Source organism: Dromaius novaehollandiae, chromosome 3 (assembly GCF_036370855.1).
Source record: "Dromaius novaehollandiae isolate bDroNov1 chromosome 3, bDroNov1.hap1, whole genome shotgun sequence".
Lineage (NCBI taxonomy): Eukaryota > Metazoa > Chordata > Aves > Casuariiformes > Dromaiidae > Dromaius > Dromaius novaehollandiae.
In genome coordinates, this window is record NC_088100.1 from 120,694,587 (window position 1) to 120,766,675 (window position 72,089).

Consider the following 72,089-nt stretch of genomic DNA (forward strand, 5'->3'; position numbering starts at 1 on the left):
TCGCTACAAAACAAACTCACATGGCACATCCATGCCCAACTGCAATATCAATTGCTTATTAGTTAAGTAATCAGTTAACTACATTTTTGCCTAGGAAATGCTCACTAATCCTACATATGTAGCATGGTTACATTAACATTTCTGAAAGCTTAGCAGCTTCCAAGTTCTTTTTCATTTGCATGTAGCAGAGATTTCCAGGAAAATCTGATCAGGAAGCATGGCATAACTAAATTATTATAACAGAACTGTATGAAAAAGGTCTTCAGTCTAGGCAACTGCAATCATTTTACGTACAATTTGATTGTCACCATCTGATCATATTTATTCTTGACTCAGCAATAGATAATAAAGTCCAATTTTGCAAAATACTATAAGTAAAAAATAAATGACAGAGGTCAGTCCTGCCACAAATGGCTTTCTATTTAGACAAGCCCTTACTCAAGACCTAGGTAATAAAACATCATAGCCCTTTGCAACACCTTTTAACCTAGATCTCAACAGAACCAAAGCCATCAGCAGTACATCTGTAACTAAGAAGCGTCACTGAACAAAGCTTGCCTTGCCCAGGAACACTAGCTCACACCACTTTACATCAAGTTTTTAAGCTGTAACAATAACGTGCTTACAGACAGAAGAAAGGGTTAAGTTATCCTGTCTGTCCCTGCAGCTCTCTGTCCTTTGCGTTTCCACCAGGAACCTGGGTAAGACTTCAATGACTTTGGTTGGTCTGAAGTGTATTTCCCAGGGAGGCTTTTGGTCTCAATCTGATCACGAGACTGAGATGAGAGGGGAAACGCTCATGCAATTCACTGAATGCTTCTGCCTCAAATGCATGGCAGAAGCTTGCTAAATGACTTCTCGGATGGCAACCCCCCCGCCGCCCCGGGGAATGAAGGCACTACTTGTTGTCGTTGTGCTGTGCCTGGAGCATCTGCATTTCCCTGCGGTGGGAGAGGAGACCCCAGGAGGTGCAGATGTCCGCAGCAGCATCGCTCTGCAGCAGTAAAGGCAGTCCCTTCTGGCAGCTCCTGACAGGACAGATGTGTCACGGGGGCTTGACTACATCAAGGCATCGCAGTCCCTGTTCAGCAGTGCTGGTGCTCCCCGGTGCAGACGGGGGAGATACTGCACATCTGCATATTCACACTCTCAGGAGAGAGTTGTAAATAACCACACCAAACACTTGCCTACACCAGCAGTTTAGCATCATCTCTTAGATGGTGTTATATTATTTTTTAATATATATAATTAGTTTCTTATCATAATATGAGAGATAACATCTGCCTGTGTTTCTGGCAGTGATGTGTGCCATCCTGGCACTGATATGATGGGCATTGTGCAGATGTGAAGGCAGAACACCTTTGCCTTCAGGAACCTATAAATATAAAAAGTACAATTTTGTCTGGGACAGATTACATTCAGTTTCACCCATTCTTATGTTTGCTTAGTGGCAGAATCAAAAAGAAAAAAGAAAAAGTGAGAAATATTTAAGCACGTACATTGTATAAAGAATCATATTATATGAGAGAGCTGCAAAAAGCTGAACAGAGCAGTTTTGCAGAGGTTGGAGGGAACATGTTTACTGAGCTGTTTGCTGATTCTTATTTGCAATTCAAGGAGCCTGTGACTGATCAGGCCATTGTTTCTTCTGCTCTGACTGAAGTCTTTTCCCCCTCGGGGAAATACCAAAGAACAAGCAGTGAATAATGCACTTAAGGTACAAACCTGTGGCATTTTGGTGAACATTTTAACTAACGCTGGCATTTTGTTTAATGATGTTGAATAAGGAATTGTACAGCGCGATTTCCCTCCCACTATTCCAATCAAAAAGAATTGCAATCTGGGTCTCATGTTGAAGATTATATTTGCAAATTAGATTTTTTTTGGGGGGGGGGGAACTAAATCTGTTAGTCCATGGTTCAATCAAAAGTTTGGAATCAAAGACTTATAATGAAAGGGTGAAATCTTGGCTGCAAATTCTACAAGAGCCTCATCCAAAATTTCTCACAGCTCTTTTAATAGCATAAATGTTTCTAGCTGGTACATCTGGGTCTCTGAAACAGTGGCAGCAGTATTTCAAATATTCTCAAAGCCAGATACTTGGATGGGCTTGAATTGGTCACAATAATTGTGAAGATTAGCTTCTCAGGCCAAATAGAAACAAGCCAGGGCCACGCAGGCAGGCTTAGCTCTCGCACAGGAAACACGTGAGCAAAACAGGACGCCAGGGCTCCAAAGAGGAAAAGCCGATGGTGTATCACTGCTTACTCTGAGTGGCAGAAAATCACTAATTTTGATACCACAACTACTCCAGAATACCAGTCACTGAATACGTAAAGGCAGATAATAAGAGAATAGTAGGAATAAATGCAAAACTGGAATATATTCTGTGTGTTTGGAGCAGTAAATAAGCAATACTTATTCTATTTTTATTTTACAACCTTTATTTAGACTGCAGGAGAAATGGCAAGCAAAGTGCCAACTGGGATTCAGCAGAGCAACACATACCAGACCTTTCCCATCAGCGGGATCCCCCAGTGTAGGTGAACTACAGGCCAGAACAGCTCATTTACAGCAGATCATGAACCAGCAAGATACCGTTTTTTTTGCCTCTACTTTTCTTTTTGTCGTATTTCTAAAACGAACTTTTTGTTAAGACAAATCTTATCAAATTTAGATATGATGCTGCCTCTTGCTCCAGCCGTTTTAATCAACTTGATAACCAAGCCAGATCCTGTGCCCGTGTTTCCAATGATTAACTTGCAAGGAATCCTGTTACGAACCTTAGTCATTTTTAAAACCCATTTTATTATATTCACAGATCTTCAAAAATTGCTCGTATAAAAGCTTGAAAATAAAACACCAGCAGGCTAACAGACAAACCAGTGACCTAAATGTTCCAAAAAAATTGTCATGTGCCTTAGATGTCCCATAAGGCTTGTAGAAGCAGGAAAAGGTATTATCAGATAACGTAAATTCAAGAATTCCCCAGAAGTATCAGCTTCCCTCACTTTAGGAAACTATTGAGGTAGCTAGTAAGGGAAAACACATCTCCCTAGCAGCAAACCACAGAAGGACCAAGTTGGATGCTCAGAAAAAAAGCAAACACTGAAAAAAAGATTAACACACTGGAAGATATGTATGAAGAGAAGGGGTGGAAGGCACGCTACATTTATGGGGCGTTGCTAGACAGAAGCACAACAGCAGGCTGGGAAGGGAAAACAGATACCTGGGAATAGCTTTGCAGCTCCAGGTAGCCATTATTTGAATTTCTGAATGTAAAACAGGCCAAGTTTTGTCTATGCCAGGTTAAGCCATTTTCTGGATCATGCAACTAGTAGCGGTCCTTCCTCTCCTCTCCCTTGTCACTGCACTGAACACAACAGCACACTTCAGTATGTGATATTATTTAGCTCTTTGACCTGTTCTCCCTTCTCCAAAATGCTTATTAAAGCTGAATTGCCCCTTTCCACAGCACCAGCGATCATGGGCTGAAGAAAACCGCGAAGGAGTCTCGTCCGCAGTGGTCAGACAGCCCTGCCCCTACGCCCGCCCGGGCAAAGCGGGGATCATCTCTCCATCATCATGCAGCACCCTCAGCTGGAGGGCGACAGGTCCCTCCTGTGCTAACAGTACCTCCTTTCTGCTTTGATCACAACCACCTTTTTTTTAAAAAAAAATTCAAATACTGCCTTTGAAGTTGTCTATTATGGGAACGAAATAGAAAGACATGTTACAACACACCTCTTGATTCGCCAGTTGGGCTAACCTGCTGGGCTTTTTTTAAAGTTATAAAGAGAAGCCAAGCAGGCCCATGAGGATAGGATGCTCATGGTGTTAACTGGAGCCTGATCAAGTCATTGTCCTCCTTTTGGGAGGAGTCAGCCTTGAACCTCTTCTGCTGAAATGATGCCTTGATGATGTTTTGTGGAAAATTGGCAAGAGTAACCATTTAACTTCACATTTCTGTTTTTACTGTGCAGATCTTATTACTTTCTATGCATTAAAAATGCAGGGCTGCTTATAAATCTTTGATTACACTATGCACTGGACCTGTTCAGTTTTTCACCACTCTTTCTGGATTAAATCTACAGAATACAAATATATATATACATATACACACACACACGAGACGTGATACTTTGCAAATTTGAACCCAAGTATTCAACAGAGAGTGGCAGCAGACCCCAGGAGCAGTATGGCACTGATAGCAAAACAGGTAGAGTTTGTCCTCCTTAGCATGTAATTATGTTTGAATTGCAGGAGGCAGCCTAAGTGTTTCAAGGTGGCGCGTCTAGAGGCTAACGTGAATTTTTTCCTCTTTTCATTGTCTCTTCTCTGATGCTTCTGTTGCAAGGGAGAACATGACAGGAGGCTGTTGCCAGATGTGATGTTAGGACACTACAGCCGCTCCAGGCAAACAAAATACCCCACAGAAGGGTTAGCACCAGGGCAGCAGCACCTTCCCAAGGCAGTGGCAGCTCTGGCTCGGCCTTGGCTGCAGGACACCCACGCACTGGTGTGTCCGGGGCATTTCTGGCAGGACTGCATGGCCATCGCGCTCTCCTGGTCCCACTGCCAGCACCCGCATCTCTCACACAGCCCAAAGGACCAGCACAGCATTTACACCCAGCACCATCCTTTGAAAGGCAATGGAGCATGAAAACCTGGGATTTTAAACACCTGCAATCAGCTGTTTTCAGGTAACAGCTACTCTTGGCAAAAGTGCCAGCACCTCTCTGTTTGCAAATGTTACCCGCCTTGCTCCCCGCTCAGCCCTCCTCATCGCACTTGCTGCTGCTACGTCCCCAGCTCGGTGCAGCCACCGTGACCGGGCTGCTTCTCGTGTGTTACCACCACCCGCTCCTCGGCCATGAAGCAACACCGTCGGCTGGTTCGCAACACCTCCTAACAAGGCCAGTCAGCCGGCATCAAGTCTGCTGCAGGGGCTGCAGCACCCCGTCCTTGTCCCGGGGAGGTGAGGGGTGCAAATCCTCCTGAGGCTCAGGAAGCTGCAGAGGCCTCCTGAAAACACAGTTTGCTGAGGCCAGAGAATGAGTCACTGAGTGACAGGAGCCCTAACAGAAAGCAGAAGCAAAAATGAATCTAAATATCAACACGCAAAGCAAAGATTTTGAAGGTGTGCCTCACTGCCTGAAAGAAATCCCATTGCAATTCTTAGCACATCACCCCTTGTCTTGAGACTCACCGCATAAAAGTAGTCCTGCTGTCTTCTGGTTTAAAGCTGAGTTTTGGAAGGAGGAGGCATTTCTCTGCTCAAGCTTAATTTTTTCCAACAGAGGTAGTCTGACTGAATTTAGGAGTCTGAAATCAGGAGACAAAAAAACCCCACTGTGACTTAAAGGGAGGGGGATAAGAGTCCTCTTCAATCACTCAGGAGGCTGCAAAGTGAAACGTGCACCTGGGCCGGCAAGCCCTGGGCCAACCTCCCCTTCGTCCGCGGTGGTTTTCCATAGCGGTGCCCCACTCCGCCATTAACCCGCACAGCACCGGCGCTCTGCCGAGCCGGCCGGGTGCCCCGGGCCAGCGCTGCCACGCACCCTCTCCCGGGCTGCTCCACCTCGCCGAGACGCTAGCTACGCGGGGCCGCGCGCCGTGCTCTGAAATAACCCTCACGCCTAGGTGTTGTGCGGGTTACAGCTGGCCAGCTTTGCCTTTTTTCAGTCCCCTTTCTTTTTCAAGCTCGTATCAGGACAGCTGCTCTTTGGAACCGCCTGTTCCCTGTATCAGGGGATTCTGGAGAAAATGTGTTATTTTCATGAGGGCTGACACAGCCATTTTCCTCTTTTTTTTCTTCTTACTGATTTTTTTCCCCTGATGTAGCACATTACATGAGCTGCTCTCTCAGTTTCATTTTTTTTTTTACAACCGTTTTTTAATATCCTTCAGAAAATGTATGCATTATTTAGCATACTGCAGAGCGAGGCTAGGCCAGGTGTGAATCATTTCATGCTGCGGGAAAACAACTTCTCTTGTGTATATAATTCTCAAACCTGCTCCTACAGACAGCTTTTCTCTACCTGCGTTACTTTGTGCCACATGATGCAGATTCAAGGGTGGGACACCTCAGCACTGGGACTTCCTCTGAGAGGCAGATTACTTAGAAATAGGGGATCAGCCAGGGCTGGGGGAAAACAGTCCTACGTAACACCTGACTTCAGCAGATCAGACCCCCTCAGCAGCTAAAGCTGAATGCTGAGGAAGGGCATACCTTGCTTTCTCTTCTACCATTATTTGCAGAATATCGGTTATCAAAGAGGGAGAAAAACACAGTTTTAACAGAAGCAAAAGTGTGTTTTAATGTGACAGACAAATACTTTTTTTTTCAGACCTGGTTAAACATAGTAGTTACAGAAACCACCTGAAAGGCAAGTGACCTTATGCAATGCTACCACGCAGGCCCAGTATCATCCCATCTCTGTCAAACTCACCTTAGATTACACTTCCCTTTCACCACAGTGTTCAAGCTTTCCCTTTAAAAAACAATTTTTTCACATTTACCTTCACTTTCTCTTCCCCCCCCAGTACCTTTTTAACTGGAGTTAAACTGGGAGCCAATCTCTTTGATTTGAAGGTTGCCTATATAAGGGTACTAGAGAGAAATTAATCCAGATTAATTAGGGGTGTAAATTCAAAGCAGATGTGTGGATCTGCGTGAGTCCCCCCTATGGATACCCATTGGCATTTAAAGCAGCCTCAATGCAATTAAGCAGAGTTTGTTTCCTTGGTGGACAAGGTGGGGGCATGTCTGTAGGACGCACCTGAGTTGTGTGGGTGCGTTAGCCACCAGACCTCCCCATAACCTGCAGCAGCGCGCGCGCTCGCTCAGGACAACCTCCCCATCGTAGCACAAACCTTCACGCTAGCTTGTTTGCCCCAAGGCGAGCAAGCAGTTCAAATGCTTCTGTACCTAAACCAAACTGCAATCCCATCAATTCCCTAACAGCAGCTGCATGGAGCACTAACAGGGCTTAATCCAATGTAAGACCTGGTTTAAACAAACCTCCCTAAGCAGCCAGGCCATGCTCTCAGGTGCCACTACTCCATGCAATGTGGAGCAGCAGAGCTGCAACCCGTTGCTGCTGTTGTTTGTTCTTCCGAGCAGCGGTGAAGGCTTCGGGTGCAAACAAGCCTGAAAGTCTGCTGCCTTCTCTAGCATTGATAAGGCCAAGTGAGATGTGTGTGTCAGTTCTAAAGGATGGATTTAAGCTGCTGGCCTGTTTTCCCTGCTCACAAAAAGCTCACTGCCATGTCCAATCCGCTTCAAAATGCAATTCCATTATTTGCACACAGCAACCTGTCTAAATACCATGCGCTATCTAAAGCCCTTTTGCAAACTTTAAGCTTCATGCTGAGACTCTCTGTCACCGTAGTTGATCACAGAAAGTATCTTCCTACCATCTCCCCCGTTGCCCTTCCCTGGAAATGCCACCCCCTTTCGCAGCGCCCAGCTGCTGGCCCTTCACCCGGGGAACCTGGCTCCCAGCGCTGCCTACAGCCCTGCTTCCCTCTGAGCACGGAGCAACGCACACGCAGGAGCTGACAGCGTGTAAACCCTGCCCTTCCCAGGTGAGCGCCTGAGCTGCCAGCCTGCAAAATCACGTGCCAGCGCGTGCCCTGTTCTGGCCCAGTGCATCTGGCTTTTCTGTACAGTCGTTGAGCTTGCACAAGAGGAGGACACGGCCAGAGCCTGCGCGCAGCCTGGGCACCTTGCTCACTGATGTGGGTGGTTTAGAGTCCAGCTAGCGGGTGCTGCAGGACGCCCAAGCACCTGCCCTCAGGGCCCAGCGAGCACGCTGCTTCCAGTGAAAGTCCTCCAGAGGATCAAGTCCAGATGGTCTCTGATCCCTCCCCCAAGGAGACACCATGCAGCATGTTCCACTTTAGCTTTGAGGGGAGCAAAGATAGCTGGTAGGAAATAATCCTTGCTGCTGGGAAGGCTTGGAAACGATTTCCATAGACCCTTTAACATCACTTTTGAAATTGATATTTTCCTGAGGCATCTACACTGGTACCATGATGGGAAATACTGTGATCCGAAAGATGCTATGGTAAGCATTACACCTCAGGCACTTCGACACATTACTGCTGTCTTAGTCTACAGCCACTGAAATGTTTGCAGTCCAAGAGAGGGGTCTCCAAGCCTATAGTACCTGGCACAGCGGTTAAGGGGTTTACATCACAGTTACAAAGCAATGTCAAATTTATTTTGAATCATTTTTCAATTTTTTGAATTTCAATCTCAATCAATTTTCAAATTACACATTCAAAAACAGTACAGTCACATATAATGAATATAGTCTTGTTACAAGAAGTATCAAAAACGCCAACAGCTGCTCATGCAAGACTTCCTAAAAAGCGTTTTTGTGCTTTGTAAAATCAGCAGTCCTAAAATTAAAGTGGAAGTTAACATGATTCTCTTTTAACATGACTTGCATGAGTTAGGGTGACTCACCTTTGTGCAGGTGAGCCTGCTACATACGCAAGTGCTTTGTGTCACCTTTTTGTGCCAGCGTAAGCACAGCGGATCAGACAAGGGAAGACCAGGCGCTCTGAGCTTTCCTGCAGACAGATGAATGAATGTAAGCTGAAGAGGCATCTCAGATCTTGCACTAGCCAGCCCCGAAATAGTCCCTTTTCTACATCCAGAAATGTGTGGAAGTGTTTATGTGTTCATTGATGAGCTCCTGGGCTAGCTAAACTTCTGCAAGAGCTGTATCTCTTTATTTCTATAATCAAAAGGATGTAGGAGTTTTGAATATTAGTAAGATATTATCTTCCTTCTTGCTTGCACTGCATTCAGCAAGGCAGGCTCCACTAAATGGCCCATAAATCTTAACTGTCTGTAATCTATAATAGAAAGATGGCTTTGAAAAAGGGTTTTTTGGCAGACTATTATCCATTTTGTACCACTTTTTCTTGCCTCGTTCTGTCTGTCTCTTTTTCTTCTATGAGAAGGAAACAGAGAGTTCCCCCCCACCCCGCCCTTTTTTTTTTTGGCCCAATCTTATTCTTGTTCCTGATATATAAGAGCACTGATACAATGTAGTTTTTCATTTTGGCAGCATTTTTTAAATGGATTCCATAGCATGATCTGACCGGTGACAAACGACCCAGCACTTCCACTTGGAATACTAAAGCAGAATTATCTGGCTTCCTAGGGTCTGATGGAGATGCAGCGAGAATTAAAAAAAATTACTGCACAAGAGCACTGGTGACTGATGTAGGGTCTGCATGCTGAGCTTTTGACCTCAGCCGTTTCTACAGTAACTGTGCGATGCATTGTGCTTTCTAGTCTCAGATTCGCATTGGAAGCCAATTAAATTAAAAGGCTATTCATTTCATTATATTTGTCTCCAGGATGCTCAAGTAGAAATGCAAACGATTGCTACTGAGAGAGCTTCCTGCATCCGAGAAATTGATATTGTACTGCTAATTTGTGAGAACAATATAAGCCAATATGCAGTCTGCACTGATTTAAAAGATAGGTGCATAGGATGTACACTGAACTTACAAAACACTGATTAGTAAGATCATGAAATTAAACCTTCCGAAGGGCACTTGTTTTGAATCCTCAAGGTAGCTCTTTTTCTGAGTTTAATTAGATAGCTTGTCATTGTAATGCATGCTTTTTAAGAAGCAGTCATCAATACTGGGACATAGGTATGCGTAATATTGAATAGTTGCAGTTCAAGAAAGCTTGGTAAAAATAACAGCTATAAAAAGGTGGCTGTGAGCATTTTGCTGCTTTAAAGAAGGCAAGGCAGGAATGGAGCAAAGGGGAGAGTATTTCCTATGAAAAGTAAACCAGGAATCATTTGGGGACTGATCCACCACTATGAACAGCGTAGAGGGATATTCGTATTCTCAAATACATCGTTCTCTTAAGAACCAGTCTTGATCTCCAGCTCAGGGAGAAATTAACATTTTTGTCAAAAGAAATGGACATGCAACTTTGCTTTACTGGCTATACTTTATTTTAAATTAAGCTTCATGGTATAGTTGCCTGTGTTAGTTAGAGCAATAGTAATTTCTGATCTGGAGGAATGACCTTCACATTGAAGAGAAGAGAGCGGACTTTCAAACCATCCAGCAGGATAGAAAATAACAGCCTGCAACATGCCATTTGTAGATCATTTTTGCAGGCTAGCAACCACAAATTGAAACTTGCCTATCATCAATGGCGGATCAAATTTTAGGGCTTTTATAATGGTCATGGTACTGAAGGCTTGTTGATAGAGTAGATGTGGGCTTGTAATGGAGGCAGCAACCTTCATTACAGTTTATCTAGACATGGCTGGCAGGATATAATAAAATAAACAAGGTTGAAATGACAAAAATGTCTCCAGGCTTATGAAAACCTGGAGTACTCTTTCCCGGGAAACCTAGCAGTTTAGACAAAATTGACAAATGCTTCACTCCCTTTTCAGATAGGTGAAATCATTCTGGGCCAGAATCATTCATCTGCAGCTCTGAAACTCATGGCTTTTCCATCAGACATGAGCTTGAGGACAGTGTTTCCCTCCAACATAGCTAAATTTTTTTTGTTTTGCTCCCACCCCACCCCTCAGTAAGATTTCAGATTTTTAGTTTAACTAATGGCATATTCCAATGAGTAGTTAAAATACTCAAGACAGAAAAATTTAATGTGTCAGGAAAAAAGGTTTCTTAGAATGGCTTGGAAATAGATACAAATATGAAAATTTCATGAAGGTCACGTGAACATGTCTAGTCATTCTCTACTATAATAACTAGAAGGCACTCAATAAAACGAAAGCCACCAGATTTAAAGATGACTAAAGATCTTTTCAACAGCGTACTATTAGCCTGAGGAGTTTATGCCATAAAGTAGCACTCAGGTCAACAATTTAGCAGGCTTCCAAAAAAGTGTTAAAAAATCCATCATCATGTACTGTAAATCAAAGCACTGAGGGGGAGGGGTGTATGTGTGTTCATGTGCATATGTATTTTTAATATGACAGGCGGAATAGCATAAAGCAAGCTCTGTACATGGAGGGCTAGAGGGCAAGAAACTCTGCGTAGGCACATTTTTCCATAAGCTATCTACTGTAAAGTTTCTTGAACCATCTTCTGACATGGCTGAAACAAGCCCTGCTAAAAGAGAGGATACTCAATTGGAAAATCCATAGGTCCATGCGACGTGGAGCTTCTGCTGTTTCTGTATCCTTAGTTATCTAATTTCCTTGCTTCTGGATAGAAAACTTATTTTGGTTATTATTCCTTTGTAGAACATTAACCTTGAATTTGATACAACAGTAACAGGGGCAAGATTTTTTCTTCCTACCCTAGTTTTACAATTTAGATGATGAGGTCTCCAAAAAGGAAGCTCCTTCTTTGATCATCTATTTTTGTTTGTTTAAGTATAGCAACTATTTTCTATTGGAAGCTCCAACAGCTTTTCAAAGCTTTTATCTTTCTAGATGACATTTTCCAAACTAGACCTCTTCCTGGAGATGATTTTATTTGAAAAGATGGGACAGAAACAGTCCAGCATGGGATTTTCCTTTCATTTTTCTTAAATGAAAAAAACTATTCTAAAAACTAAAATTTTTTAGTCTTTATATAAAGCTGGAGGGAGAAACTCTAAGTGAAACTCATTGCTGCAATGTAATTGAGGCCAAGAACTTAGCCAGATTCAAAGGACCGGAATTTATAGGGGTAACAACATTGAGTTATAATAGCTAATGATAAAAAAGAAATATACTGAGAGGAAAAGAAAACTTTTTTCCTTTTCAAGACTTGAGACAACAATGAGACATGAGGGAAAAAATTGATTAGGGACAGATTACCTCAGCTGTTATTATGAAGTGTTCTGCACATTTATTTAATCACCTTGTACTGACCTGTGGTGTGAAAAGGCCTAGCGGTAGACAAATCACAAGCCCAGAAGTTTATTCCTGTGGAATCAGCAGAGAAAATATACACTTAAATGAGGAAAACAGTCTGAACATCCTGCTCAATTTGGATATTGATAGTGTTAGCAGACACTGTGCCATGCAGAAATTCTATTATGTATTTTGCTTTCACATTTTTGCTGGGACAGGACAGAAAACCAAGGGCTTTTTGCATGAAAGTTTATTGAGGGGGGGAAAAAAAAGGAAAAATAGACTCAGTTTTCTGCTGAAACTTGAACGTTTTTTTGATGAAGCTCTTTTCAAAAAGGAAAAGCATTAATAAAGAAAGCAACTTTTAGTGAAAACTAGATCAGCAAGAGTTTTCTGACACACTCCAGTAGCACAGCCAGTACACCCCACGTGTGAAGGGACATTCAGCACAGGGGAGCAGCCACCCTGGAGCAGCCCCACTTAAAACACTGATAGCAGAGACCTGGGGTCTCCAGCCCCAGCAGTCCCACCCCACAGACCCTCTCCTACCACGTCACAGGACTTGCTAATGCAGATGCAGCCAAAGATGAGTAAGGAGTTCCCATGATCAGGGCAGACAGGAGAGAGCGCTGGAGCCGGGACATCACATCCCAGCCCCACTGACTCGCTTACAACCAGAGCATCAGCAGGGTAAGCCTGCACTCGTTCTTCTGTCCCCCCCGCTTTGGTCACTGTTGAATGGCTTTCAGTATTCAGCATTATAGGGCTGGTATCACCGGTATCCAGTAGTATTGGGATATTTACAGCAACACCCTGACTCAAAGTTAAGCTGCATCAAGCCTCTACATGTGCTTTCCTGCTCCGCCTGCCCCCTGCTCTCGCCCTGATTTCCACTGGAACAAAACCCAGCCCAGGTGAAGAGGAGACCAGCAGCGAGGAGGGCACCTTCCCCACGGTTTGTTACTTCCACCAAGAACGAGGTAGAGTCCAGTTCTTTCTCAAGCACCTGAAAGATGCTCCACCACCTGTGGAGCTTTCTTGTGGATGCTTCCCCTTCTCCCTGCCCCCCCCCCCCCCAAATTACCCTTTTATTCATTGAAGCATGTTGCCTCCTTGCATTCTGGTGTGGTGGATTCGCATACAAGGTACACAAGACTGTGCTGACAGACAAAATCTATTTCTCACTAAGAGCAGATGCAGCAGGCTATGCTGTCCAAAGCACCAGTCTTTGGTGATACAGAAGTAGGACATCTCTAAAAATAAGCCTTCTTGCAAGGAAGATTAAAAAAAAAAAAAAAAGAAAGAAAAAAGAGTCAGACACCTTCAACCAAAGCTTACCAAAGAAAAAAACCTTTGAGACTGGAAACAAGCTTTAACATGAGGTCCCTCTTATTTCTGCAAATAAGAAGGGTGCTTAAGTTGTCATAAGTTATGGTGCTTTCCTGGGAAAGCTATGGAGATAAAAGGAGCATCGTTACAGAAAAGATCACTTTGTTAGCTCATTTGTATAATTAGAGAAGGCTTGAGCCATGAGGTCAGCAGTGCTCTGCCTTGAAACGTTGAACATGCGAAGTTCTTTGGCGTTCAGACATTAGGAATTAGGCCAATAAAAGCAACAAAATTGGAGAGTATTTTCACCAAGCCTTTAGTTGAAAGCCTCTCTCTTAAGTAAGCCTAAGTGAATTAAACATAATTTTTCATAACTGATGAGAGCATGCGTTTGACTATCCGTCTCACATTCTGCTAGTTATCAGCTGGAACATGAGACTTTATAACTTAGTTACAGCTAGCTCATGGAACAATTTAATCGTATAAAATCTTATACTGCAGATGCACAAGTGAAGCAATACCAGCTGCTGGCTTCTATTTCTGTCATGCTGTTTTACCCCTTTGTTTCTCCCTGCGCCGTACAGCACACTCCCACCGCAGGGAGACTGCCCTCGGGAATATCTATCAGCAGGAGCAAGCTGGTTTTTTCTGCCTAACATCCCAGATGCACAGTCCCTGAAGGCTCAGCAGGGAAGCAGGGCTGCAGGGGCCCAGGTCTCCCAGGAGACACGTTCAGGGAGCCGCCTGAGCAAGGAGGCTGGATGACACTGCAGAGAGGCTTTTTTGTGCGTCTCTGACTAGCGAGGTTAACACTGAGAGGACAATAACCACCGAGCTAGCTGCTCAGGGCGATTCTCTTCCTCAAAACTCTGCGAGGCGCCGGCATAGGGCTGCCCTCTCTGGCCAGGGAGCAGAACAAGTCTCACCTAAACTAAGCATTTAGATTTTCAGGATAAAATGGCTTGTCGTCATCTTCCTTACTGGCTCTACAGCCAAACAACGGAAGACGATGAAGCATTGCAAACAAGTAAGGTGACACAGCTCATCAACATGCAACGCTTAGTGATAAGCAGCACAGTCACAAATGTATCACATTCGAATGGTACCATTTACCTTTATAGCCTTTTCTTGCTAATTCATATTTCCCTTCTTTCTTTGGTCTGACCACGAACTTTTGTGCCAGAGTAGACAGTGCAGAAAACAAGGCAGCAGCAATAGGAAGGGGGGCAGAGGCAGAGAGGAGCATCTTTGTGACTAATTGCCAAGTAGCATCTCCTCAGAATTAACATAATCTTTGAAAGGTTCCCATACATTTGAGGCTGACTATGTGTATGTATGCTAATCATCTTCAAATTATAATCAGGATATTAGAACACAACTTTGTTAAGCAAAGAGATGAGGAGATCAGCAAATATGCAGCAGTGAGCACAAAAGAGAGCTCTGGAGGGGAGAGCGATTCCCGTCAGCTCCTGGCCGGCTGGTGCCTGGCCGGGGGGGGGGAAGGAGCCCCCATGGCGGGCACGCTGAGGGCACTGTGCCGACAGGGCCTGTCCTTCACACCTGAGGAGCCTAGCAGCGGGGCTGCACCTCTTCTGCATCCCTCCAGCAACACCACCAACCTGCAAAGCAAAATGGAAGTTGTCTGCATAAGCTCCCCGTGCACATATTGCCATGACCGGTGAGAAGGTTTCTCTCCTGTGAGCCCACGACATGAAAAGCGCAAGCACAGAGCATCACGGAGCAGAGAGGTGTGACCAGCTCAGCTCTTCTGTCCAGCAGCCTGTCGCAACTGAAGCGCTGAGCTGCCTCCCCCCATCCTCCAGTCCCAAGGGCTCTCCTTTCCCAGGACCCCTCCAGCAGCCCCCATAGCACAGCCCATGGCGCCCACAGACCTGCAGCCGCACAGACTGGTGCGCACGCTGTGCATGCGTACTGGGCTCTGCTGGCAGTGGCAGCTACATGCAGCCTCTCACATGTGCTTACCTGACATGCATGACAGTTGCTAATAACTTAACCCCCAGTTTCCTCTTGCTCTCCACTGAGTGCCTTCCTTTGGCACATCCTGGAGGCTTCTGCATAGGAAAAAAGAGCGGCTGTAGAAGTAGTTAACTAAGATATTCATTAAAACTAGATTGCAATAAAGACAAGCAAAATCACCCCCAAAGTTCTGTTTCTCAGCATCCATCTTTAAGGATCATTTTATTTATAGCTAGAAAAGTTACCTGGGAGCTAAAACTGTATCGCTGGGGAGCAAAAGCCTTCAGTAACATTTAGCTTCCATTTCAGCTGCTTGACATGGAGTATTCCCCTTGGAAATCCAGAGAGCAGCTACATTACGTCACAAGTGTTTATATAAAGATAATCAAAATGTAGTATTTGGGCGCTGACCTGCTTGATTTTTATGTTTTAGCATTCTCTCCCTTCCCCCTCCCATCATGGATTTGTGAAGTATGAAATACATTCACCCTCCAGTTTATGCTTTTTAAATCCTGATAGAGCACTTGAAGTTGGTAAGTGAACTGTGCTAGTCTGGGTCATGTTTTCCAGTGAAGAAAAAAAGCTGATGTAGTTTTGGTTTCATAGCTGACAATCACTTTTCATCGTCATTTCAAGCATGAAAGACTCAGCAGTGGCTGCGTAAAACTTCAGTGGCACAAGCCTCTGATGTGTGGTCAGGCAGCTTGGCTTTTCTCCATGTCATGCACACTGCAGCCTCAAGTCGCTCCCCGGCAATCCTGGATGAGGATTATGAAGATTATTAGGAAGAGCTGAAAGAGTTGGGATTTAAAGAGTTATTAAAAGTACCTAGGTATTTCAGCAATAAAAAAGGGCTCGGCTGCCTCCCAGCTATTTCATGCCTTCACAAACAGTCCAATCTGTGCTGCTGATTTTTGTCTCTCTCCACTTGGTGTCTTCAGCTGGATATTTCCACCTCAAATTCCAAGTGACCAAACTGTCATGAACAAGGCCTAGTAACAGAAAGCATTGAAACAAAAAACAAAACAACAACAAAAAGCATTAGCAATCTGCTGGTGATCTGCAAACACATGCACAGGGGCTGAGCAGAGCACATGGTTTTCCGAAAGGCCAGTTGTGCTACTTGGAGTGTAAACTGAGCACGAGAAAGCTACACAGCAAAAAAACCTCAAAGAAACACACTTCTTGTGTCCCACCATTTCTCTCCCCCCCTTAAAAAAACAAAACAAAAAAAATCACATGCACACATATTCAACTGCAGGTGTCTGAGATAGCCTCATGGCCATGAATGAATTTTTTTAATCATCCAAATAGGCTTTAGCTGTAAAACAGGGATGACAAGAATTCTCTAAGCAATTGACCTGCCCAAGGTTGCACAAGGAGAGGAGGTAAATAAACAAATAATATTAGTTTCTTCCTCTAAGCCTTGAAGTTAATACTGAAGATTGCTATTGTGGTCTTTTAAACTGGAAAATGATGCTTAGGCTCTGCTGCCAATATTTAAGGGAAAAGCCTGCACTTTTGGAATAAATCTAATGCAATCCAGGAGGAGCACATCAGGGTAACAAAGGGATAGGAGAGAGATAAGAGTAAAAGCAGTCATAAGTCAATGAAATAGGCCTATTTTGTCCACAAGATTTGCAGACAAGCGTTTTCATACACACAATCATGTGCAGGCAGACAGGTATTCAGATCCCCAAAAGCTGAGCTTATCCAAAAGAAATATATGATAGGACTGGGTAATGCCCTCCAAATGCCTTAAATTTCATCGCTCTCAAGATTTAAAGTGACCTCTGGGGAACCCAGACAATGATGAAAGATCAGATCAAACAAGCTTTCCCCATCTTATACCTTGAGGAGTCAATGAGACTACGCTCACCATTTGCATGATTACTTCTTTGTGTGCTAGAACTCTCCCTTCTTTCTCAGTATTTAATTATCAGATACCCAAGTGAACTCCTCAGGATAAAGCTACAACCCAAAAATTATTTTAAAAAAAGCTGTTGAATAGCATTTAACACACACCCCCCCCCATTTGTAGATAATCCCCAATCAGCAAAATTCATTGACTAAATTATACATGGTTAATTATTCACCAAACTCTCTCCACACAACTTGTTTCCCCCCTACACACCTTTGACAAGTTCCTAAAAATCAAAATGCTGATCACAGCCCAACAGTTTATACAGCCTCTTGCCTTGATTTCTCCCTTCCAATTTCTTCCCTCGGGTTCTTTAGTAAGCAAATCCTTCTGGTTCAGTAATTTGGCGAACGAGTGAAAATTTTAGTTGCAATTATATAACTGCTGCGAGGCATTCCAGTCAGCAGGAATGCCATCCAGGAGATTCATGGCTGTAAAGACGCATAAACAGCAGCCGTTCCCTACCATAGGACTTTTATTGGAAATGCAGTCTGTGGATCTGAAAGCTTTGATTTATTGGAGTGAGAGGCAGTGTTAAAACACTGTCAGGCTTCTGGAGCTACTGAGATATTAGACTGCTCCATTCATGTACGTACATCATGCTCACGAAAAGCACGGGAATCTGGTAGGCTATAAATTAGAAGATCCTGGAGGTGTGGGGTGGGAGGAGGAACAGCGAGTGTAAACTTAGTTTGTGATTAGCTTTAAATCCTAAGAAACATTAAACAAAATCTGACCACTTCATGACTTGCACCTTCCTTTTCACAGCATGCCTTCATTTATACCTCCCCAGCAGAAGTGCAGACCCGCACTCCCCCGCTCCTGGCTTACAGCCACTCGGGCCAGCAGGGCCTCCCTACCCTGTTGAGCTCTTTTTGCCACATACCTCCTTTGGAAATCACTTATTAAGATGTAGACCTGACTTTTTTTTTTTTCCCTTTTTTTTTTTTTTTTTAATCTGCTGTGAAGGCCTTACTTACAGGAGGTGCTGCTGTAGCTGATGAGGTCCTCCACCCAGCTGTGGCCCCCTGTCACTCTTTTCCACCAACTCCCATAGTTTCATTTTTTGGAGGGGTATCTTCTGGCAAGAGAAATGAGCTCTTCCCCCACCCAGCTTTTCCTGGGGATCTGTGCTTTGCGCACTGCCTAGTTTTTACTGTTGTTATAATGGCTCCCTAACTATTGACGGGTGAACTGCCAGCACCAAACTCATGCTGCACAGATTTCTAACCTGAAACAGCCTTCAGCCACTGATGACAGTTTGCATTAGATCCGATGATCTAAGGCTTTATAGACTGTTTTCAGTCCAGATCCAGCCCCATAATTTACTCCATGTCTGCTACCCTACCTCTGGAATATAAGATTATGTGTAATACTCTGCACCTTCCTCAACTCTAATCCTGCTTGTAGGTGATTTTCTTCTGCATTGATTCAGTGCAATTAGTCTGAAAAGAGCCTGCACCCAAACGGAGAACTGCTGAAATTCCCAGCTGTCTCCTCTCCACCTTTGCAGGCTTCACAGCCAGGCAACAGCTTTCTTTGTAGCTCACCAAGATTCAGTCCTGAATCCAGCTGGTTTTCTTGCAGGAGCACTGAAGGTTAGTATTACTAAAGAAGCAAAAGCAAAGTCAGAGCTTAGAGTCAGTTTGTTCTGCTCTGCCAGCTGCTTACACAGGCTTATACTGCAAGGCAGGCTTTAAGAAAGAAAAGAAAATACCAGTGTCAGTAAAACATCTCTTTTTACCTCATTTCCTTCTGATTTGTTTTAGAAGCTTCTCCAGTAAGCATTATGAACTCATTAATCCTGGTTCTTTTCAGTCGCAGAAGCATAAAATTAATAACACTCTTACAGCAATTATTTTGTTCTTACTGCAATTTGTTACACAAATATCCCTATTCATACCCTTGGTTCTTCAGACAAAGAGGACCTTCTTGACAGAGCTCTCTGGGCTAGGGCTCCTCGCTGCGGAGCTGTCCTTTCAAGGTATCTCCCAGGGCTGCCTCCCGGGTTGACGAGGGGAGAGAAGGCAGGTGAGCCTGTGATTTTGGGAGAGGCAACTGGCTGCAGTCCTTACCTAGCCATTTTGCTGCTCTCTGTAAGGCAGCTCTTTTCCACGTGGTAAATAGGTTTATTTACTCTTCTGTTCTCATGTCTCATTCCTAATGCTTTCAATGCATCCTAAGTACACAAGCAACCAGCTTCTGTCCTTGGATACCAGCCCAGTTCTTGACTTCACCAGCATGTGTGTGGACTATCTGAGGAAAGAATTTAGCTCAGTATAGTATTTACACTACATGCTGGTCATTAAAATAACCACCAACTCCTCTTTTCCGAGTGAAGATATAAATTCCAGGTCATTACATAAACTGCCTTTATAGTGCATTGCAGAGACCATTAACTTGGCTACAGCTCTCTGCTCACCCTTCCGAGGAGGAGCAGGGGCAACGTCTTCTGAAACAGCAGCGCCAACCTCTCCTCTGCTCTGCTCTCCTCTCCTGCGAAGGGGTTGGTACAAACCAGGAGAAACATTGCACATCTCTCTGCCTAGTCCCCACTGGGAACTTGACCTAAATTCTGTGGCATGCCGGGAAAACCAATTTGAGATGTAGCAGCTGATACAAGGAAAATAAAAAGGCAAATGCCTTCTTTTGACTGAGATTGCATTATGTGTTGGAGTAATTTCTAGGACTGTCTCAGATGTTCTGTGCCTCTTTTCTCCATTTGGAAAATAGAGCTAATACTTCTCCCTTGTACATGGGTGATAATGAGATGACTCAGTGTAGCCCATAAAACACCACAAGTTTAAGTAAGTCAGTATAAACCAGCAGCATTTTTAAAATTTCAAAGGCAATTCAATTCACTATTTTTTAGCACTGTTCCAAAATGTTAATGTCTACTCAACTACCACAGTTTGCTTTGCAAATCCATAGCTGTCAAGTAGAAGTCATTAGGGGAAGTGGGGAGAAGCCAGAGTTTCTGTAGGAAATGATCAGGAACAATTAATTCATGTTGGCTATGAATTCTGCATCAGTAGATTTCAGTGCAAACCCAATTGTAGCAAACAGTTTATATTTCCCCTCTGGCTATTGTTCTGAGCTATCTTCAGATGTTTACTGACCTCCCTGAATTGCTCTGTAGGCCATTCACACTGAAGGGATTTCCTTTGCAGCTGATACCCGAAGGCTGGTGTCTTCAGGCTAAAAGCTGACACTGTGCAGAGCTGAGGTAACTCAGCTCAGGGGAGCTGTGCTGATTGATAGCCGAGGGTCTGATTCTCCATTAAAGAGTGGAAAAATTGGGTTCTAAAGAACAGTCCTGGGATGAAGGTGGATTCTGCCATGAATTCCATGGCTGTATAGTTTCAGACAACAGTTTTTAAAATTTCCAATGCAGGAGAACTGTGTGTAAGAGGCAGCACCCAACCAGTCACAATTCATTGCCTGCTCAGTTGTGCCAACAAGACTGTTCATAGGGGAGTCCTGTACATCAAATCAGCAAAATATTCCAAGACGAAAGTAAACCTAGGTCATTTCCCTAATCTGCTCACAGTGCAGCCCCAGAAATACATGCATGAGCACAGTCAAGGGAGCCCTAAGTTGTACCAGCGGAGCAGGAGTGTGTGAACATCCCTGTCACTACGGAGATCGTAGCAGGGAAAAAAGCTGCTCTCAGTGGCTTTCCCAGCAGCCAGTCCTCACTGAAATCATCCTCACCTACTCTCACCTCAAGGCAATCGATGAGAGCCCTTAGCCTTGTAGTAATCATTAAAAAAAAACATAATGGAGGCCCTTTTCGTGACACTCTCTCTGCATGGCTGCCTGTGTACCATTAATAGCTGATAAAAAATTCATCCAGAAATTCTCTGTGCCTCTTCCAAAGTCCTTCGTATTGCTGGTTGGTAGCTTGTTGAAGATCTCTTCTTGCCAGAGCTTTAAATAATGCACAGCCTCACTTGCAGTTAGCAACTCACTCCAACTTAGATTTGACGCTTTTCCTCAAGATTAAATGGGCTACTTGCAGAGACAGAAAACTCACCAACTTCAAAGCTTCCTGTCTTAGTTAAAAAGAAACAAATTGCTTCCCCAGTGAATCCTCTCAGGGGAATACCGCAGGATAAACCTGTGATATTTGCATTAATTCATCTTTAAATATAAACCTGAGGAGATTCCATTTCTTTAATATATTTTTACATTATTTAAATGGACTTCTTTTAAAAGCCAGTAACATGTTTGCTTTGGGGATATTTTGCATTTTTATTTACCTTTTTGTCTGGCAGTTCATTTTTATAGAACTGTTAGAACTAAGGCAGTTGAGGATTACAAAGATTTTAGAAAGGATTTACATCTGAGGCCACTTTCATCCTGATTTTCAGTAGTGGTACTTTTCTCAGTTTAGTGACATTTAAGGGTACTGGAAATCTTCTGGTGGCGGAGCGTGCCTGCATTCTGGGCTGCCTGAGCAAAGCGAGGCTTTACTGCGCTTGTCCTGATACCTGATGCCTACAGAGCATTTTTGATCAGCAGATATCAAAGCACTTTGCAGAGGCGCTCGATTTCATCCTCCCGCTTTTGCAGTGGGGGAAACAGAGATGCGGAGGAGTGAAGGCAACAGCACTGCTTGAAGGCTGGTGGAGGAAGGGTTGGTTTTTCTTGTTGGCTCACATGAACCCCACAGGTTACAAGGTGCCCACTCTGTCCCCTCCACTCATGCCAAAGCACTTTGAGACCGTTGTTAGTGAAGTCCTAGACTATGGACAGATGAGCTCAGGCTTACCTAGTCTTCTTCTAGGATTTACTGTCCAGCTGCCCACCAGTGTCTGCAAGTGGGGGATGTCTGCAGCAGAGCAGAGATGAAAGGGGACCAGACCATATACTGCCCCACTGCAGGGTCTAGCATCTTTTAGCTTCATCTGATAGTGAAAGTGAACTTAAACGCTGTTGATGGAAGAAGCTGAGGCACAACCAGCTCTGGACACAAGAGTATATGTGTGTCCCTATCTCTAAGACTGTAAAATTCCAGACACTCACTGAAGTGAAAAAAACCTTTCTAGGTCTCAGCTGCTGGCTAAGCCTTCAGGCCAAAGAACTTCCTGACTCCCTCATAGGAGCTCTGTCCTGCAAAACCAGAGCTGTTGTGCTTTTCTCATTGCCGACCTAGTCCTGCAGCAGCAATGCTCAGTGTCCCACAGTGTCGGTGGTGACGGCCCATTGTCTAAGCAGCTGCATCTCTCTTAGCCTTTGGTTTTTGTCCTGATTATCTGCAAGAAATTAGCTGTCACACAGAAGTCAGACAGTCACGCTGAACCGTTTGGGCATAGCATTCACGCGAAGGCTTTCTTAACGCAGACATGAGGATCTGTATTTTTTAATAAAGCTCACAACTGAATATTATGAAGTGTTAGGAAAAAAAATCAACACCTAGATCACTAGGTAAAGGCTTTGAGTTCTTTACTGGCTTTGAGATTTACTGTTTAGCCACTCTGGTTCCTATCACGTGCAAATGTTTCCAATATTAACAGGAGAAGAGTGATTTGTGGGCAGTGAATGGGAAACACGACATCAATTTAACAGAGCCATTTGGGGTTAGCACAAAATGACAGAACAGCAGGAAGCAGTTAAAAGCTTCCCCCTCAGCAATCAAAGCCCTGCAATTTTGAGTCTTTTCCTCCAATCAAGTAGTGTATTGATGAGAAACTAGTTCTGATAATGACCTTTGAAAGACCTCATTCCGGCCTTCTGCGGTAATTCATTTCTATAACTACGGTGCCCTAACAGGAGCTCAGCAAAAGCGAGTCATCCACACATCACTTGAGTAGCGTGACAAACGGCAGAAGTCAACGTTAGGAGATTTTTTCCCTTAACTTAGCTGACTTTTTTACAGGTAAGTGTTCTGATCTTGGCTGATGTGGGTATTGTTTTTTCTGTGCACATCTTCCACTCTCCTACCTGCCTGTCCCAGCTCACTGAAATTATGGAGAGACTATCCTTATTAGCTCATCATTCCTACTGAAACCTAGTGTGCTAGTTCCTTCCCGTGTTGCATTAAAAAAAAAATTCATTCTGTTAGTCTGCTTCCTAGATCAAGTTACCCTCACGACATTTCATTCCAAGCTTTAGTTCAGTTAATCTCACTTTTTTGGTGGTGCTGAAAAAAATCTCTCCTTTTCTTACAAAGGCAGACACGCAGTGCTGAATACCAATGCCAGCTTTCCCTGGTGGGAAATAGCAGGTGTTTGCTCTCAGCCCAGCTAGTGTGGGGCATCATATATTTCATTACATGAAAATCCACCTTCGGCCAGCGAGCACAGACGTGCCAGTGCCAACTGCATTATAGAAAAATGCTAGGAAGTGGTAAAGGAACGAGAACAAGACCACCACCTTTCGTCTGATTTTATTCACCATTCCACAATCCCTGAGCTACAGGTTTCAGTTTCAAGCCTCTGCCTTTTCCCCAGGAGCCCGGAGCTGGTGACACCTAAGATCACTGTGACGGCTCGGGGCAATACAGCAAAGGCGAGGTGGGGGTTGGCGTCTCCCTGGGCAGTCAGCTCGGATCCTGGCTGCCAGGCTGGGGCGAACTACTGCCCATCACAAGTGTTAATGCTACCTCACCACCACCTGCAAATGCTAGCGCTAAGACAGTGCTCGAGTCTTCCTGTCAGCTCTGTTGGGGAGTTCTGCTTGTAAAATGGGAACAAAAATGACTACTGTGAGCGGGAGGGAACCCCCACTTTCAAATATCTCAAGCTGCACTTCAGTGAGTTCTAAAGCTCCTCGTATCGGTTCAGAAACGCAGTGAAATGCTGACCCAGTATGAACTCACTCTGTCAGCTCATATTTGCTCAAAACGTTGGCAGGCTTCTGGGATCTGGGATCATCCATCGCCTCTCAGGTGGCAGAAAGGTGACACAGAAATCACAGGACTCACAAAGGTCATCTTGTGTGCGCCAGCTAATTCAAAAGAAAGGCAATCGTGGCATGCCCATGCCTGACCTGGATCAAATTGGTGCTAGTATTTGATAACGGACACGCCACTCCACTACTGCCGTCCCTGGAAACTCAGCCGGGGTGTGGGGAAAGCTTTCTCTCCCAGCTGTGTCTGCCAGCTCTTTGCCATCATCTGCGAGCCATCAATGGCTGTGCGTAGAGGGGTGAGGGACAGTACTTGATACTGTTAGATACTTACCAGCCACAGACCAACAATTACTGGCTATATCTGAAAATTACTTTCCTAGCAGGGTCAGCCAGCTTGCTCATACTCTGGCACTGAGGAGGAAAAATTGCTTACATGGCATATATTGCGAAGAAACTGCTACATGAAGCATGGAGAAAAAAAGACAAAAATATACATGGTCTTTGAGGCAGCAAAACAACTTCTCCCCTTGTAGGGTCAAGGAAGGTTTCAAGCATGAGCGACTCTTCCATTTAAATAGTTGACTCTTACCTGACGTCTGGTGATTTGGCTTCCATGATGCCTGAATAGTTTTCCTGAAGCCAATTTATTGTCTATTGTCCATGCCCGATGAGAGCTGTTATTTCTGGTTAGAAATTTTTCCTCCATATTCCAAATCTCTGACCTTCATTTCTCTCCCCTCTGCATCACTTGTCCCTATGCACTAATGGTGCCTGATGTGAGTACCGCTACTAGCATGCCCTGATGGGTGAGAAGAGAAATAACAAGAGAAATAAGAACATGTTGTACCTTAGCTGAGGACTGCAAGCAAAGGGCAATACCCTGGCATCTGGAAGTGCCTTTAAACCATGCTGTCCCCATGTCTCACTCTTCAAGTTCCACATAGTTTAGTATTCGCACTCTAAATACAGTTCCTTTACCTTTTCTTTTCTTTTTTCTTTTTTTTTTTTTTTTTTTTTGCCAAAAGTCTCACTACAGAAACCAGCCAAGCATGTCAAGTTGCAGCACTGCAGAAATTTATTTTATTGCATTGCAACTTCCTAAGAACAAGGCATTAGAGAAGAAAGCATATGTTTCCATGTATGGTTGTAAGGTAAACATGAATCCTGTCCCCCACCACCTCCCCTGAGGCCACTGGGACTGTTCACATTTTGAAGATAGAAGCATGCATTAGCCTTTGCAGAATCACAGTCCTCATGCCCTGCAAAAAAAAGTGAACAAGTGCTGTTAGTTTTCCCTCTTTAGTACAATTGGCTGGAGGAACTGGGTTAGGGAACACCAAAATATGTATATATAGACACACAGTTGTCCTGCTTCCTCCTGCCACGCTGGGTCAGCATTCAGCACACAAGGGACAGCGTGTGGCTTGCTAACTGTGTCGGGATGTCCCACCCTCACCCAGTCGGTCCTTTTCCCCAGGACCCACCGTCCCAGCACATGGGGCTAGGCTTGGAGCAGGTGGAGACCCCTGGCACAGAGCAAAAATGGGCAGCCCAGGGTAGAGGAGAGCAGAAGACCCTGTTAGAGTAACAGTAAAATGCAAAAGGGGATTGTGAAAATCACAATTGTGTGCCATTCAGCAGCCTGGCTATAACCTTCTGTCACCGAGAGTGCTACATTACAGGATCCCTGCTCTTCAGCTCATGAGATCAGCTTACCTGCAACAGCCCTGCATCCAGGGGTTTCCACCAGCGCCGTCACACAGCGGCCTCCTATTGCATTTTATGCCTTCCCATTCTCTGTGGCTGCTAAATGCTACACATGATATTCAGCAAGTGGTTGCTGTTAGCGTGAGATAACACAAGGTGTTTCCCCCTCGGGGGATGGAACCCCCTCCCCTGTACTTACCCATAGCATGGGAAGAAATCTCATGCAAGCCCTTGTTTGTTGTTAGAACGGATAATAGCCATGATTGTTCTTGAAATGCTGATGATCCCTGAGCAGCACTTAACCTGACTATGAAGCTTTAAAATGAGATCTAGAAAATTGCATTTGCCAGTATCTGTTCAAATGCAAAACTCACTGGACCAAGATGGAGGATCCCCTGAAGGCCAACTACGTTACCGCTGTCTATAGAAAACAATTAGAAAGTTAATTTTAAAATGCTACAATTAAAGGCTTAATATAAATGCTTTTCTGATACTATCCAAGTTCAGCAGACTTCAAGAAGCTCTTTCAAAATAACAGTGCCTTCAAGCAGAATAGCTGTTTTTATTTTTCCTTCATTCTGAACAGACTATGTGAAATTTAAACGCACCTTCTAATTTGAAAAATACTTTATCCATACCACATATCTTGTGTGCTATGAATTCCAAAATGAAGGCTGTAAAAACCTACATAAAGCCTCAGAGATTTATTGTTCTGCCTATAGATTCATGGCTGAGGATAAAATATTTCATATTAGTATTAGAATTTAGGAAGGCTTTGGGGGGGCATATAAAATCTCCTGATGAGCAGGAGTTTTGGTAAGATTTACTAGAAAGGTTTTTACCTGTGTTTTAGATATTAAGATTACTGTGTGATTTCAGAATTAACTTCCCTTTTTGTGCCAGTTCTGTGTTGTTTTTAGGGAATAATCACACAAATGCTACAAAAGAAAATCCCAGTTTTATTGAGGTCAATAGGACAACCCTCACTGATTTCAGTTGGGCCAGGGTGTCACTTCATAGGGAAGTCTTGGGGAGAAAATAAATTCAGACTTCTGGAAATAGCGCAGCATGCCAAAAAAAATTTTTTTTTTTTTTTTTTTTTTTTTTGTGCATGGTCACACTGCCGTGTTTGAGAAAGCAGCTCCACTCAGCGCCTTCAGGAACTCAGCAGGCGTTCCCACTCCCACTGACTGCTTGCAAGCAGGGTAAGGGACTGGTTTAAAAGCTGCTGCTTTTTACAGTGGCCAAATACCTGGTGGGCTGAAGGCCCCATCTCAGCCCAGGCCAGGAAGCCACTCCAGGATCTCGACTTCCACCGAGTGTTGAGCTTGGGAGGACCATTTACAGCAGTGCCACCCAGCTTCCCTACGGGGGTCCAGGCTCACCCCGTGCCGCAGGGCAGGGTAGGATCTCTCCACCTCTGAGGCCAGCTTTATTCACCCTGCTCTCTTAGTTCTTACTGGTGTATTAGAGAAACTGAGGCTGCTAGCAGCACTGATCTCTTCCTTTAAGTAACAGACCTAGCTAGGCTGATGCTACCGGTGTGGCCCTTCTGCACCAAATCACATGGACATCTAACATACATTTATGTGCTGATATCCTTAGTACAGAACAAGGCATGGACGGTTCCTATTTGAAGCCACTTCCAAATGAATGAGAAGCATGGGATATGTAACAGGATTCAGCTCAAGTATATACAAGTTTTGTTGTCTTTCTCATTAATCATACCTGTAGCAGACTAACTAGCAGTAAGGTTTCTAGAAAAACTTACTAAAAGAGATAAGCTTGATGCTTGTAAACACGATTTTATAGGAGCTTTGAAAGAAGTGTGTAGTTACTGATTTTACAGGGATGGGCTTCCTCAATTAAATATCTATGTCACTTTATTGCACTGCAGAGCATTTCTTATCATTAGCTAGTAACATGAAATGTTCTGGAGATGGACAACATCAATGAATTGAGGCTTTGGTTTCACCAACCGTATAAGTATTTAATATGAAAACTTAAACCTCCTAGAAGAAAAATTGTTAAGTGAGAGGACATTCAGAATTTTGAATAATATTATGTAATTAACTTTTCAGCAGAGAACAGCCTCTTTGCACTAAGCACACTTCATTCTGATATATGAAAGACTGAAAACCACGGTCTTTCCTATGCCAACTGTCTTTTAGAATAAACACAAGACCCTCCCCTTTCATCTCCACAAACCTAACAATATTAATGCTAGTAGACAAGGTCTTTCATAAAGCACATAAATGAATTCATTCACTCTAGCTCATTAGCTTAATCATCAACCTTTTTACAATGTAACTGATTAACATTTTCATTGTTCTTCCTTGTTTTTTCCTTTGACTTTTGCTTCTTTCGGGATCAAAAGATCTCTGAATACATAAGCTCGACAAATATCTGTGCACAACTGTACAACAATGGAAAAGACATAGCTAAGTAAAGGCTTTTACAATTCAAGCTTCAAAGATACTACAGGAAACAACCATTTAAGAACCAGTTTTATTTGTATGTTTAATGTGATTATACACATTCATGAGTCCAACAAGATCTGCACTGTGACATTAAAGGTACAGTACAATAACATTCAACATGAGGTACTTCATATTTATATATCTGTCCTTTATAAATAATGCTGTAAGTTTGCTAAGGTCGAACACTGTTCCAGCACAAATGGGTGCTGTGACCTGAAGTTATCGGAGTTTATCACCAAAAAAAAAAAAAAAAAAAAAAAAAGTTCAGTGCAATAAGTATGTAGAAATTAGAATGTTTACTTAAATACTGTTTTAGATATGCAGAAAGTATATTACATTATACTCTCTATCACAGATCCCCTCACCATCAAAATCCAACATACAAGTAGCAAAGATGGCCCAGGTACAGTTTAAAACAGCATCTACAAAAAGATGTCTATCAACACTATGCTTACATTCCAGGTTGATATGGCTGATGCTTGCAAATGTCTGTGTTCAAACTCAGATACTACTGCTAAATGAACCAAATCCACATTTAAATACCTATTTCAGTGGCATGATGTCCTAAGGTGACATAAACCAGTGCCTGTTAGCAGGAAGCAGTGCTCAAAATCAAGCTGCTTTGTAGGTATCAGAAGGTGGTTTAGAGCACTTATGTTTATTAATCCATGTTCAAAAACTTGAAATACAGGCACCAACTCCTAAAACCTGGAATGGACTCAGAGGAATTAAGCTATAGGCAGCTTTCACCCTACTTTGTCAAAAATATGTAATAAAGGTAGCAAATGAAAATAATAATTAACAGCTAATTTTCTACATACTACAGCTATACAGTATTCTGATCTCCTAACTATCTGTTCCAGCCAGTTAATGTACTAGATAGCTCACCTTTATTTGCAGATAAGTAAAAACCAACAAATAAATAAAAGTGAGAACCAGAGTGTGTATATATACACCAGTGCAGTACTCTCTGATTTGTCCCATTAGCTGAGGCACCCAGTTTTCCAAACGACTCAGAATGCAGCTTGCAATCACTCTGAGTGATGATCAGATTGACATCTATGTCAACCATGTGCTATAAGAAAGCTTAATCCGTTGATTAGTGTCTCACTATGCTTTCAAATGTATTTAAGATAAATAGAACTACTGCTCAGACATTGCCTAAAAGTAGATGACCACTGTCTCATGACAGTCCTAGATTTCCTGTTGCAGTCTCTTCAGCAACTCCTTCTCCAGTCCATACAATTATAGTCTGGTTATTTTTGGCTGCAGATCTAAATATAATTAACTGGAGGTTTTTAAAATCTCTCTCTGGGAGTTCTCCATGCAGCATTCTGCTTAGATTTCACTAACAGGCTGATTCATGTACATCTGTTATTTTAAAAAAAGAAAAAAATTCTATATATTTTAAGGGTGTTTTCAGAAAGAATGTTAATTTGCTTTTTTATATATATTTTATATATATATACATACACACACACATACACACGCGTGCGCGCACACACATACACACACACACATATATATATAAAAAATATTACCACTAAAATGGGTGAAGAGCATGGATCTTGCAGCGCAACTTTTCACCTGGCTCTCCTTTCATTACCTAGAGAGAAGATCTGGGCTTTTTCCATAAAGTGTTTGATGTCTACACTCCAGTTTTCCTTGCTTCAGACTGTAGTTTGGACATTGCAAAGATGTATTGGCATTTTAAGATGGCCAAAGGCCAGGACTCCAACAGCCAAGAAACACTTAGAGTAACAGTATTAAGCTGGTAAGAAATCATGAGGGAAAAGAAAAAAAAATCTATAACAAAACTGACAAGTGAATTTAGGGTTATGCTACATTAATGTGCTGATATAATATAACATTAGTCTTCAATTTGTCTAAAGAATCATTTGGTCCTCTCATTTCCTTAAAACATACACAACAAACAGAACCCTCTTCAGAGGGGACATAAGAGTAAGATGCATTACAACAGGCAGTGTCCCTTTTAGAAGCAACTGTCACAATGCAATGGTGAAGAACTTTCTCATGTTTAAGTAGTACCTGTACCTCTTATTTATACTGATTTCTTTTCCTGATAAAGAGCCATCATCCCATAATACTTTTCCAAAAATGATACAGACATATGACAGGAAGCTTGAAGAAGAATTCAGATAAAGAAAAGGTTCTGCGCCACACAATCCTCCCATCGATGTTTAACCACAAGCAGTTGCAAGAGATTCAACATTAACATATTAGAGAAGACTTTCTCCTCCTCACTGTTACTGCATTTAGTGCATATCATCAGATATGACAACAGCTGGGAATTTTCTCGTCTTTGTCTAAATTTCCAGTGATTATGTAATAAAAAGAAGACATTTCACTTTACAGAAAAAAGTCCAAGTCAGGACTAGTACATTCTTTTGCTCCTCTACAATCTGTCCCTAAAATGTTTTGGAGGAAGAAAAAACCCACAAGGAAAAAAAACTATCCTGTATTGGATACCAGGTATTACCACCCATTTATTTAGCAAGAGTTCAAACAAAAGCCTTTGAAATAGTAATTCAACCTAAATATAGCAAAATTATGTCATGGGAGTAAAAGTTTAAACGCTTCCTACACAATTTGCGCACATGCAAGTACTTCCCTGCCTTCCAGGTGGAATCCCTAGAATGTGAACTCTGAGGGAAACCAGCCAAGCCCAGATCCTTCACTGTAAGCATGTCCATGCACTGGGGTCAGCATGCTGTGTAGCCTCTGGAAAGCTGCTTACTTCTCTCCCTTTCCCTCTCCCCCTGCAGCTATCCCAAACAGCTGGCCAAGGGAGAATCTCACCTGATGATGGTATAACCTGTGTTTTTCCTGTTTACTGCTGAGGCACCTCTTTCAGCAGCCAGGATAAAGAGTCGTCCAGCTTACTAGAATCTCTTAAGTCTGAAGAGCAGACAGAAGAGAGTCATAAAACAAGGCTCTCCACTTTCTTCCCTTCTCTCAGTAAAACACTGACAAACAGAGAGCAACAAATGAAGAAAGAGAAAACTGATCACTGAAGACAGTGTTTAGCGTAAGGAGTCCTAGAACCTGTGGGATACAAGATGGGGGCATCCTCTGATGATTACAGATGCATCAACAAAGGAAGGGTCGGCATCACCAGCATACAGGAACATGCCTCTCTCACAAAGCTTTTAAAACTTGCTTGTTCCTAAGAGTTCCAGTTTGAAGTTAAATATTACACTTAAAGTTTATCACCAACACTGTTACAAGCACAGCAAGCCAGTAACTTGTCCACAGTGTTTAGTTACATATTACCTGTACTGATCACATATCTGCAGATAAAAAGCTAAGCATCAGTAGGTCTGAACCAGACAGGTTCTTCATTGCAAAATGCTTCTTCTCCACACAGTTTCACTCAAGCATAAAATATGAGTTCAGGAATCTGCCCTCCCTGTACGCCAGTGCCATTCGTACTGTCTGAAGAGCACTGAAACTGAACAGTCACTTTCCCACACTGAACTTCTGTCATTCCTTCTTGTCCAAAATAACTTAGTTCATTACCATCCAGAATCACACTAGCTGTGTAAAAGGTGTCAGGCTCAATCTGCACTGGATATTCAAACCACACGGGAAAAGTGTTACTAGAACCATCTGAGAAGTATTTACTCAAGTTCTGGCCTAGTATAACTCCTTGTCGTTTGAGTTCAATCTTGGCGCTGTATTCTGCTGATCCACAGCTGGAGCCATACAGCCCAAAGCCAGCAATAAACACTCTCTTATCAACAGCAAACTGAATGCTGTCGCATCGGCCCCTGTAACGCCACTGGTTGCTGCGGTAAGCACAGGACTGGAAACGGTGGCATCGCTGAGGAACGAGGCCTTTCCGGGGCTTGCTTACAAACTGCAACTCTGGCTTTTTGGCTGCTGTATACCAAAGGAAGATATCATTGGTTTCGTTGAGAGTCAGAATCCCAGACTGAGCAGCGCCGTTTGCAAAGTCATCGAGTGCCATGGTAGGGATGCGTATCAAGTACAGAGCCTTCCCTAGGACCTTGCGCTTATTCTCTATGGTAGCGGTGAGCTCTTGTCGCTGACACTCGACTTCAGCCCAGTTCAGAGCTGCTTCGAAAACAACAATTTCTTTGGCATTCAGAGTCTCCCTTCGGAGAATGCTTTCGAGTGTCTGAAAATCAATGTCACAGAATCCCTCAGATTTCAAAGCCAGTTCGGCTTGAGCATCAATCACTTCCCAGCAGCGCTGGGTCAGGTCAGGTTCCTCAAATAAGCAGCTCTGGGAAAGCAGCACACAGGCATTCTTTGCACTTAGACTTGTCTCTAGGAAGTTGACACAGGCGCGGGCAAGATGAGGGACGATATACTTCTTTGCGGCATAAAGAGTGGCCAATACGGTATCTGCAGCCAAATCAATTTCATCACAATATATGTATCTGAAATAAAACACATGCATGTAACACTACTGCTTAATGCAAAAAACACTATTTGTTGACAACATCTGAAAATTGGAAACAAAGAATTCCTAAATGACTCCACATTAGAACTAAACAGTGCCTTCGGAGAACATCCATTACATTTGCAAAGAAGGTACAAGCCACGTTCACCACTGATATAAGGCCATGGAAGTCAACAGGCTTACATCTAAGGTGAGTAAGATTTAACATATGAGGCACTGGCCACATAGATGCTGGTTACATTCACAAACTACAGTCCCCTCCAGCTCTGCTTTCCTTCAGTACACACTTTGACTAACGACAGGCCATCCTCCCCAGGAGATAGCTCCTGAATGGCTAACGCATATGGCAAACACAGCAGAACACGTGTTACAAAGAGGACTAGGACTGGATGTCCCATGGTGGGGAATTTTTATGATTTACTGACATAGCTAACTAGTCTGTCAGAAGCGAAATGCTCTCCAAGCACATTAGATGCTGCCCATCTTTATAACTACAGGGTTTTGTTACAGGATGATGAAGTCCACAGGAAAAACAAACCTGAAAATAAGAATTCTGTGTCTTTATTAATGCTTACAACATCCTACCTTCAATAACAGTGTTTTCTCACAGTCTCAGCGCATAAGGGGAAAAAAGGCTTTACCACTAGGCTAGTGTGGTGTAAGAGATGAAAGTGAAATTCTATTTATGTGACTAAACTGCTCAGATTCATTGCTCATAGGGAAATGAAGAAATGTAGAAAGTTTGTTTTTTTAATATCTCATGCTTCAGGGCCCCATTTGCAGTTGGTAAATGCAATGTGTTAAAACCACACTAGACACAATTTTACTCTTCGTATGAATAAAGAAATCTTGATGGTTACGGCTGATCACTGTGACTTTCTCCAGTAAAACTAAAGTTAAATGCAACCCTGTACTAATTAAAATGTTCCAGTTAGCAAGTTTCCCAACACAATGCATTTTTGCAGAGCAGAATGTGCTTATAAAATGGAATTAGTACTTACACTGATCTTATTATAGTTGTAAATTTCTTGATTTATATTTTTGCAGGTATAGTGTGACTGACTGAAATTCTGACCTGCAAGTGATTGCTAGCTAGTGATGAAAAAGAGAGTAACGAGGAAAATACTAAAGAGTAGTTATGATTTCTAGGGTAGAATAAATTCTGGTAAAATTGGATCTGTGGTTCAAATGAACCTGTAAGAATGCTCTGCTTAGAGCAGATACTGCCCAAGCAATATAATAAAATGTAAGTGGTTACAGAGAGAAAGAATGCTAACAAAAGCCCAACCCTTCCTGCCTTTATTACTTGGTTTCAGCTGGGCTATTTGTAGCAACAAAGATCACACCTATAGATCACAGGTTACAGGCTTAGGTCCTTTACTGTCCAAAAAGTGTTCAATATTTCAATTCATTCATTTTTATGATTCCAACTCTTTTTTCCCTTCTATTACTTCTCTTTGCCTGCTAATACAGGAGAGAATGATGACATCTGTTTTAAATTTAAATAATACAAAAGTTGTTAGTTTAATTTCATGAAAGTGAAGAACTAATATCACTGATTTACAACAGACATAGCACAGATGGGCTGTCCGCAGCATTCCACACTTCTCACTCTGCCAGTGCACCTTGATTCTGGACTACAACTGCTGATATTCCAGTTCTAACCTTTTCTTGAACAAGAGGACTCTGTGGCTAAACCACAGGGTTTGATGTTCTAGTAATACACTCCATCCTGGGTTAAAATGAGACCATGATTCTAATTTTAACAGTTGAGATCAAGATAAGATATAACACATTAAAGATACCAATTCAGTGCATTAGAGTATGAATTTAACGACCTCTTAACCCTATTTTTAAAACTGCAGAGAACAGCCAAATTAGTTTTACTGGAGGAATAATTAGTGTCTATCAGTAGAGACTATATTAAATGTTATATCTAGCAATACTTTGACTCATATTTGTTGTGCACACTACACAGTTAAAGACAAATAATATTTATGGTATAAGAATTCACTGTCCAGGGGAAAAAAAAATAACAATGTATTTTCTTATGCAGATTATGCTGCACCTCTCCTGACTATGCAAAAGAGTGTATGAAGGAGAAGACTACTTTGGGATGGGTGAAAGTCTTTTCCTTTTCAGCATCGGTGTTCTCAGCCTTCTGCTTTCCACTGCTCACAGCCATTACAAGGAGCACTCGTGGGGAGAATTTCCTGGGGGTGGGGAGAGGAGGGAAGGGGGCCGCAGCTCCCCCATAAGCTCCACCCAGTGCAGCACATGCTCCGGATCATGCGATGAGGGGAATGCTGCACTGCATCCCTTCCCCTGTGCTGCACCAGCACGGCTGCAGGCAGCCCTGCCATTCGCAGACACTGGAGCACTCTGCAGGTACAGGCAGACTGCATCACGGAAAGTTCGCACCGGGAAGGTTATCTCAACATCCACAAAGAATTCCATGGTTCTGGCCATGCTCTCAAAGATAGTTTCCTAAATTGCCACAGGAAAAATCATTTGCCAAGCCCTAGATGTTGGTATTGATGTTCTCTTTTTTAGGTTTGCTCTCCAAACACATTTCTTCAAAACAATGACAAATTCAAAAAGCATCCAGTTTTTACATGGCAAATCACATTTAGCCACAGTGAAATAGATTTGCTGTTCAAAAAGGAAGGGGACGGGGGGGACAAGATCCACGGATCTTGTATTTGTGCCTTCTAGAATTATGTATGAAAGTAAAGCACAAGTTTAAGCTCTGCAAAAAACATACGCAAAACCAGAAAGGCCCAAAACAGGGATCTGTAATTCACCTACCTACATAATATCATACCTTAACTTTATATTCCAGACCCATACAACAAGTGTGCGAGTTCAGCTTTTCCTGACAGCTACTGATATCTGTCCAAAACATTCCTGATGTTCATGATAACCTCTAAAAACTCTGTGCAACAAACTCTATATGCAACTTTGAACATTCATCTACAGTGCCACTGAAATACACAAGGAAAAGAAAGGAACTATTCCACAATCACAAGCTAATCAAAACAGTCTATGAAATACATTAATTTGTTAGCTAGTGATTACACCACTACATGTAATAAAGTCTGCAGTATATTAGAAGGTTACTATCAGCTACTGATGGATATTCTTCATCTGAAAGCAATGACAGTTGCTAAAGCTGAAGAGAAAAAAACTCTCAAAAGCCATAGCGTTCCTGTGACAGGGAATTTCGCTTTAAAAATTGGAGTTTATAGATACATTCAAGGGCAATTCAGCAGGGAAACTGTTTCATTGTGTTTGCTTAGAAAAAGATAGCAGTTCTTATGCAGTTTGCAGGAAGAAATGAAATACACAGAAAAATAATGATTATGTAAACCATCTTTCTTACCATGAGTCAAATAAACCTCCATTCATTTAAATAGCCTTTTTATCACTTTCCAAATGCATCAATATGATATATGAGCAGAAATTTAATTTTCAGAGGCTGTGTTTGGTAATTTAGAATCGTTTTTCTAAGGCAAGTCCTACATACAGCAAGTTTACAAAAGAGCTGGAACTATGTCAAAATACGAACCCAGCCATTCTGATTTTTTTTTAAAACTTTTCACTATGCTTGCAAAGTAGAACAGGTTTTTTGTTACAGCTGACAATTCTTTTTAGTAACTCCATTCCTTTGTGTAACATGTGTAGTGACAAATCAAATCAATAGGCATTACAGTATACAATGTGCCCAGAGATCCCTTGTCAAAGTCATTATTTATAACTGCCTACATTAGCCTAATGTGTGTGCCTTGGAATGGGGTGGGGGGGGGGGAGGAGGGACCAAAATGAGCTAAAAATAAAAGTTTGAAATACCTGAAACACAAAAGAAAGAATATTTTTAAACAACTGCTTCCTGTCTGCATATACTGATCTAATACTTTAACTGTGACATTACTAGCATATGTATACATCATAAAGAAATACATATCTAGCAGATGAATGATGCTTACTTCAGCATAGCGAGAAAAGCAGCGGGCTCAACATCTGGTATACGGATTTCATCTTTGTCCTCAGCAAGCTCTCCGTAAAACATTGCATGGAATACAGAGCTCCCAACAGCTAGGACATACTGTTGAGAAAGGGAAATCTTATTTCATGCTTTAAACTCAAAGCACTGCCAATAAAAACAATGCGGGAGAGCCACTCTGAATATACTGGCTTCACTGACTGACACTAGACACACTTATCTGAGAAAGTCAAACTTAAGAACACAATAACATATATTTTCTTTGCATTTACCTCTCATGGGCATACGTGCATTAGCTACCGGAAAACGCTCACATCCATTACAGAAGTTTCCTATCCCCAGAAAAACTTCTCAAGAGCAATATTAATCAACAGAACAAGCGGCATTCTTAACTTTACAGTGACTGTCTTATCATGACAAATATAATATTCAACTGGAAATACAAAGAAAGGTAAAGGACAGAGTATTTCACTGGATGTAACTTTTTAAAATACAGAATTATGTCTGCCCCAGAAGAGCACAGTCTCCCACGGTACGTGCTGGTGTAACCGTGGGAGCTCCCTGGCTATCCTCCCGTCCGAGCTGCAAATGCAGCTGTTGCTTACTTTGTGTCCTGGCAACCGCTGGGTCGCACCTGGTGGCCCGACCACAAAATGAACATCTGCCATCAAATCATTGTTGAACATCACTGCATTTCTACAAACAGAGGCAACGTGTTAATTTATGGTGCCCAATAACTCCATGCTTGACCCAGACCCAAGAGATTAAACTCCTTCAATGCCGTAAAGCTGCATGTCACACTTTGTTTCAAACTACTTTACACATCATCAAACAAATATACTGGGAAAAAAGCAGGGTCAGGGGAATAACAGAAAAACAAACTTATGAAAACTTTTCAGAACATGAAAGTCAAAATCAAGAATATGTATCACTGAATCTCCACTAAGGTCTAAAAGCAAATCTTTATTGGTATGCTGCAGCTTGCAGCAAAACTTTTATTTACTCAAGACAAACAGCTGCACTGTCTGAAAAAAAGACATTAAAATGTTTTCCATTACTGAAATATTTGCTTAACAAAAAATAGAGAAGGAACTGTTTTATTCAGCATATAAATGAAAAACTAAATGTAAGCATTACAAACATTTTGATACTTTTCACCATTTTATTCAAACAGCAAAAATAAACTGTCCTGAACTTACCTCTCTCTGATGGTTGGGTAAAGTCCTTGCCAATTAGGTGCTGGGATAGTGTTGTTGTTATTGAGATTTTGCTGGTGATACTGCTGGACAGCAGTTGTATTAGTGTTGGCTGGCTTCTTTCGGGGAAAAATATCAGCAGCCATCTTCTTCTTCTTTTTGGTCTTCAAGGTAATGATTTCATAGCAAACTGGAGGCAATTTGCTGCTACTACTGCTGCTGCTATTTCCCTTCTTAGAGCTTTTCTTGGACCTGTTCTTGACTGTCTCTGGAAGCATCAAGAAGAAGGTGAGACATTTCATGTTCTTTCCCTTCTCATCTACCATGAGTATACTTGTCTGTATAGCTAGATAGCCTAACTAGCTACAAACATTAAGAAATGCAAGTGTAAGCTGTTAAACATAGAGCAGCAGAGCCGAGAGTTTGTTTCTTTTCCAGCAAGGCAAGGTGACCTTTCCAGGGTACCGAAAAAGAAACTGGCTTTAAGTTTGATCCAGTACTTGAATTGTTAAATACATCCCCATCATTCCTGCCAGTTTTATTTCGTCCCAGATTTCCCGATATCAAATCACTTGGAAGTGCTATCCCCTGCAAAGAGGGCAGGCACGCAGCTACAGCACCGGCTCTTTGAAAGCAAGATGTGCTGTAGCGCTGCTAGTCGGCTCAGCCGGCCGAACTTGTGCGTTGAGCGGATCCGAACGGAGTAGGTATTACAGCCCTGCAGATGGAGGCAGCCAGCCTTCGGAGCCAATAGCTGAAGTCACCGATAACGATTGGACCCAGCAGCACAGTGACACCTATTGTAACGTACACGGCTCTAACATTAAAGTGACAGCAGTTGCACTCTTCATGTAATATGTAGAGCTAAGTAATAAAGGAAATTGCACGCACAGTTACGTAAGTGCAGGACTGGCCAGCAGCATGCATGTTTCAGATCTCCTTGATGCTTCTTGAATTTTCACAGGGAAAAAATAGCAAGCCTGAGTCAGGTAGAAAAACATATCCGAGCCTAAATATTTCTGCGGGAGCTATTTCCACCTGTAGTTGATATTAGCATGATTCTGTAGTATTCCCACAAAACCCTACTGTAACATTTGTTCAGCAAGGAGAGCTATAAATATCAAAACCAAATTAAACTAAATTAACCAGCAGCAGAAAAAAGAATTCAGTTAAACAATCCCTTTCAGTGTGGTTTATATTCCAGTGTAACATGAATAGAGATGAGGTCACAGCTTTAGCTTTAACTCTTTATGTTTCTAGATAACATAACAGCCTTTGACAGGGGTCCCAAATCACTAAGCAGCGTTAATTAGGCTGGCTTACACCAGACACGGCTGCACCGCTTCAGGAGAACTTCTAAATGTGCAAATCATATTCAAGCAAATCAGAGTGAATATATTTAATCAATATTTCAAAGCGTTAGATGAAAAAGTCCAAACGACTTCGAGAGTCTCCAGCAGAAATCACTCCTTGAGATGCAAACACACACAGATTTCATTAAAAAATACTTTTTGAAATAAACAGGATATAAGCTTAGCCAGCCAAATCATTTAAATAGGAAAGAAACCTAATTTTCCGTCATTAGTTTACTAACAACTTGAATTTAGATTTGATTTTCTTAATAGTAGGTCAAGTGTCTAAAAAACTGGCATGCATAACCACTTTAAAAAAAAAAGCAAAGAAAAAATATTAGATACCAACATTTCATACCTTAAAAAATAGTTTTTTTTTTTAATGACCCACAGCTCAAATATCATTCCATACCTTTTTTCAAGTTTTAAAGAAAAAAAATCCTCTTTGATGTCAATATAAACTTACCCCCGTTTAGCCTTAATTAATTTTCCTGGACAAGAGTACGACAGTGAAATAAAAGCGAAGGAAGCAGTGGAGAAATGGCTGACCTTGCTGAAATCCATGGCACAAACCTGCCACTGACTTAAACTGAAGCATAGGACTGCTACTCAGGCTGTTCACTGAAACGCCATTGCGACCGCTGGAATTACAGGTACGGCTCCATAACCCAATTTCAGAACGTCTTAAAACCCAAGAACTCTAAAACCTAAGTTTAATTATTTCATAGATTATCGAGTCTCCCTGAGATACCCTTCACATTAACTACTAACTAAAAACACTGGCAGCAGCCATCCCGTGCCTTTTGCGGCATGGGTTTGAGGTGGTATTTCCAGCTGCACCCCCTCTCTCTGAGTTTACTGCTCACGGAGTGGGGAAATACAGGGAAATGTGTCCATGCCTCAGCTGCTCCATTTCACAATCTAACATCTTAGTGTAAAATCGCTTTCACTGGTAATTCAAAAGAAGATGGTGGATTGTGCCTGGTGTGGCTGAAGAGCAGAGATACCCCCCTCCTTTGGCGAGAGTCAGGTTATGCAATTTCCAAAGAAATATTTTCTAACAAGCTCTTCTTTCCCCCTCCCCCTTTTTTTCATCTGTGACAGATTGATTTAGGAGAGAAATGAACAGTCTAAATCATGTTGAACTGTGGAGGCAAAAGGAGGAGTAAAGGAGAAAAAGAAACCCAACCCCCCAGATGGGATGTTTATAACTGCTCACAGTTGAGAGCTTATAATGGGGTCAGAGCAGGTATTCTCAGCATGAAATTTCTGTTTGTTATGTTTGTGAGTGATTTTTTTTTCCTCCTTAGGTAACTTTCCAGCCCTTCTAGTTACAAAAATAACCTTTCTGCCTCTGCATAGGAATGACATTTCACAAGGAAGAAGTTTAAAAATCTTTAAAGATACAAGAAAGAAAAAAAAAGAGCGTGTTCTTCAGAAAAATCTGACTTTTAGCATTGCAGCTGGCACAATGGGAAAGGTCCAGGGGTTGGGAGAGTCATATGGGAGATTTGGTTTTAATTCGATACATCCGTTTCATATATTACTAAAGTACATAAAATTTTTTTCAAACCCTTTGAACAATTTGAATTCAAAAATTATACACATACACGATTAATCACCAGATAAGGTCACTGGGAGGCTTCAGAAGAAAAATGGAAGGACGGACAGATCGACTGGTTAACTCAGTCTGAAAAAGAGTAATAGGTAGACATGAACCAGTAGGAGCCAGTGGTACCTTCAACCGCTGTAAAACACAATGCCCATATAACATGCTCTGCTTTCTTGGGGAAGGAAGAGAGCAAGAAGCCACAGCTGAAGGATGACCAGCCTGGATCCACCGGTCACACACAACCTAGTAGACAAGAAAACAACTTCCGTATGGCAGGAGAAAAGTCTACCCCTGCAAATAAAAAGCCAGCCCATCTGCTATCTCTGCCTATTCTTAAACCACACAGCAAAGCCTGGTCTGCTACGACAGGAAAGTAGATGGTGCCGATTCCCCAACGGACTCCAAAAGTTCCTACGAAAGATTATGAACCTCTTACAGTTCTTAATAACATCTTCCACCAAACTTTTTATTAACTCAGAAACAAGATGTCGTACATCAATCATCACACAGACTCAAAAAAAATTGAAGAATTTGTGCCAGTCATAACACTGTTCTTTTTGCTTCAGTGGCGATTTCCATCTATCTTCCTATAACACAGTTTTCTCTTTTAGTATACACATACTGTTAATGACTTTACAAATCAATACGCTAGCAATCAGCACAAGTAAGTCACGAACTACTCCCTGCTGAAAGACTAGCCAAAATCCCAAGTTCAAATCAGTCTGTCTGGTGAGAGGATCAAGGAAATTGATCTTTTCTCACTGGAGGATTTTCTATTCATTTATCTGAAAATTTCTTATGATGTGTTCTCAACCCTCTTCAATTCTTCTCATTTTTCTTCATCAATTCTACCTTAACAGAACTTTATAAATGCAACTTAAAAATAAGGAAAAAAAACTTCACAAAGATACATACATCTTTATTTTATAAATAACTGTAGTCAAACCAGAAATATTTTAACTTAAAAGGTGTAGGAAAATCCACATTTAAACACAGGCATAATGAAAATCTAAAATGCCAGATGTGAAGAACTAAGCAAAGGAATATATTCTAAGCCTGAGATACTATGCCTCAAGTCTCATTTCTCTTCAAATTATTAGGGGCAATTTATAAGCCCCTGGAAATCAGCTCATGGAGAAATATTCTTAAAAATCTTTGTTCTTTAAATAAAAATCTGTGTAATATTTCTGCCATTCTCGTCTTATGTATCCTTTAAGAGCATAATGTGCCTTGAGACTATTGCAAAGGATGGCATAGGAGGCATATTATAGTGCAACTCTTGGTGTGCAACTTTTAACAATATGGTAGTATTGTGATTATACCTTTCTAAAGGTAAATTCCAATTGAGAAATCATTTAATTTCCAGGTTGACACAAGTATTCTTCCTCATATTACATCAGTCTCTTACGCTGCTATAAGAAGCCTACCCCCCAATTTTTTTTCTTCTAATAGGTTGTTTTTTCCTATATCTCGTATTTACAGCCCAGTTTTTCATGTAGTATCATCAACTGGACAATTCCATAAAAAACAAGATTTTGTCAAAATCCCCAGTTTTCTGTCACAACTAGTTCCTGAATAGAAGAATGAATTCCAAGGAAGCAATGAGAGAATGCATATATTTCTCTTTTGTAAAGTTGCCAAGTCTCTCCCTTGGCACAATTGTTCTGTCTATGCATTATTAAAATTCTTTGTTTAAATTCTGGATTCCCCTTATTACGAAGCACATTTTAGAAAGTAAATCTTGATTAACCAAAATAAATACACAATGTCAATGTTTAACAAATCCACCTGTCCGCTGCTATTTTTCATTGAATTTACGTTGACTTTAATCAGTCATTTAACATTGACATGTACAATAAAATAAAATAAAATAAAATGCTAAGGAGCCTAACTCTATTTATGAGGAAGCCTGGGTTATGAATTATTTAGTCACTTTAAAGAATTCTTCCAGACTGCCCTTCCAACCCTTCTGTTGGTGAAGACGATCACTTGGAAAGGGGTCTGAGAGCTCTACTCTTGATTTTGTCAGGTAAAAATGCGCTACAGTCAACAAAATCTTCCAATGTCCTTACTCTTTCACAAGCTTCTGATTGGCAGCACTGAAACTAGCCCAAATCGTATCAGCTTCTACCTGCTGCATGGAAAAGCTGGACTTACTTAGAAAGGTCTCCTACTTAAAAAAGAGAAAGACGGGTAAAATTGTAAAGACTCACAGAGAAGCTAGAATTTAGGGTAAAAAAATAGTGTTCTTTTCTCAGAACTGCCAAAAGCTAGAAAAAGTAGAATAGCATCAGAATAGAATCATAATTTAAAGTCAATGCAGTGGTTCTTCTAGTGCTGCATCTTGAATCAACACTAGACGCTTCCAATTGATGTCCAAAATAGCTACATGCTATTTTGCTAGAGGTCTTATGCTATTCTAGTAACATGCTTGTTAGCAAATATTCTTCCTAACTCTGCTTAGTGATTGTCTTATGTTTCACAGTATGAGGATTTAATCACTTTGCAAGATTTTATCCACAGAGATACTTTTTACATTTCCTTACCAAAAAGCCCTGAGCTGCTAAATAAACAAGTAAATACAGCTAAAAAATAAAATCGATATTTAGTTGCCTTTTATTCTGTCATTCTTGTATTATTCGCTAGTATGTAGGCTGTATCTCTGCATGTAACTTCTTATTGGACTTCTTACCAGAGCAAGCTTAATCTTTTTATTCTGCCCTTACAAAAGGCATCTGCAGTCATTTTCATTACCCCCTTCTGATTTTTACAACAATATCCATTTTGAGACAAAGCAATCAAAACAAAACATTGTTATTTAAGACTACGGAAACCATTTATTCCTATGTTTACATAATGTTAAAGTTTCCCTCTGGGTGGATTTCAATTGATTGTTTTAAATGTAGCACAGGCCCACAATGGTGAGCTGAGTAGGAATCTAGTTCATCAATTTCAATAGTCAAAGGCCAATTAAAAAAAAAAAGAAGAAAAAAAAGACTCTGCTCCCAGAAGGTTCAAGAGAACTGATGTGCCTGTGAAGAATACCCGGAAGCCTACTGGGACAAAGCAGGCTTACCATGAACCTGCTCTTAAACCAAATGCCACCTCTCCTGCAGTCACTTTTTTGTGTTACTTTCTTGCTCATCTACTTGAAGTTCACTATTTAACCTCGGTGTGAGTTGTTCCCATTCAATAATTTCATATTTAGGCTCAAAACATGCCAATCTAATACAAAAAAGACTTCTACAATATTAAGTTTTTGCTTTTAAAATTAAAGATTTCATTCCAAGCTGGACCAAAATAAATATAGCTAGCATATTAAAGTGAGAAAGAAAAACATGTTTAAAGTTGTGTTTGTATTTTCATTATAATTTCAATAACATGCTTGCTGCATGAATGATAGTCCATATAAAACATAACCATATAGAATAAGGTTTAGGTGTACACAGCCTACGGTGTTGCAGTCTCATATTTGATACTGCTACAGTGAATTATCATACAAACATTCTCTCCTGTGCAAATGCAATAGAATAACATGATAAGCTTTATCACAACACAAAATATATGATTTTGCCAGTCTACTGATACATATCCCCTAATGTCATAGTTTGCTAACTGCAAGTAGAAAATATCCCAGAGCAGAATTCACAATTTATCCCATAAACATTAACTTGCTTCTTCATAGTTCAAACTAAAAGCAAGAATTACAAATGAGCTCTGAGATGAGAAAATCTGCAACTACAAAATGAGAAATTCAATTCAAGGTTATAGGAGATAAACTGTTTTTCTACAAATTTAAATGCGACAAATATTACTTTCCTTCCCCATCACTAATACTTCAGGTTGTCCATTTCATTTAATAGAGTTTTGTTCCTGACAATCTGTGGGATTAAAAAAGAAAGTTCTTTCTCAGTGACTACCATTTTTTTTGCTTCTAAACATGATATTGCAAACCTGAAAGCATTCAACCCTTTCTCTAAGACAGAGGTCAACTTTAATTCTATTCTGCCTCTTACCAAAACTGACATACAAAAAAAAGATCAGATAGCTCAGGAAATTGGTAATGAGATACAGTGGTTTTCCTCTCTAGGTCACTAATTCTAAATTGACCGAGGTCAACAGTAATCAAAAGTCATTAGCATTTAATGATCGTTCAGTGCCCTGTGAGAAAAGAGCTAGTGATCTTAGTGCACTTCAGAAAAACCACCACTACAATTAGTACTCATATGCTGGCTATTTCAACAGAGACCAGGATCAGATGACTACAGACAGAACTTCCCTTCCTACCTGAGAGTCAGATCTCACCTACGTAGACAAACCTTCATACTAATTTAACTTGATTCAGAAACTATTTTTTTAAATCGAAGTTAAATTAATATAGGCTCTGTAAAGGACAGGTTGAAAGGTCCTGTGCTGTTACATCAGTGGTTCCCAAACCTCTTTGTCCTCCCATACACAGGTCACTAAGTCTGTAAAATGTAAATGCCAATGCAGAAAAAGAGAAGACAACTTCTCAATAAATCCCCACTTTTCAGAACTGATGGCTCTAAAAGAACAATTACCCCATGAGGATCCACAGGGGGATTGCGTTACTGTAGCTACATTGGCGTATAATTCAAGGACTACATTTTTTTCATGTGCAGACCAATTTAATTTCTCCATGTCAAACAATAACGTTGAGAAACATCAGCCTCCTTGGACTGCCATGCTACAAGCACCTCCAAGTAGGTTAAGAAAAACAGAGGGGGCTTTTCTTTTGGTTAGGTGCTGTAATGCAAATGTAATTATGCTGTCTCATTGGAAAACCACCTCATGCCAGCCTTGTTTTAAGCAGTAATTCCCTAAACTTCGTTAGCCATAAAGCGTCTGTTTTTAAAACATGAAGTACACCGGTGACTTGGCACACTTGTACTTATAGTAGAAGAGTATGCCTGGCAGCATTCAGTAAAACAAAACAAAACAAACTTTAAATGAGCTAAAAAAGTGGAAAAAAATGTTACAGCTTGTTTTCCAGTGCATTTTAACAGATGAGGAACAGGTGAGTCCATTGGCAAATCTAGCATCTGATAAGAAACACATTCTTAAACATGGTGGCTATTTCTCAAAAGTGAGTATCAAAGCACATGAAGAACTACCCTTGGAAATTTCTGAGAATTGTTTAATAACCCCTGGTTTTTGATATGAGGGACTGATGACTGCTAACCTGAGCTGCATCTGTTCAAGGATCAACGTTCAAGGAATGGGTCCAAACATTACATCCATTCAACTGCACTGTACTAAATTAACTTTCTTTTGACACATGTTAGAAGCTGAGGATCTTGTTACTTGCTCAGGGCTTTGTTTTCAGACACTCAGGTCACATGGATCTTCTGTTTGGATTTAGAATGGTGGTCCTGCAGATAAGATTAAAAATTGGCAACATTTTCCTTATCAACTATTTTAGAAAATTAGATTTACCTTCCTATGCTGCAAATATTTCAGTCGCTCTTACCTATAAGTTATGCTTTAGTATTTCAATTAATTTCACCTCTTTACAATTGAATAGCAGCTTCTTTGCAAAAATGAATTTTCAAGATGAACATATATATATATTCCTTAAAATAATGGTTTCAGAAAAAATATATGTTTAAGCCATTGAAATGTATTTGTCTAGAAACACTGAGACATCCTAAATGCCCATTCTCCCTGTCTTAGCCTAGGACATGTCAGAACTGCAGTACAGGAAAATATAAAAAGCAAGGAAGGAACAAGTAATTGAACATAATAGCATGCTATTTTAAGGGATTGTGCAAGGTAAATGTACATGCACATTAGCTGTAAATATTGCAAAGTTTTATATAGTATGAAAGTCTTCTTTTTGGCACACATGGTACAGTATCAACTTCATCTTAGAGGATAGTATTACTGAACACAAAAGCAAAACAGTACTAAGGTGTACCTTGTACATATTTATGTGCATTATATTATTCAAATGTAACATGGTACTCCTTTGAGCTATGTGCCTTGACACAAAATGAGCAAACTGTCTAAGAGGGCAGCAATTGCTTTCAGCTCTGAATTAAACTGTGTGTGAGGATTGTAAAGGAAGGCGAAACACTGCAACAAAGGAACAGTTTAAGCCACCATGTACATTTCTGTTATAAGTAATACACAACTATATTTAGCACCTCCCCAGTGTTAAAGAGTACAGTCTGTGCTTCCCTCTACCCCTACGTGGGCAAGGTGACATACCGTAAATGGCACATGGCATCTTATGGATTAGGTTTTAAAGGGATTTTGTCCCGCCAACTATTACAAGCCTACATATAAAATCTCACAGCTATCAGGTATGAGCAAACATTCTACTCAGCTGAAGAGTCATTTTCTTTTCAAACTCTCAGAAAAAACCTGCAAGCAAGCAGTCTTTGAGTAAGGGGGAGGCAGCAAAGCTCTCATTCTACAGAATGTAATTTTTTGAAGCAAAATGAGTTCTTTAAATTGCCTTGGATTCTGAAGAAAAGAAGCTGCAGCTCAGGTGGATACAGTGTAACACAGTACCTGAATCTCCCCTCACTGAAGGATGCTATCAAAAAGTCATTCAGAGATCGTAATGAAGTGGTAGATGATCCTCTTGTGGACTGAAATATTTACTCAGGATACAAGGTAACCTCATAATTTGGGCAATTCGGCTGGACGAGGCGATACCTGAAGATGCCTTCCAAATCTCTCTTCTCTGTTTCTACATCCTACATATCCAAGACAGCCAACACACCATTGACAGATTACCAACCAGTCTACAGGTATTTTAAAATGCAACTGAACTCATTTGGTTCTCTTTTACTGCAGCTTGCGGAGTTTGAGAACTCAGATGGGGCCGCAGGAGCAGGAAAGAGACAAACCAGGCCCAGGAAAACAGCAGGTTTGCAAGCGTGAGTGAGGTGGCATTTTACCTAAGCTGCGCTCTCTCGCCCCCCTCAGCTTTCTGACAGGGGAAAGTGTGTTTTCTAATACAAACAGGGTGGGTGTGCAATTAAGGCACAGGACTGGAATTCAACTTTGTTTATGGCAGGAAACAGAACCGAAGACAACTTGCACCACACACGGCTTTCAATCTTTTTCTTCCAAGATTCCCACCTCATATGTTCTTCTTTCGCTTTATCTATCAGCTCTTTGAGATATAAACTGTTGCTTCTCGCTTACTTATATAGTGCCTCACAAAATGGGGCTTTCACACCAGGTCAGATATCTAAGTGCTTGTGTAAAACAAAAAATAGCTGGCAAGTTTGAGGAGTCAGTGGAGAGAATGCCATTGGAGAACTATTTTGAATTATCAGAGAAAAATAATGCTGGGCATGATAGACATTTTGCTGCAGAACTAGTGTCATTTGCACAAATTCACATAACAGACTATAACCTAAATTTCTTATGACAACATAATGCATAGTCTATCATCACCAGACCTCTGCTTTAACTGAACCTACCCTAGTAGTGATGATTTCATCAGAAACCTAACTGTTTGGTAACTTCAGAAAAATTATTTGCTCACAAGCTCTAACAAGCAGGTGCCCACAGAATAAAAATCACTATTGCAATCTGGATTCTTTTCTCAGCCTTAATGGAGAAACTAAGAAAATTACATATTGCTTCTGCAAGGCATCTCCCCATGTGAGAGCAGAGACACACTGGAGGGGAAACACAAGGAAAGTTACTGTGTGTTTAGCTGCAGTGTACTGTTGGGGATAAACAAAGTATTGCAGCTTCCCAGTCCTACAGTTCTTGTTCTCTACAGTTCAACTTCAGCAATCCTGCAGAACTTCAGTTTAAAAACATGGAATGAATAAAGTCATAATTTAACTTGCAAAGTTAAACCATCTAATTAACCCAAGATACTATGCTTTATGACATAACGCACTTACTTTCTACAGGAAATGGTGAGACCAGTTCTTTCCCACCAAAAGAAGAACTATTTTAAGCCTGACTCCAGCACATCATAGTTAAAGCAGTGTCAAATACAGCATTACATATATATATATACACAATCCAACACTACCTTTCTCCACAAACACCAGACAAAAAGCCTGGGATGCAGATTAAAGTTTGACATACAGATTAAATGCTGAAAATAAAGTATGGTGAAAACTACTAACTGCGCAAAAAAACCCTCCACCAGTGCCCTTCAGACATGATACAGAAAACCTTTGTTGTTTTAACTAGATATTCTAGTAACCATCATTTTATGAACATTTAAATATTACCATAAAAACTTAAACTTTTCTTCAAGTGAGGATAACCCACTACCCCCTCCTATTTTTAAAGGCATCATCATTCAGGAACTATTATGGGCAAATAAATTTAAAAGATTAACCTGAAGGTCATCACAGAGAGAAGCATCACAGTTGTTCTGTTTCTTGAAACAAAACAAACAGGAAAACTGTAAATACTACAGGCAGGGCACTTACTTACCCAAAACTACCAGTCTTAGACACATGTACATAAGGATATTTAGCTAAGGAGTCTAGGATGATGGAAAGAGGTGGTCATACTTAAGTTAAACAGGGTGTGTTAGTTGTTCTTCTAGAAAGTTTTATTTAAAGATACCTAGCATGCTTTTTTTAAAGAAAAACAATTTCAAGCAGAAAAAAAAATACTGTTTAGGTTTACATAATTTTGAATGATTTCTTTCAAATGAAAGTTCTAGTTTACAAACATTTATGTGCAGAAACCACTCTCCTGAATTTCTCATCAACAGAACCACGTTATGGGCATTTGCACAACCAGATCCCAAGCTTGCTATTACCTGTACTTCCTGTGTGATTTTAAAAGGCCGATTAGGATGGTTTATCAATACCAGTTCACCCACAGCCAACCCACTTTTATACAAAAGATGACTGCAGACGTTTAGCTAAAAAATAAAACCATTGAAATAGCTACAAACAAATGATAACTGTGATTTACTGAACTTAATTTCTGTGAGCAGCTCTTTGTATCAGATTAACTAATCGTTTTACACTAGCTTAAACTGCAGCCTTGGCAGGTACACCGAGCATTAAGTGCTGCCTCAGAAACTCGTGTCAACTCCACGCTTCCTCCAACTTTGAGGCAAAGGCGCCAAGCGCCCCCGGGACGCTACCTGCGGCATTTAACTTCGGCGCTCGTGTATGCGTCCCCCGGTGCCCGCGCTCCTCCCGCTGCCTCCGCACCCACGCTCGGGCAGGACAGCTGGGGACTGGCAGACGCCCCCCGCGCCAGCCCCCTCTCCCGCACAACCGAGCTGCTCCACCACAACTCGGGCGACCGAGCGCGGTCGCCCGGGGCCGCCCCACGACACCCCCGCTTCGCGGGGAGAAAACCTCTCCACGGGGCGCCCCGGCATCGCCCCCGCTCCCCGCAGCACGGCGCCGGGCCCCGGCCCCGGCCCCGGCCCCGGCCCCGGCCCCGGCCCCGGCCCCGGCCCCGGCCCCGGCCCCGGCCCCGCCGCGCACCCGCGCCGCGCCGCCCCTGCAACGGCTGTAACGGCTGCAACCGCCACCCCCTTCTCCGCCGCCCCCACGCGCGCGGCGCGGGAAGGGGGGGGAGGGGACGGCGCGCGCCCCGCACTGACCTGGCGGCGCCCCCGCTCCCGGGAAGGGGGGAGGGGGGGGGGGCGGCGCGGCCCCTCGCAGCGGCCCGGGCAGCCCGCGCCTCGCGAACGCGCCCGCTCGCCCCGCGCGCACGCGCACGCCGCGCACGGCCCCCCGCGGGCACGAGCGCGCAGCCCGGCGGGGCGGGGCGCGGAGCGGCGCGCGCATGGGGATCGCGGGGCGGGGGGGGGGGAGCGGGGAAGGGCAGGTGTGGGGGGTGCGCAGGGATCGGGGGAGGGGGGCGGGGAAGGGCGGGTATGGGGGCTGGGGGTGCAGGGCATGCGTGGGGAGCAGGGAAGGGGGCTGTGGGGGGAGCAAAGGGGACTACGTGGGAGGAGTGGGGCAGGCTGAGCCCAGGGAGGACGTGTGTGTGTGTGTGGGGGGGGGGGTCGCTTGCAGCATTTCACCCCCTCAGCGTGGGGCAGCACCATTCCCCCCCTTACATGGATATTTATTTGCAAGGATAAGAATTTGCCATTTCCTTTTGACAGCAGCTTTACCCGAAAAGTTAAAGTGATTTAATCTTCCATTTAAAAAAAGAATATATATATATATATATGTATATATTTGTCTAGTCTCACTGCTCCCACCTTGAAGCAACAACCCAAAAAAGCATCCCAAGGGAATAGCTGCTTTGGCAGCAAACTTACGCGTTTGCATCCTGACATTAGCAACAGGCTCCATGCAGATTAAGCTGCTCTTCCCCCCTCAGACTTTTTTTTTTTTTTTTTTTAAATGAACTCAATCAGAGAACAAGGGATTAATTCTGTACATCCTTCCTTACATGAGTTGCTCTTACTCATGCTTGTAGGACTGCCGAGTTCAGAAAAAGGAAGGCAGAGTACTTGAATTTTTGAGCCGCTGGAGAAATAATCTACATGAATAGAAGTGTTTCCAGGATCAGTGCCCAGGTTTATCCGAGATCTTCATAAAGAAGGGATTTCCCATAATGCTCGTGCATCTGCCCACACGGGAAATTAAAACATGTTGATGGCGTTTATTTTTAAAAGCATAGCAAAAGCCTTTATTTGAAGCTTTAGATTTTTTCTCCTTTTTGAAGCAGCAGTTGTTTCGGGAATCAGCATTGTGTACTGGCTTTGGAGTCTCACGAACATTCATTTACCTACATTATGTTATTTTAACACTTACCTTAGCAATATGAAATTATGCATATCTGGATAATCAGTACTTTGCTTTCCCATTTTAATATTTTATCCATTGAAATAGATAAGAAACTAACCAGCAACAATAAGTATATACACATTTCATAACTATTATGGATTTTTACCAGCAGAGTACATGCCTTAAATTATAGTGTAAATGATGATTTAATTAGGACTCGGGAAGCTAACAAAATATTCATTGTTTGAAGTGAATTTAAGCAGCATGTTTAGCTCCAGATAACCACTGTAATTTTCTATCCTACTTTCCTGATTGGAGGTAGAAGCCCCTTTTGCAACTTAGGCAGTTTAGATGGGAAATGATGGCAAGAAGCCCTTCAATTCAGCAAAAGTTATCTTGCAACCTGAATTTGTGATCACATAGGGGAAAACAACATGTTCTGGTTGTAATTTAAGATAGTGTATCAAAAAGTTATAGAACTGCGTGCTGCAACATTTTGGCACGTGCATCTCTCCTTAAAAGGCAGCGGGGGCTTCATGTGAGAAGTCGGTTAGAATAATTCCCTGGCAAATATCAGTTAGTTTCTCCCATCTGGCATGAAAACCCACTTTTCCACATACAGGTGTTCAGTGGCAGCATAGTTCATTCTCAGGCATAGTTACAGCTTTGGCCAAAAGCTATAAGGTGCTGCTGCAAGGTGACCGTGTGTTTGTGCATGTTTTAAATGGCAAAATTATCCCACCTGGAGCCAGTCAGCAAACCTGGGTTTGACCTGTGCTTGCATTAAGCATGTGCCCTTGGAGAGGGGGAGATGGCCCCGTGGTGCCGGGCTGGAGGCACCGAGGTGACCCGAGCTGGGCACCCGGCCTTGCCGCTTGGCCAGGCTTAGCGAACCGCCTGCTGGGGACTGACCTGGCAGAGGGAACCAGAACAGCATTGCCAGTTCCTGCTTCAGGTTTCTGTTACACTTTGACTCCTGTCAGACCCTGACAGCACAGCAGAGCCACCCCCATCACCACTTTTAAAGCCCTTCTACTCCACCATAAGTAAATTCACCCAAGTGAAGGACCTCAATTCTCTGCACCCCACAGTTGAAGTTTAATCACTTAATGGCTTTCAGATATTTCCTGCCTGCAGCCTATAGGTTGTATAGATTATACTCCTGATTTCAGCTTAACAGGGCAGCTTGTATATTCAGTGTTTGCAGACGCTTTAAGATGGAGGAAAGCACTAGGCAGCCTCCAAATTAGGTGCTGCATGCAGTGACACTTACTTCACCCTTCCAGAGCCTTAGAAAGCCTCTGGGTTTCCAGGCCAGCCTGTTCAGATGTGCATCAGGTATTGGACCATAACTATCAAGCATTCCCTGAAGAGCTTTGGGCTTAAGTTTAATGCCATTATTAGAACCAAAACTGTTACCACCACCCAGGAACAAGCCATGTACACCAAGCAGAGAAGTTGCTCTGCTACAGCTAGCAGATTGGAAAGGAGCACGCATGGACCCTGCCTGGATGGCGGCTTCTCCAGGCCCTTCCTCGCAACCGCCCTGCTTGTGGATCCGTGCACCATGCTGGAAGCAATGCTGGCAAAGGGCTGCATTGCGTCCCATGTCACCACGCACTAGTCACCTGGCTGCTGACTTGAATCTGACAGGAGCAGCACTAGTACTGCTTTGCAGTCCTGCAGAAAGTGTTTGGGAGCTGGGTAGGTTCTTCCAGGTCCTCCAGGCTATAATTATAGTTGCTCAAAAAAAAAAAAAAAAAATCCAGGCAGGGCACTGCTGCTGTGGTGTGGGGGCCACCCGCATGTCCAATGCTCCCAGGAGCGCTGCTCCTTGGCAGAGCTGGAGCACTGGTCCCACCCCGGTCCTGCTCGCTTGCAGAGACCTCCAGGTGCCAGGAGGCTACTCGCACCTCTTTTGGTGTGGTCCAGGTCAAACACACACTTACCATATAGCTTGCTGCCTCACGCTGAAGCTCAGAGTATTCCAGTCTCTCCTCTTCCTCCTATAATTGCACACAATGCGTTAGTTATATAGTTACCCAATTTGAAGCATACCAGCAAGCGATTGCTTACCTGGTAAGCAGACAGCTGTGCAGCTCACTGCATTTCTCACGGATCAGCCTAGTCATCTAACTCAGCTCGCTGACAAGTTTCAGCCCAACTCCAGGGCAAATAAGAGCTGCAAGATAAGCTAGAACTGACCAAAGCTGCAGTACTGCCTACGCCAGTACTCTGCCACCAAAACCAGCTTGTAACAGGGAGGGGAAGAGCACAAACCTCTGGTGCTGCTGCGTGGCAGCGGGGTGTTGACTTCCTTTCTCCTCCTGTGGAAGCCGTTGCAACTCTGTAGCTCTCAAGTCGGATGAGTTATTTCCTTGTCAGGAGGAAGGGGCATTGTATGCTCTCCTGTGCTGCGTCAAAGCACACCAGCTCAGTTAAGCTGTGAAAACAGCGTGGCAGATGGGGACCTGCACAGGCCAACCGTGCTGTTGTGCTGGTAGCCGGAGCACGGCGGTAGCAAAGCCTTTCAGAGCCCCTTCATGGAGGTGGCTGCAGGGGTCCTGCCTGCTCCCAAGCAAGCCACCAGCAGATCCATGCTGCAGGGTCACCCCTGCCAAGGCTGGCCAAGAGCCCATTGCGAGATGCAAGACTGAGGTAGCAGCCAGGTATCTGGGCAAGCTTCAGCATCCCCCTTGTCTACTGCAAACACAGGTGTGCTGGGAAGGCAGCAGCTAAGGGCTCCACTGCTGGGGAAGTTAAAGCTGTGCCAGCTTGATGTAGGAGATCTCATTAAAGTATTTCCATTAAACAGCTATATGGAAAGGGAATGGGGATAGAGTCTACTACAGGGTGGTGGTGGGAAAACAGAGCCAAATATTTGTGTTGAGTCACATTCGGATGCATCTGTTCTTGTGTTACAGGCGTATTTTCAGGTATTGAGCAGTGCTTTCCAGAGACTTACTAACTGGAAGAGCCCTTTAAAATATTTATTTTCCAGTTCAGCTTGCATGTTGGGTAGGTTTTTCCAAGTACGCCAGGGTATAATTAAACTTTCTCCAGAAGCATCTTCCTACTAGGCACTTCACTAGTAGTGACCATATCCCCCCCTTCTCCTCCTTCCCTCCTCACCTCTTACAGCTTCAATGAATTTCTGAGCACAGCTTCCTGGAAAGGTTATCATCTGATGTTTAATGGGGGGAAAAGGCACAAGAGATTTACTGCAAATGGAAGCCATTACTGGCACAGTTATCAAATGAAAGAACAATATAATAATGTCTAGTCATAAAGATATGAAGACTTGCCTGTCAGAGACAAACACCCAACTTGCGAAGTTAACTGTGCAGCTGCTGCATGCTAGCAGGACAAGCCTCGCTCAGGCAGGGAGAGAAGAGCATAGAGTTAAAACGCCCAGGTGTTTCAGATATCCAGGCTACAATGCAGACATCCAAGCTTGGACCAACTGGGGGATAACGCATTGGCAACTTTCCCAGAGCCTGAGGCTGCGAGAGATTTGCGTGAAATGGAGCCGACCACAGCAGCCAGAGCCTCCAGCTCGGGAAGGTGCTGAGTGTCCACGGTGCAGCACCAAGTCCCCAGTGTTTATTTAGGCATCAAATGCCCCTGAAAGCCAGAGCCATTATCTGCAGCAGAACTACAGCTCATTGAGGCTACTGACCCCAACTTTTGAGTTAAGTATTAACTAACCAATAGCAGATGGTGTTGAATTTTGTCTACATTTCAACCTATAAGGTCAGCCCACACAGGCTATGACTAAAATCACTGTTTTAAACTGAAGTTTCTAGTGTATTGGCACATTTCTCATCTCCCCCAATTCTACCCTCCACCAAACAGTCATCACAGTAACTCTTTCAGGTTTAACTGAATGTCTATTAACCATTCTAAAAAAAATACATGCACTAATAAGATACCAGTGTCCATTACAGAGCAGGAATTCGCTTGACACCTGCTAATATTACAAGTGAGAGGTACATTCAAGCAGTAGCATGGAAATACCAGAACCCCCAAAGTGAATTATGGCCTCAGTCCAGAGGAAAAGCATTTATGCCCAGGCTACTTTAATACTCAGCTATTTGTTTGAGGGGCGTGGGATAAAGAGAGACCTCCATGGGGCAACCATTTGTCATTTCAGGAGGTGGTATTTCCAGGCCTGGAGAAAAGCAGTAGCTCATTTTGTCTCCCCTATCCCTGCCCACCTAAAGGTACATTGCAGGGCCAATAAAAAGCTGTCCTGGAAGTCAGCAAGAATATGGAGCTCATTGCAAAGGGTTATTGCACTAAAATAACAGCAGCATCTCCAGACTATTACAGTTCCTCCTCATCTCTCAACAGCCTGGCCCACAAGCACTACTCCAGACTTACAAAACTTGAGGGGAGCACCTAATTTGACCACCCTCTCAATATCTCACAGGACAAAGAGTGTACTAATTCAAATTTGTAGGTGGGTGCCCAAGACCATAGGCATACAAGCTGTCTTATGTGCTTGCCTACCTTCACTCGTTGCAAAGACACTCCAGAGACAATATTGAACAGCACAGAAGTCTGTAGGGCCCAGCTGAAGAAACTTTCCCCACTAAGCTCCCAGAAAACCTTAGAGCAGAGATTGCAGCTCAGCTCAAATCCAGCTGCAGTTTTTATGCTTTCACCCACCATCCAGTCTTCATCTTTCTCAGAATCAGGATCCCAAGCACATACCTCCCACCTAGGCCAGACCAGAAGCACCAGGGGTGCACAGAGCAAGATGACACCAGCATCACAGCATGAGGGCTGCATGCACGTACTGCCTGGGGAGCAAGGATTAACCTAGTGTCTCCACCAGACAGCTTACACCCACTTTCACTAGCTTTCCTTAGAGCCAAACTTCACTGCTGACACTCCCAAGCTTTCTCATGCCAAATTAAGCAGCCACGCAGGTGACCAGGATGTTCTCACTGTATAGAGCCTATTGTGCAAGTGAGGAATGAACTTTCTCCTTATTTCCTGAGAGAGGCCAAACCTAACCCTATGCTTATACATGCTGAAAGACAGCTGCTCTAGTCTGGAAAGAGGACAGCTAGCTTAGGCAAATGCTTTTGAAGAGGGGAAACCCAACACCACAAGGCCAGAAGACACCTAAAAGGTAGGAAGTTTTCCTGCTAAAAAAAAGGATCCCACAACATCCAGCTAATAAACCTGTTTAGCAGGCACTCAAGTGCTGGCTACATAGACTGTGCAGGTCTTCTGCCATGGCAGACAGGCAATTTGCTCACAAAAAGAGAGTTAATAGATAGCACCAGATACTACCTCACACCATTCCCTCTACAACACAGGTCACATAACTATGTCTTCTTTTGCACCTAAGGAACAGCTTGGTCAAACATCATTGACAAGACACACACCTGCAGGACCAGCTATAGGTTCAGCCTACTGCCAGGCTGCAAAAAGACAACACACAGGTTGTCCTGCACCAAGGCCAAAGAGAAGAAACTGCTGAGCCTTCTTCCTCCCTTATGAATTTTGGAAAGAAAGGGTTACATCAGTCAGAGGTCTTTTTCACTTTAAGAACAACTTAGCTGAGTTTCAGCATTAGACAGCTAGTACACCTCAACACCAATAACTGGCCTGTCCCCCTCTCACCAAGTTTGCAAGCACTTTTCAGACACTCAAATTCTCCAGCACACAGGCACTGTAGCCTAGCTCCAGCACCTCAGTCTTCTTTCCCCTGAAAATAACTTACTTACAGCAGCACAGTCAGTTCTCATATCTCCTTTTCCACCAGTCACATGTATATTCTGTCTCCAGACTCCGCTAGGAACCAGCTCCAGCTTCTCCCTTTCAAGGGAGTTGCTGTCCTTCTGCAGCCTTTTATAGCTTGGCATTCCCAGCAATTAGGCCTCAGGTGCACCAGTCTCAGACTGTCCGGGTGCCTTTTAACCCTTCCCAGTCTGTCTCATGAGAGCCAATAATATCAGTGGCAGCCACAGGTACCCTCTTACTATTTTGTGTATAAAATGCCACTTGGTTTGGTGCCTAGATTTGAAAATGTTGGTCGCTGTTTGCCAAACAGTTTAAGACGTTGAAAAATGTTTGTCAAACAGTCATCCAGGAAGTAAAGCAGTCAATGCCGTTTCTCACAGAGCAATAAAAGCCAGGAGGGTTGCAGTGTGCAGCCTAAGCACCACATCATGTTGACCACTTTTTCAGATGTGGTGAGCTTTCCCAAGGCCAACTGAAATCCAGCATGCTGGCAAAGGTGGTCAGTCTAGCTGAGCACAGAAAAAGTCTAAGAACTATCTTGATAGTAATACCTGTTTTTAAACAGCCAGAAGATACATTTCTGTTTTCTTTAGCTGTATCAGCAGAGCTTGAGAGAGAGTTGAAATCTCTGTGGTATCTGCAGGAGCATCTGCTCTTCTGAAACATTTCAAAATGGGTTGTTTGACACAATCCAAGGGACTCCAAAACCAGAAAAGTTGCTCTTCAGAATTCTCTTTTGGAGACCGAGCTTAAGGGTCATCTTGCAAGGAGTCTTACTATCTGCCAAGATGGAAAGGGACAGAAGAAAGTTTCCCTTAAATTGAAACTTTGCCTCAACCATTCAAATTACTGAGGGACAATGTTGCCTGAATACCAGATCTTTGTTGAAGAACAAGCTTCTGCTATTACTCTGTGCCAAAGAAAAAACAAACCCCACACATATTTCTGTAACCAAGGACTATGAACTACAGTTTGTGGCCATGTTTTTTTTCTTGCTAGGTTGTCAATCAAAAAAAGGAAAGCAAGATGGAAAACAACTGAGGTTTTCCAGTTAAAGAAAGGATGTAGTTAGTGATGAGATATGGCTGCAGGAAACAGGTGTTTTTCTTCCTGAGCCTGCATTCCCTGGAAATAAAGAGAATTAAAAAAATAAAAATACTGAACTCTCATGTAAGTAAAAAGTGCTTAATTTCACCCTAGAAATGGCCAGGACTGTTGGTTTTGTATAGTAGCAATATGTTCGACTGGCGATCTATCTTCTGGAATGATGTGCCTGAGGCATCTACCATTATCAAGTTAGCAGGAAAATCTGGCAAAACTGATAGGGCAATAGATGACTCCAAAAAGTCTACTACAGTGATTGAATAGTCAACCCTTCTAAAATCCGTGGGTGTTAACTCCAAGCCTGCCTCAAAGCCTCAAGGTCTTTGGAGAGCCTCTAATTAACTTGCATGGTCTCTGAAGAAAGCTGGTTGCAGGACTTCATGAAAGAGTTGCGCAAGTTCCCCTCGTTTCCGGATGGACAGTCAGCCCAGAGCAGAAAGAAACTCCAGCAGCAGATGAGTTTGCACCAAGGCCTAACTAGGTTCTCAGCTGTAATGGCAGAATAAGATGGTGTTTTAATAGGAAATTAGAAAGGAAAATGGTTATTGAATTTTACTACAAAGCCCCAAGGCAGAAACAGGAGTAAGATGTAAAAATGTTCAAGGAAATTAAACTGGCAATAAGGAAGGGCAGAGTGTTAATAACAGCAGGCTTAATTATCGTAACTTACAATGGGTGCACCCTGTAATAATTTTCAAGTATCATTCAGCTGATCACAACAGGTTTGACCCGCTGCTTCTTAAATAAATTGCTGCAATTATTAATATGCATGTATTATCAGGAGCTGCCAGGAACAGCATCTTGAGTCTGTTATTGCTGAACAAAAAATGTGGATACAAATCTTGCCCTTAATTTTATGCATATAGGTCATGGATCAAGAGGGAGCTCAAGGTTGTGAAAGAGTCTATGCAGCATGACGGGAGCGCATGAGCAGGTGGAGGTGTACAAATCTTCCTGTCTTTCAGAATGATTAGAGGTCAAACACACCTTGTTTCTGCTCCAAAGAGACTAGATTATTCTTCCCCACTTATCCCCTTGCATGTTTTTGCCTGCATTGCATGAAAGGGGTCAGTAATCCAACCATCAGTCAAGCTGGTCAGCCGCACCACCTCCGGTCTAGGGGGAGAGCTGATCACAGCGATCCTAACCTGATTTGCCTCCTGCTGAATAAGTATGTATTTTTAATCTGGTCCTTTTGCTGCCTGGAGGAAGAGCACAAACTCCCTCTGCTCCTTGCTTCTGCACAGCAGAGGGCACGAATTAGCCCTGAGTAAGGAATCTTGAGAGACGCGACCATCTGGCTGTCATTAGTCTGATTTGATTTGATTTGATGGAATTGGACAAATGTAACAATTAGTATAGCAAAAACTCCTAATTAAAAAAAAAAGGATGATGATGATTGAGGATGGATGAGTTTTTAATTTTGTGCATGAATGAAAGGACACGTTAATTAAAATCTAGGGTTTATTTATTTGTTATTCTCATTTTGTAGCAAACTGCTCCAAGGTCCCTGAACCTGGCTGACAGCTCACGTCTTTGTACTGCAGCCCTTGAATACTTTCACACTAGGTTTCTCCCCCCTCTCCTTTCCCCCTTCCCTACACTCCTGTTCTTCCACACCTGCTGTCTGACAGCTCACAGCCATCAACCGGAGAGTTGGGGTTTGTCTACAGAGGGAAAGGCATGGGGACAATAACGTGCAGGGGGTAGCTGAGGAAAGACCCTTGAATTGTGGTGTATTTAAGGATTATTGTGTCAAAACACCTATGTTTCAATTCCAAATGCAACGGAAGCACAAGCCCTTCAGCCAATGTGACATTAACTGACGTTATAGGTATCTCTGGGTGGGCTAGTGACTATATTTCAAGCTCAATAGGTAACCCAGAGGAAGCTTCAAATGGGAACTAACTATACCACAAGATAATTACTACAATTCCCCAATTGCAGAAATAATACAAGTAACAAATCCTTCAGTGATTTAATCTGCTGTGGGGGAGGGAGGATGCACAGACTGCTTTGACCTGATTCAGAAAGCCCCTGGATGGCAAAGGCCTTGAAAGGGGCTGATAGGACGATAGCTCAGCATCAGCAGTTGAAAGTGGATAAACACATGACTGGTCATGCTAGCTGTCCAGGAGGAAGATGAGTGACCACCTACGACATGACGCATGCTTACACTTTGCTTGTCTGAAAGGTTTTCCTCTGAAATGCTTCTGTTCTGGATAAATGCTTTGCATTATGGAAGTTGGCTGGTCACCAGATAATCCTATCGCTGTTTTAGGAGCGCAGGAGTGCACTGTCCCATGTGAACTGTAAGTTATTTGATCTCCTTTTATAAAATAGTGCAAGACAGAGACCTTAAAATAGTGCAGAAGCGACAGATTCAGAATGACACCTATTACTTACCTGGGTCTGTTTCAGACAGCCTCATGCAGCAACACAAAACCCTTGCATAAGAGAGCAGAGAGCTGCTAGGCTGTGCATGAGTCTGGGCCACCAACCTGCTCTTTTCTGAAGAGTTAGTGCTGGGAAGAGTAGTCCCATTTTGTGAGTAAGTATTGCGGGTTTAGCCTCTAACTCTATAAAAAAATCTGCTGCCCTAGCCAATTAAGAAAACAGCATTTCAATTATGCCTTACAAGCGCAAAGACTTCGCCCTGCTCCTGCTTTTGAGAAGCTATTATTCCAAGTCAGAATTTTGGAAAAAGAAAAATTATTCATGGGCAGACACATTTTTATTTCTTTTAAAGTCTCTCTGGGGAAAAAAGAATTCCAAAGTAATTGGAAAGCACCAGGTCCCTGCGAGCCCTTTTCAAAGGCAGCTTCCTGACCAGTGCCATCTCTGGTAGGAAAGCTCTTCCCAGCATGTTCACATTAGTACCCTCAGAGTCCAGAGAGCCAGAAAATTGAACATTTGTAAGAAAAACAGTATGAAAAATGTAATGTGGTTGTGGGAAAAAAAAATCTTTTGAGTACGACCGGTCATCAGACAGCCCTCGTGATGAGATAGCAGAATCCTGCCGATCTCTTCTTGACTGATAGATTAAGAGTAGCAGATCCCCGCTAGAGCAATCATCAGAGCGACAGGTTCGGCTGCCAAAGGCAGCAGTGTGCTTTCTCAGGCTTTGTTTTTCATGGTCTCTCCACTTATTGATCAGTCGTTTAGTGCACTGGTGTCTAAACGCAGCTCCAGGCAGGAAGGACGCGCTGATAGCTGCCAGGAGCGGTGAGGTGAGGTCTCTACGTGGCTGGAGGGGCGGCTTTCTTAAGGGGGGCTCCACATGAGCTACACAGGAGATGTTCATTTTGGTTCAAATTCACCTTGCGTCTGCACTTGCAGCCTTGCAATACAGAGCTGAGCACTGCCAGTAAAAACAGGGTGGTTGCACCGTCCTTGGGGTGCAGGGACCCAAACCCGAGCCCTCGACCTCCCCTCCTCGCAACGCGCTAGTCAGCGGTGCAGACGCACCCTTACCGATGCGTGCTGGTCTCAATTTGTGCTGCCACTGCGATGGATGGTAGCCCCACTGCGGATCAATCTGCCACAGAGCCGTGTCCTCATTCGTAGACTTCCCTGGATTCTGTGCAGCAAAAAAGTAAACTCATAGTCAAAAAGACACAGATTTGGATTAAAAAAATACATAAAATCCCAGACTGAAATCAGCAAAGAGTTTTAGATGTGCACCCAAATGCTTTAACTGTTTTTTTTTTCCAAACAAATTATTTTTAGGAATATCTACATGAAATGTTTCCGCTTTTAATTTGGAAAGTACATTTTTTGTCCATTTCAAAATAAAAACACAGAAAGATTTTTAGAAGGGCACATGGTGAAGAGGGTTAAAGAACCTGGAAACAAAATCAAGTGTTTTGAAGGTTTTTTTCTCTAGTTTGTTTCAGTTCAGCCAACAAACCAAAAAAAAAACCCCATTATTTGTACAATTGAAATGAGCATTCAAGAATTAAATGCAATTAAATATTTCTATGTAACCTAACAGCAAGGTGATTTTATGCAAGTTGTCTTGATATGTATTAAGAGTTACTGTTGGTGAGCTTGTCACTGAGTTACATTATTTCCCCTGAGATCAAAACAAATCAACATTTTCCCCACTCAGTCTTTCTGAAGACAACATTTCAGTAACAGCTGAACAGCAGGGTCTGAAAGTGAAGTTGATTATAGACAGAAAGAATATTAAAGCTGAGGAAAAATTCAAAGACTAAATGAGCTCAAGGGGAGGAGGAGGAGGAGGAGGAGGAGGAGGGCATTCTTTTTTTAAAATGATTTGGGTTTTAATGTTACAGTATGTTATTTATCACACAGATCACAATGTTAAAAAAATGTCAGGGACCTTTTAAATTGCAAAACCATGAAGTAATTTAATAAAATTAGACTGTAATATGATCAAGAAAGAAAACTGAAAAAATGTGAAGTGGTTTCAGAAGTAAGGGGACAACTGCTAGACATGTGAGATTTCCTGCTCCGGGGGAAATCACAAGAGATATAGAGCTTCACAGCCTCGGAGTGGGATACCTTACAACGTATACGGTACTCCAGCTTAGGGAATAACCGAGACATTAAACTGCTGGTTTTCTCTGATTATACTTCTGTGCAAGATCTACATCTTAAAATCTTTGTACAATGCCCTGTGAGCTCTTCTGCTGTTTCTTTCTTCTGTTAATCTGCAGCCTTCCTCTCCCATCGACTTCCAGCTTCACTGAGTGAAGGGCCAGTTTGCTTCCATGAAAGGTGTTTTTTCCTTAGGGAAAAGAAGTGTTACAATTGCACTCATCACTGCAGGAAGATGCACTTCAATTTTTTCTTTGTTTTGAAGGTTACCATGAAAAGTCTGGTTTACTCATCTGTGTTTGCTGGAAGAAACTCAGCTGTTTTTCTGCGGAGGCATCAGAAACTGCATCAGCGAGGATCCCCACAGGCTTTGACTGTACTGGGACACGTAGGTGACTGTCCTCCTTCGTCAGGATAGTATCATACCGCTTATGCTACCTGGTCCTCATAAGCAATGGGCTCACATGATTGTACAGGGCTGGTTCTTTGCTGGAGCAAACAGTTAAGTCCCCTTTGGCATCCAGGATGGCCACAGCTTGCACCAAGCAAGTAGTGGTCCTGGTTGCCCTTGGTGGCAGTAGGGTAGGTCTTAGTGTCAATAAAGGACTGCAAATGTTGCACTGGAAAACCAACATTGTGTTTTTTTATTTTTGACCATCACAGATAATAAGCAGTCATATTCACAACTTTTGCCATCCTTAATGCTCTTGTTAGCAAATCTCTTTTTCAGAATTAAGCAGTGAGGTGAATACACTTTAGTCTGATAAAATAGCAATAAAAAACACTTAGCTCAGCTGGCATGAGTACACTGAAGGCAGAGCAGCTGTACCACTTTACACCTGCAGAGATTTTGGCCCAAGACTTGCTATAGCTGAGCTCCAGTGGAGCTACAGCTGGTAAAACTAACATTGATTTTTTATTCTCTAAGTTAAAAATGGATTTCTTTTTTCCTGCAGGCAGGTGGAAGAACATTACCAGAAGAACAGATTTTCTTAGCATGGAGCTGAGCTAATCAACCTGGAGCAGCCTGTATGGCAAAAAACACACTTTCACAGGAATGAGTATTTGTATTACTTCGGTTTTTTAATTATTATTTACAACCGGTGCTCTATGGTAGAAGAGGGGCAAACAACGGAAAAATACACGGTGAAGGACGATTAAAGTCCTAAATGAATATAGAGAAAACTTGGCAGTTTGGGAGTTATCCTCCCCAGCCAGGTGGCCCTTGTCTTAGTCTCCCCGGTGTCTCTTGCCAGCGACACGCACAGCAGTAGCACGGGCAGGCGCACGTGTCTTCAAACCTTTGCGTTTCCTTTTGCAGCCAGGTCACTGCCGCATGAGTATGGCACCGATTTTGAGGTAACACTTCTTAACCTACAGTGAGAGGCAAATTGGAAAAATTGATTCTGGAAAAATTAGGTGGATGTGAAAGAAGGTGTCAATACTTGCTAAAGGAAGAGAGGAAGGAGGGGGCTGGGGGTGCTAGCTGCACGATTTCGGGTGTTAGATACTCACAGCTGTAGTTGTGTTAAAAACAGTGTGTTGCTACCCGCCTGGTACAAGGAACAGATTGCTATGCTATAGCAACCATCCATACCTCCTGAAAACAATGGTGACTATTTATAAGAATAAAACTAAGTCTTTGCTATTGATAAGAGCGCTGACAAAAGGAGTGAAACTAAAAGAAAAGAAAAACATTCAATGGAAATGTTGCCTCCTATGTACGAACACCAGTATTTGTATCCTCAGTGTAGCACAGCAGTGATAGGAAGCAGTTCATTGTAGGTGTTTTGATTGCATGAATGAGACCACATTTCAAGCTAGTTTTCCATGCTATATTTACATGATACATATGTGCCCCACCTGGCAATACACATAGAATGAGAGCCATCTGCCATTCTATATTTCTGTCAAAAGCACCTTAAATATTATAAGGATTAAAGATGACAGAGTTCCAGGACAATGGCAGGAAATACCAGATGAGGGTATCAGCATCTACAAACTTACATATTTGGATGGTTTTATAAAATAACCTGTTTAATTAAAGGCGTGCTCATCAAACGTCCAATGCAAGGCTACTTCTAGATGTTGGGGGAAGGAGAGGCTCCTCTAACCATCCTGTCCCACTCTTCTGCTGTCCTCAAGACTTTCCCACAGGTATTCATCCTACCAGATGCTGAAGCAGCCTACTTTTGATCTCTTCTTATAGCAAGGTTTTATTAATTTATTATAAAGGGGATAGCAAATAATCATGCCAAATGCAATTAACTAGATCTGCTGTTTTTAATCACTGCAAATCACCCTGGCTGTACAGCAGTCATCCTACCAGTCAACACACCTGGGCTGAAACATCTCAGCTCCTCATCAGTTTTTGCTGCACCACAGAAAGAGGATAAAAACTTTGTCCAGGTGACAGCAGGAACTGAGGGAGGCAGCACACAACCATCCAAATTAAAACTTAGGCTGGGGGGGAATCTGTTTTGGGAATCCTCACCTTGCAGAAACCCAGCTGGTGTCCGGTGCCGGGGCCACGAGGCAGTGTGGTTCACCTTGCGACGGCCCAGGACTTCCAGTCCCAGCTGATCCCAGGTCCGGAGGGTGGCTCTGCTGCTCGCGTTTTGGCCTAGCGATGTGGAGCGATGCCGAAGTCGCTGTGGGTTTTTCTTGCCGGGCTGGACTGTGGCAGTTCCCCTGGTGCTTCACAAGCAGCTGAACCAGTCCTGAGACAGAGGTGGAAAATGATAAAAGACAGCAGGAGCAGCACAAAAGGCAGAGCAAAAGGAAGTGCTGCAGCCTTGCCAACATAAGCTATCTCTACTCATGGGTGACAGCTCCAGCCAGCTTAGACCACTTCCTTCCTTGACGGTGCAGCTTGCAGGACCACTGGTTTACTATGGATTCAGATTAAAAAAATCTGCGACATAGTGAATAAAAGTCCCTACTCTCTCCCTCTCATTCCAAATTCACCTTGGAGGTCTCCCACTTAATTACTGACCAGGTCCTTCTAACCTTTCTGCTTAACTAGTCAGATCTGAAAGGGGCAAAGTCCTAACTCATGCCGCTGCCAGGACAGCAAGCGAGAGACTCCATGTATGCATCTCCAGGGAAGAATATTTGCATCATTAGGATAAACCTGAAATTGAATCTTATTCATGTAATCAAAGCATCTTTGATGATTCACTTCCCATCATTGCTGTACAGTGTTCAAGATATAAATAGCCGTGTTGCAGACATAAAAGACTTGCAAACCGTCCTCTCAGTAGCTTTCAGTGCAACAGAACAACTCCAGCAGGGCTAATGGCTGCTGTTGCAGAGTATAAAGGGAATATCAGTCATAGTCGGTTTATCATCAGAAATCTGGCATGGACACATGCTTTGCAGAGCAGGACTGACTGGCTTGTCAGGATGCGTGGGAATCAGTTAGCAGGATGGGCCCTTTCATCTACAAGTAAGGCATTTGGAGTGAAAAGAGGTTAACCATGTAATGATGTGTGCAGTATTTCTGAGCTGGTCACTCAGGGACGAGCGAGTGGCATTAGAAATGGAGCTGTAGCTTCCCTTGGCCAAATACTAATTAGAAGGAATGAAGAAAAATAAATGTGCAGTGAAAAGTCTTTCTAAAATGGTGATATGGACTGCATAATCTTTATAAATGCATTGGCTAAAAACCCCTGATTTGCTCTAAGCGTGTGATAATGGAAAAGTACTAGAAGTTTCAAATGCAGGTCAAGTTAGTTCTGGTTCACGGAAAGATTAACTCCATTAAAGTAGGGGGCCTTTCATGAAATATTTGCCATTAAAGGTGGCAAGCACAGGGCTCAGCAGAAGCGTCGGCCATCCCAGCTGCTCCTGACATTAGCCAAGGTGTACAGCGCAGAGCCTGGTTTCCATCAGACACCCCTAAATGCATCTGCAGCGACTACATCGACCTGTCGGCTGAGCCCTTTGTGAAACGAGTTGCTGCTGGGGGTGTTGTGGGAAGGGTCAAAGGTGGCACTGAGATCCCGCTGTTTCGCAAGACAATAGCTGCATTCCTGGGAATGCTAGAAAAACACAGCCTCACGCAGATTCAAGGCGAACGCCAAAAACTGCTGACTGGTAATGACTATGGGAACCAGGCATTCATTGTGTTGCTTAGCCCCAAGTATTTAAAACACAGCTATAATGCTGATTAAGTCATGCTCTTAAGTGGAGGACGTCATACTGCCAAATATTTCAGTAGTTTAGTGCTGATATTAGCGTCTTGTTATCTCATCTTTATTTCCATATGTTGTTACGGAACGAGAGCTCACCCTCCATGGTTTTTGTCAGCTTGAGCTTTTGGGAGAAAAAAACCCCAGGACTTGAGTCCTTGATATAATGCAGATGTTCTGCAGTGCTCAAGGACAGCAAAGTTGCAACAAGGCAGTTTAGCCTGCTCCCCAAGGAGCTCGTTCAAATGGAAGCACTGGGGTAAGACAGGCCCTGCCATGACATCCGTAAGAGAAATAGCTGCTGGCCACATACCTAAATGCTTGCACTGTGCTTTCAATTTTAATTACTGGTGTTCTGAAGAAAACAAAGGATAAGGTAACTAAAAGATTCACCTCTTCTAGAAAAAAAAATCACAATGAACTTCAGATCATAGCTGTGTTCAGAAAAACTTCAGAGAAGTGACCTCATGACCTCTGAGGTGGAGCAGCCTCATATACAAATAAGCATAGAATAAGCATAGAATAAGCATAGAGTAACACAGATTGCACTGGTGATGATCTAGTCTATACGCTGCTTTCCTTAGCCTTTCCTTCGCCTGACACTGCTTTCTCTTACCATCCGGGTCTCTTTTTACACCACCAAATATCTTCTGTGTATTGTGGAGTCAAGACACTGCAAGCAGCAGTGGGCAATGAGCAATAGCTTGGAATATGTCTAATGAGGGTTCATCAGCAAAAGATTGATGAGAAGGAGAAATGTGCAGGGAGATTAGTGAACCGCTTCCGACGCAAGACAAGGCAACTTCGGTTGCTCTTTAAGGAATACATTTGTACATAAGCTAACAACTCTGCTACAGTTTCATACGTCATTAGGCTAATGTTCTATTTAAATAGAGTTATCAATCATTTTGTGATTAAAACTCTTTGTGCCTGGCAACAGATAGATGGGAAACAAAAGCATTAGTAGGTTGTTTGAGGATTACAAAATGGTACTTCTAAAGCTCCCACTGCTTCTCTGGAAGGTGAAAAAACACAGAGGAACTAATTGATAGTGCCAAAACAAGCCTCCGAAAGTGCAGTGACTTAAACAGAAATAACCACTCGGGGTTCCTTTTATTTGTTCTGACATGCGTAAAACTTCTAAGCATACATTTGGGTCACATTTTCAGCTTTTCTCTGCAAGTCCTGAAATTTGTGTTTCTTTAAAAAGAGAAAAGAAAGAGAAAGCTAAGATTCTCATGAAACCTATAACTCCAGCAGCTTGTACTTTAAGGAAGAAGTGAACTATTGTTAGACTCTATAAACTTTTTGAATTAAACACACTATACTCCTGCTCAGAAGTTATTAGATATCTAAAACTCTATTTCACAATTTTCCTTGGATGTCTTCTTTATTTTAATAGTTTCAGGGAGGTACTAGTAGCAGTGCCCTGGTTAATTCTGTACTGAAGTTTTGCACTTAAACCATGTGCAAAATTCCTCCATTTCTCAATTACATTGATAGGTTTAAATTTCAAATTTTAGTCATGTTTTTTTCAGGGAAAAAGCAGATATTGTGCATCATATCCTGTATGAAACACATTTTTACTTTTCCCAGGAAGCATTTAAAAAATCATGTTTACTAGTCCTGCCAAGAGCAGCTGTCGAAATAACTGTGCTTGTTCTTCACTTCCACAGCTGTAGCTCCTTGAGGAGAACAATGAAAGGTCAAACGAGACAGCAGCCCATTTTCCTGTACCCAGGTCTGAGCATTTCTCCAGACCTCATCAACTACAATACCAGAGCACAACCGTGAGTGTCACAGAGCGGGTCAAGAGCGATCGGTTGTTCCCTCTCTCTTCCAATACAAGAGCTAGGTGCCTTCAGATGACACAAGTGAGAGCCAGGTTCAAAAACAGGCACAAGAAGGTGTTTAGTGACACAACAAATAGGAGGTCTTGGGCCTCCTTGCCAAAGGATGCTGCAGATGCAGATGCACAGATTCAAGAGCAGCCCTTGGACTGCAGTGGCACTGGGAAATCCTGTGAGGGGTAACGAAAAGACAAGCCACTTCAGACTGTGACAAACTACTTAGCTGCATGGAGGCTTATATGGATTTTGGGAGAAGCATCATAAATGGTTGCCCTGTTCTTGCTTTTGCCTGCGTGCTCACTTAAGACTGTTGTTGGAATAGGCTAGTGGGTAGATGATCCTACCGGCTCAGCCCAAGCTCGCTCTTAAGTAGTCCACCAAATACTGCAAGTGCCTCATTATGGGGATTCAGACTTTATTTGCCATGTCTTTCTTCTTGTTGCCTTTCCTTTCCACAGATATAGGGGCTAGGCGGGAGAACATCAGGTTGGAGATGGGTGGAAGAGAGCTCTGCTCATGCTGACAAGGCAGAAAAGTGCCTCCAAGCTCAGGGTCCTGCGCGGGGACAATCAGTGAGGTCCTCTGCGGGAAGGGGGAGCCTTGTACGAAAACCACAGAACATGTTATTGTGCCAAGCAAATTTCAAATACCCACCTTGCATTATTTACACTGCCCGCCTGATCCAAAAACCGGTCACATCTGTTCCCTAATCAGGGGGTCTCTCAAGGCACTTTTCTACTTACTCAACAGCTTGAATTATAAGTAATGAATATGGAAAGACAAAGGATCTTGAAGCTCGATTGCCTGACTCCAGGACCACATCAGCAGGGGAGGAGCAACAGCAGACTTTTGTCTGCTTCCTAAGCCCCACAAAATTTAATTGCAACGGTGAGCATCATTTGCCCTCAGCTCCCATTCCTCAGCAGAGAAAGTGGCAGCAGCCACCTGGCAGCCTGCCTGGAGAGGATTACCGCAGTTCACCTTTCGGTGATACTCTTCAGACAGTGGCCTTGCAGAGCAAACAGACCTTCATTTCAGCCTGAGAGAGCAAAAGAGCAAGCTGAAAGGCTCTATGAAGCAACACAAGCAATATGCATCTTCTGACTGTCCAAACTATACTGTAAAAACAAAAGAGGTCCCTAAATCTTCCTTTAGCTGTTAAAAAAAAGCCAAGAACAGAAAAAAGAAAAAAAACGTCGCACCATTATCCATATGATCTTTACGTCTCAGAATCTTCTGTATATGAATTTATCATTTTTTCCCTAGTAACAAGTACTAGAGCATCAGAGAGTATTATGAAAGAGAGAGTCTAGGGGATAATATTATATTGAGGAGAGGAGTAAGATACTGCACGATCTCTCCTCTTAAGAGGCAGCGCCATGCTCTCAGGAGCAAGCCAGATCTGTGGGATTAATCTGACACCAGGCAGGCTATTTGTGGCCCTGAATGCTGTCCTGGGAAGTGGAGTGAGAGAGGACGGTGAGGATTTCCCACAGGGAGATCTCCGAGACCCCAGCAGGCAGAGGAGGTCCTGCCTTTTGGTGGCTGTGGATCAGTTTGCCCCATCAGCTTACCTCTACCTATATGATCCAACACACATCTCTGCTATTAGCATCTCCGATCTTTTTCACCCCCTGCTAGCATAAGCTCTGCTTCCTTCTGAGCTGAGGTCTCAGACAATAGATCTGGAAAGTAAACTTGTTTTCAGATACTGCTGGATGGAAACATTTTTTTTTATTTTGCAATTGCAGCCGACAACCTTAATTCTTCCTTCAGCACAAATTAGGCAAGTAACCATGACTAAGTCAGTTCAGCTGAAGAATGGATACTAAATGAGAATAAGCCCAAATCAACATTTCCGCACACAACATTACTTCAGGGCAGAGTTAAGGTGTCGTGGGTGTTTATTTTTGCATTTCTACATCTTAACATTTTTGTATTTCTCTCCAAAATGTAAGGAATTTACATTTAGATTTGAATTTAAATTCTTTAGTGTGCATTTTCTTGGGGTTAGAACATCCCAGTAGTGTGCTTTACTCATACACTCGACCGTAACTCCCGCTTCATGTTGTTTTCTAGAACTACAGTTGAATGAATCATGTTAATAATACATATTTAGACTGCATGCTGTGTGCCGTCAGTGCATCCTAAAAGAGAATCCTTTACTTTTAATGCAAATAAGTACACTATCAAATTGATACATTTTCCCATTTGCTTCGGTTTAGAAGAGAATGTGGAGCTAGAACTGCCTTTTCAGCGCATGGAGGAAGCAGATGCCTGAGCGTTTACAGGAGCGTATGGGACGCTGGCGGGTTTAGTCTGCCACAAAGTCATCACTCGCTCATGTCCTTTTAAATTTTAAACAGCTGCTACAGCAGCAATGCCTTCGCTTTCACCACGCTAAGCTCAGTTTTGCCACCGACCCTCTCGTCGCTAAGGGCTGCGGGCGGCCTGCCTCCTCGCGAAGGTCCAGCGGCACAATTACGCGGAGTGGCACCCGAGGTGGACTGTGTCTGGTGCAGCAGCAGCTGTGAGCTGACGCCCTTTGGTCTTGTGGAATCCTAGCGCTTTAATGCAATTAGTTAAAAGCCTTTCTAATAACATTATCCTTCAGACGGGGTACTGCAGCGTAGCCTTCCTGGAAGTTCAAGGTAAAACCTTGATTGATGCGGGACTGATAGTACAAACTAGCACAAAGCATAGTGCACGCAAATCCTATCAAACAAAAACCTCCCTCTCCTTTCCAGTTCTGCCAATGCACCGTAGTCCATATCACTCCTGGTCTCCCATGTCTAGGCTTCTTTAACACTTTTCAAGAAACAGAGCAACTCTGTGATGGCAATAGGTAGTTACAAACACGAGTTTGGATTCACTTTCCCTGAGACACAAAGAGGCATTAAATCCGCGGCTCTGGAAACAAAAGCAACGATTCCAGCTCAGTGACTCTCCTGCATTGTCACCCCTGCCAGTTGTAGCTTCGTAATTCAGTGCTGCTAAAAGTCTCAGATTACAATAAAAAGGAAGGTATATACCACGTCTCTGTAGGCTGCTTTTAGCCAAACAGTTAAACTCCTGACACGCTGGCACTATTATTTTTGTTAACAATGTGAAAGATGATAATGCTACAGCAGGGCCTAAGGCTAGGTCTGCAA

At 42.7% G+C, this 72,089-nt stretch overlaps 1 protein-coding gene across 4 annotated transcripts; it reads right to left on the minus strand.

Annotated features, from left to right (window-relative positions):
* Positions 1 to 28,150: 28,150 nt before the first annotated feature.
* BTBD3 (BTB domain containing 3) lies at positions 28,151 to 50,476 on the minus strand. 4 transcript variants are annotated; one of them, XM_064509984.1, is made up of 6 exons: positions 50,330 to 50,434; positions 40,748 to 40,827; positions 37,789 to 38,053; positions 37,195 to 37,285; positions 36,573 to 36,691; positions 28,151 to 32,563 (listed from the first exon to the last, which is right to left on the minus strand). In XM_064509984.1, exons 3-6 carry the CDS (start codon positions 37,929 to 37,931, stop codon positions 31,531 to 31,533), a joined length of 1,386 nt encoding a protein of 461 aa, XP_064366054.1. In that variant the 5' UTR covers positions 37,932 to 38,053; positions 40,748 to 40,827; positions 50,330 to 50,434; the 3' UTR covers positions 28,151 to 31,530. The 4 variants fall into 4 exon arrangements, with proteins under 4 accessions (XP_064366054.1, XP_064366055.1, XP_025950449.2 ...); XM_064509985.1 differs by lacking the exon at positions 40,748 to 40,827 and having other exon boundaries at positions 50,330 to 50,476; XM_026094664.2 differs by lacking the exons at positions 40,748 to 40,827; positions 50,330 to 50,434 and having other exon boundaries at positions 37,789 to 39,648.
* Positions 50,477 to 72,089: the final 21,613 nt, after the last annotated feature.

Coding starts and splice junctions, on each gene's coding strand:
- BTBD3 (XM_026094664.2), bottom strand. CDS start 38,111: ATGGTAGATGAGAAGGGAAAGAACATGAAATGTCTCACCTTCTTCTTG. Junction 36,692..37,194: donor AGCGGTTGCCAGGACACAAA/GTAAGCAACAGC, acceptor CTTTCTCAACAG/TATGTCCTAGCTGTTGGGAG. Junction 32,564..36,572: donor GCTTTTCTCGCTATGCTGAA/GTAAGCATCATT, acceptor GTTTTATTTCAG/ATACATATATTGTGATGAAA.